Raw genomic sequence first — 72,089 nt, 5'->3', positions numbered from 1 at the left:
AGCTCTTAGCTATTTCCAATGGATGCAAAGCGAGGGCCTCTCTCCAGATGCTTCTATTCAGAACGGCTATAAATGATTATAGGATACGCACAATAGGAGCAGGGACAGAAAGCTCTAGGCTGTTTTTAGTGGATGCAAAGCGTTATCTGAGAGCAGGATATGCCCAGCATGGCAGTGACATGGAACATGTTGATTGCGGGATATGCCCAACATGGCAGTGGCATGGAAGTTGTGGGCTGCTTTCGGTCGATGCAAAGGGAAGATCTCTCTCCACATGCAATAGCCTACACTCGCACCTTCACATGACTGAGAGATTTCATGAGGATCTTGCAAGTCAGGGAATGTTGGAAAAATATGCTTACGCCAAGGAAAAGCCTCTTGCATCAGCAACAGTCAACGCTCTCACAGAGAGGTTAACATCTTAGGGTCGGGAATGTCATCACCTGGAATGTGTTGATTACAGGATATGCCCAACATGGTAGCGGCATTGAAATTGTGGGTTGTTTTCAGCTTCCTATCCGGAAGTTGTGACTCTTGGAATGCATTGGTTGCCGGATTTGTTCAATAGGAGAAAGCTCTAGCCTGTTTTTAGTGGATGCAATCACCTACGCATGTATCTTCTACTATTACAAACATTGATCTTGACAAAACTCTTAACCCTCCTTGTGGTTTTCTTCTAGGTACACCTCTGAAACACTACGATTGGTATACCAAACACGTTTTTGGGTAAAAAAACTAACACGCTTTGATGAAAATCTCTCTCTCTCTCTCTCTCTCTCTCTCTCTCTCTCTCTCTCTCTCTCTCTCTCTCTCTCTCTCTCTCTCTCTCTCTGTGTGTGTGTGTGTGTGTGTGTGTGTGTGTGTGTGTGTGTGTGTGTGTGTGCACGCGCGCACGTGCATGCGCGTGCTTCATTTTAATGTCTCACCTCTTTGTTAATAAATCTTAAGTCATAATTAATAGCATCAAATAATAAGACTGGACGATTTTTTTTCATTTGAGAAATGTTGGAATGGCATATATAGTTTTTCAATACTTTGCTGAATCTTTATTCAATGCGAACTCAGCTAACGAAGCACTCTAGTTATCAAATATATGAGCCACTTTTCTCTATAGACATTGTTATCAAATATATGAGCCATTTTTCACATGAATTTGCGTTGATCTCACTCATGCCATCTAACTCTAGACTATAATCAAGACCTATAGATAGATTTGCGCTATTATGGTTGTAGTTGTTTGAAGGCGATTGAGTATCTCCGCGAAATTTGGATAAATTTCAAAGTTTCTACATTAGACGTCTATACATTTTGTAGGTTTTCTCACCTTCATATTTAATGGATTTAGAGATAAAACTTAAAATTTGTAGGTGAAATTACACCAAACCTAGGCTTTATCCAAGAATTGGACCTCAATATCAAAGCTATCTTTGGGAAAAATAATCTTTAGAACCTTTTTCATTAGTTTTAAAAATGAAAAAATTAAAATTTTTGGTTATTTTTTTACATTTTTATACTATTTTCCTCAAAATCTAAGTAGGATTTTTTCTTTTCCTCTTAACTTCAACTAACTTTGAGTGTTTTAGCCTTTTAATTTTTTTGAAGCCATTAGGAATACCTTTTAAAATAATCTCTAGTTAAACTTAACTATGTCACACAATTTTTATTTTTCCTGACTAAATTCTAGCATCTGATGTATAAGAGTCCTCTACTATGGTCATAAAATCATGATTCGCGTGAAAATGTCTTCTAAGAAATGGTGAATTTGGTCACAATCTTGGTACCTTTTGAGGCAGTGTGCTTTGCAAGAAATAAGCCACGATACGGTTTGAATCTCCCAGCTCTGCTGATAGTGGATTTCTTGTTGTAACGAGCAAGACTAGCAGTTTCTTGGGCAAGCTTCTCAAAAAGGTCATTGATGAAGGAGTTCATAATTCCCATGGCCTTGGAGGAGATACATGTGTTAGGGTGTACCTACTTGAGCACTTTGAAGATGTAGATCTTGTAGGTCTCATTGCTCTTGGCCTTTTTTTTCTTCTTAATCTTGTCACCACCCTCCTTAGTAGCAGCGGACTTTTTCTCTGCGATAGGCTTCTTCCTAGCCTTCACGCTCTTTCGGGCCTTTTTCTCGGCCTCAACTACTACAGGGTGGCCGCTTCCTTTGACTTCAACACCATATTCATATCACAAAGCTGATAAACAAACACAAAAACTTCTCTCTCTCTCTCTCTCTCTCTCTCTCTCTCTCTCTCTCTCTCTCTCTCTCTCTCTCTCTCTCTCTCTCTCTCTCTCTCTCTCTCTCTCTCTCTCTCTCTCTCTCTGATAGATTGGAGAGTTGAGGATTCTCTTCGAGAGCACCAAGGAGAAATCAAAAAATTCCTCCAAAATATTCTCCAAGTCCTCCATGATGTTCTTATATGGATTGGCGTCGCAAGCTTTACTTACTCTAGACTCCATGTTACACAACAATGGAGCAATTATGGGAGAAGTGGTTCTAGCATTGCCTTTCGCTTGAGCAAAGGCGGCGGCCGTAATGAACTCAGGTAGAGGTGGGTTCGTTGTGGAGATAGAGGGGGTGTGATTGGGGTTGGATTGGGGAGATTTGGGATTATCAATCTATTAGCCGATTGAAAGGAATTGATGCTACCTTAGCATTGTTAAACCCACTTCACTACTCTTTGTTTACAATTAGCAATGTTCTAGACCACATGTGTATTTACTTGAGTACTTATTTTCAAGGAATAAGAGTAGTAGTAGCCAAAGTTTTGGAAGTGTCAAGGAAAGAGTTAGCATACACATTCAAGGGAATTCAACCATGGCACAACATAATCAAGAGAATGTAATTAGTATTGAAAACTTGGATTTAGCTCTTGGCGTAACATTTGATGATGGTCGTAGAGTTGTCAACTATCTTGTTGACAACCTAAAAGAAGCAATAGGAAATCCTATTTTGCAAGCGGAGGTTCAAAGCCAAATTCAGGCCCATCAAGTTCCCCCAAGTACCCCAAAAGAGAAAATTCTTGCAAGGCCTCCAAAAGGGAAATCTCTTTGGCTAACGCAGAGAAGATACCGAAAGGACCTCCAAAGGCAAACTACTTGAGAAGAAGAAGTGTGTCTTGAACTTTCAAGGGAGAGGTATGAAAGCGACACCCCTCCTACCTCTAAAGTGATGTTTTCCCAAGAATACTTTCAGCATGGCAGTCACCTAGTCCTCCCAAAAAGAAGAGAAAGTCGTCAAGTACTCTCTCCAATGTAAAGTTAAGAAGGGAGAAAGAAATCCAAGCAAGAGGAAGCGAAAAAAGTGTTGGAAATAGGGTTGTAGGGAAATGCAATCAGCTTGGAGAAGATGAAGGAAGCTCAAGCCACACAACAAAGAGTAGTATACTTTGTGTGCAACCCCTAGAGTGATGGGCGTGCATACAATGCACGGGGTGAAAAACCTCATAGTGAAGGAAAAAATGCCCCGATGGTCCTAAGTGTGTTCACACACATCACTACCACATGTCCACAAAGGGAAGCAAGCCCAAAGCTTTGCGGAAATCTTTGAACTTTTCACAAGACAATGCCTTTGTGAAAAGATCTGCAAGGTTGTCCTATTTAGCAAATAAGCCAAGATGAACTCTCCTACTAAAAGTCTCTCCTTGACATATTGATAATGCACCTCAATGTTGTTGGGTTTCAGGACCCGTGGTCGGGGTGCCTGCCCACTTATTCGACTATTTGTTCATAAAGAAAATAAGGAGGAGAGAGTCTACTACTCTCTCATACTCCACCAAACATGTGTCTATTGTCATCTTCCCCTTCCCCTTCTCTGCATCCCTTCTCTTGCATAGATCACCCTGATCCTTCAATTGGTATCAGAGCTCAGGGCACCCGACCCCGAGCCCCGGCTAACCGCGCATGCAGCAACCCCATGAGAGCTTTGAAGCTTTGAAGGTTTCTATAGGTAGAATCAGGCCTCATGGCAAGCAAGGAGCAATCGAGCAAACAAAAGGCTTGAAGCCAAGAATCAATTCAAGAGCATTGTGAGAGAGATCGAACAACAAGTGCAATAGAGCATGTGCTACACCTCCTTGGATGTAATCGGCCCAGAGCAGAACCAGGGGCAACCAAGAAGCTTGAAGAAAATTGAGTACACACACACACACACACACACACACACACACACAAACACGATACACACTATGCGTGTGTAGGGGCAACTAGGACCGTTAGAAGCAAAGGAAGAGAATCGAGGGCATTGGAGCAGGCCTGGTCTACAGCACCTTGGCAGCGAGTTTTGAGCTGGAAAGTTGGGGCAATTGAAGCTTTACAAGGTCGACAGCAAGGACAGCAAGGCAAATCAAGGGATGTAGTAGGAAATTCTGGGGCAGTGCTATTGTGAGCAGGGTTGAACACACCCACACACAGCTACACACACTCCCCTCGACGTCAGATCCTCGCAAACTTGGCAACTTTCGACAAAGGCAGCAATCAAATTTTTTAAAAAAATTTGAGCTCACACTTCCTTGTATGCAAGACATTGATCCCACGGTGCCCTGGATACACCCACCCCCTGCTCCTACTAGACCCTCAACAATCCAAGTTGTGAGAGATTGATATGGTGAGACAGCTGAGAAAGAGAGTGTGCTTGAGAGCTTGAGAGATAGTTAAGAGTGAGAGAGCGAGCAAGTGAGAGAGAGTGGGCAAGTAAGAGAGAGCGAGCGAGCGAGTGAGAGAGCGAACAAGTATTTGACCATCAACACCAGATGTCATAAAATCTAATATCTAGCTAACCCAAATGATTTTCTCATATTATACTGATCATTTAATGTGGGAGAATAAATGGGAACAAAAGTTAGAATAGAGACTTGTGCTTTTAGACCTATCTCAACAGGGGACCAAAAGGAGAGATGGTTGCATCTCAATATGGGTCCAAAAGGAGATGGTCTACCAAATAGCAATGTGTAATAAGTGCTTCTAGAACTATCTCAGAAGGGGACCAAAAGGAGAGATAATTGCATCTTAATAGGGGTCCAAAAGGAGATGGTCTTCCAAAGAGCAATGTGCAATAAGTGCTTCTAGACCTATCCTAACAGGGGACCATAATTAGGCTAGAGTAAATCTAGTTTAATCAATTTAAAAACACTTAATAAAAGAACCAATAAGAATTAAGCTCTCTAGAAGACTATTGGACAGTCTCCCAAGGGGTCCAATGAGAATTTAGCAACCCAATGGCTTGCCTGATTCCTATTGGCTAGGAGACAAAGGGGTCCAATGAGAGTTTAGTTTCATAAGTTGATTACCTAAAGCTCTCACAAAAGGGGAAAGGGAGACACATGTCTGAAGACTATCGCTTATGCTCTTGAAATTCCATTGGCTAGGCTTGGGGAGGTCCAATAGGGTTGCAACATGAGCAAATAGTAAGAGGGGTTGACCAAGAGAGAGAGGGGGCTGATTTTCTAAAGGCATTATTGTACACACATACATACACACACACACACACACAAATCTATGTGTGGAGTAAGAAGACTCTCTCTCTTCTTCTCAAGCTTTAATGGAAAGCTTATCACCTACTCTAAGCTTGTGAGAAGGGGGGCCTACACCAACAACTCTTGGCTTTGTGATGCAAATCCAACCAAGATCCAAGCTTCAATGCATGCTCATCTCCTCTACCATGCTAATTACTAAGCTAAGCTATGCTAATATGAGTGATTATGTGAGTAGATGTACATCTTTCTTGTAAGACTACTCCTTCTTCCTCTCAATCTACTCGCATACCACACTAGCTCTCACCATCTTCGAGCGTGTGTGAGGTCTTGGGTCTGAGACCATGAGGGCATTGATGCTATGTTTAATACGTGTTTTCCTTAGTGCTTGAAGTTTCCAGCTTCATTGCACTAGCTAGTATTGAAGGAACACAAAGAATTGTATTGTAAAATGTCTCTCTTGATGGGAGAAACCATAATACAAAGCCTTTTGAAGGGGCGACTGGCTCCATATAAATCCGGTCCTCAACTGTTTGTCAATAGCTTAATCTCTCTCTCTTTTGGAGTATAATTCATGCTACCTAACTAGGTGTTATACTTTTTGTTGCTCTCTCCACCCAAGCACTCTTGTTATTCTCATTAGGAATCTATTCTAATGAAATGCTCACTATGTTCATGCTATTTTCCGCTACACACAAGTTACTAGGCCGTTAAATGTTACATTGGTATCAGAGCAAAAGGTTTCTCTTTTCTTGCTCAAGAAGGGAGGTCCTCAAGCTAGCTATAAATGGTTGGTATTATTAATTGCATGTGAGTAAGTAGAATAGGGATTTTTCAGCCTTGCAGTGCGCCTACCTTCGTGCAAATAACGGGGCATCACCGTCGAGAGATATGGTCTTAATAGTGGAGTCCTATGGGGCTTACCTACGGCTTAACCACTATTGAGCTATTAGAAGCTTGATAGGAGTCGGGTTGCTGTTTTGGTGTTGAATGACCCTCTCTTCTATTCTTTGCAAGTAATGGTATTTGAGCCACGGGTACAGTAGCTTGAGTGCTTTTTCTAAAGGGGTAAAGAGGAGTAGCCAAAGTACACCTAAAAGTTGTTAGAATGGCTAACAATAGTAAAGAGAGTGAAATTAATGTTGATAACTTTGATTTTGCTAATGAGTAGGCTACTAATGATGCCCCTATGCTTGTTAACTACCTTGTTTCTAGGCTTCAACAAGCCATGGGCAATCCATCCCTCCAAAGTGAAGTGCAACGGTAGCTTTGTGCTCATGGGATTCTCCAAGCTCCCCACCATGACGAGAGAGCACCTAGGAAGCCTCCTTGTGAGACTTCCAAAAGAGGCCTCTCTCCGATTCGGGAAGAAGAAGAGGATCCATATGAAGGGCTCAAAAATTTTCTTCTTGATGATGCATCTCCTTCCCAAAGGAGAACTCAAGAGCCTCCACTGAAGGAATGAGAAAGAAGTGAGTCTCCTGCCACCTCAGTGGAGATGGCTTCACGAAGACGGCGGGCTAAACACTCTCCATCACCTCCTAAGCGCAGAAGGCCATCACATACTTCTCCATACCATAATTCAAAGAGGGATGATAAAAAGCAAGAGAAGAAAAAGGCAAGAAAGAGGACACCCTCTTCTCCATCTTCTTCATCCTCTTCCTCTTATGAAAGTGATGGTGCAGATAAAGAAGATCAAGGCAAGAAAAATGCGAGAAAGAGGTCACCCTCTGCTCCATCTTCCTTAAAATCTGCATCTTCTGAAGAAAGTAATGGTGCAACCTTTCCACCATCAAAAAGAAGAGGCCATAGGAAATCCTATGCCACGTGGAAGAGGTCATTCAAGCTCAAGAAGTTCAAAGAGAGAGGGAAGAGCATCTTTTTCCTTACCTACGATGGCACCTTTGGTGCTACGGACAAAGTCTTGGCCTTTATCCAACAATTTGATGCGGCGTTTGGAGATGAGGGCTTCACGGAGTCCTCTAAGCTACGCCATGTAGCTATGCACTTTCAAAAGTCCGCCAGGCAATGGTGGTCTAGCCTACGGGCCAACGGTGAAGCTCCACAAACATGGAAAGCTTTAAGAGCTTCCATTATGAAGCAGTTTTTGGCCACTGATGCCAAAGACAAAGTACTTACCGAATGGCGAAGCTTGAAGCTCTCTCCCTACAAATCCATTCACAAATATGTAGACAAGTTTTGGGACTTTACATCTCAAAGCCACTGTCTTCAAAAAGATGGATTTTGGAGAGCAAAAGCAACAATTTTTTGCGGGCTTAGCTGAAGAAATGGCGGAGTATGTCAACTCCCAAAGGCGACGCACCATATCGACGGTTATACACCATACTATGGTGGCTTCTTGAATCAATTTCCAAAAGGGGGCTATAAGAAATTCTAAGCCCACGGAGAACAAGGGTTCCAATGAGCCTAAGGGGAAGGACAATTTCCAAAAGTCTCCTAAGGGCAATTCCAACAAAGCTAAAGAGAAGGGAGTTTACAAAGGAAATAATAAACTCTCTCCTAAAGAGCTTGAGCGGTGAGCAAGGGCATACATACCGCACTTGTCCCCAAAAGAACACCCACCATGAACCTCCTAGAGCTACCTTGGTCGAAATCCAAGAGGAGGAAACTCATCACAAAGAATCTCCTCTATGCCATGCTTGGGGAAAGGTAAGTGAATATGATGCTTTTATTCTCTTTGACCTTGGTTCTACTCACAATTTCATATCCACAGAGTTCGCCACCAAGCTAGGCATACAAGCCTACGAGATGGGAGATGTCCTACCCGTGCAGACGGTGCTTTCAAGGGGTAAGAAGCTTCAGTCACTCCCTTAACACTAGGTTGGTAATGGGACACTTTTATGTCCTATTAAGTGACCATTTTGCTTGAATTATGTCAACAGTTTCAAAATGGATTTTGAGGTGCTATCTATCTAGAAAGTTGTCTCATGAGCTGAAAAAAACTCGACATTTTTTTGGAATATCAATTCTATCTTGAACCTTGTCCTTGCACAACATTTCACAAGCTAAACTGTGTGAAAAAACGGGTCCTGTTTTTGGCTTTTTTCAACTTTTTGCAACTATACCACTCTAGAATTCATGTTTGTGAGGTCTATAATGCTAGAGAACTATCTTTAGTAGTCCTCAACATGTCCTGATGCTTCTAGGGAGAAATAAATGTTAAAGTTGTAAGTTATGACCAAATTACAAAAATTGTCAAATCCTGTTTTTTAGCCAATTTTAGCTCTTCTATGATTTTTTTGGTGGCTTTCATGATATCCAAATGCAGTTTTGATTTTCTATGTTACATATTGTAACATAAAGCTAATATTCCTTGAGTTTTGGGGCACCTAATACCCTATTTTGCATAGTAGACAACAATGGTTGATTTTTTCAATTATGGAAGAAAACGAAACATTCTAGTATATCAAGTATAGCTTTTTCAATAGTGTTAGTTTCTTGTGACAACTACATGCATTTTGTAGGTAGTAACCATATCTAGTCATAAGGATCAAATTTGGCTAGATATTGAATAGTTTCTATGGGATTCTACAACTCATAAAGTTGAACCCAGTTTTTTCATGTTTGTTGTATTTAGCACTTCATCTTTGTCCCAAAGATTCCCCTTGGTAAGAGATGTATTATTCTTTTGACATGCTCCATGGCTCCTTATGAACCTAAAGGACAATAGGGAACTAAGAAAACATGCATGTATTATTTATATTGAGGGTGGCTATAGAAACTTTGATGATAGGTTTGTAGAATGGTAAAAATTCAACTTTTTTGTACCTATTTCTTTTGGCAAAACAAAAAATAGTGAGTGAGAAGCAATATTATGTTCTGATGACCAACCCATTGAAGTTAACTAGGGAATTTATCTCAAGTCTTACAAAAATCCCTAATCTTATTTTTATGAAACAAAACGTAAGAAATGACTGTTTTGATGAAAATGTACTGGTCCATTAGCTTTGGAGGCTTGGTGTGACCAAAAGATGAGAAATTTTACAAGTTTCTTATTTTTTCCATGTGTAGTAGGCCTTGAACTATAACTTCATGAAAGCATTTTACAAAATGAGTGGATCTACTATGGTTTTGGAGGTTTTTTTCAAAACCCTGAAAGGACACTTTTATGTCCTGTTAGGTTACCAACCTAGTGTTAATCGGGAAATTGAGGCTCCATGTCCAAAGCTATGTGGACAAAGAGGTCTTCTTTATCTCTCCTCTCAAGCATGAGGATGTAATCCTAGGGGCACCGTGGTTTGATCGCATGGCTGCCGATGTTAAATTCCCTGAAAGGAAAATCTACTTTAGGTTCAGGGAAAAGATATGTACATAGATGCTAAGGAATGGGTAACACCATACCCATCGTACATACGCAAGCTTTCAATAAGTCAATAAAGAGCTCTATTTTCGTGTACATGATTTTTGTTAAAGATTCTCAAAATGAACATAATGCTTTAGCAAAAGAAAATATACACAACAACAAGAAATTAGGGTTAACCAATTTTCTCAAGGGGTTTCAAGATGTCTTTATTGACGACATCCCTTGTGAACTACCTCCTAAACGAGGCAATGATGACCTTGCAATTGAACTTCTTCTAGGAAGTTCACTGCCTAATAAACCTCCTTATAGAGTTTCTCAAGCTCAACAAGAGGAGATTATGTGGCAAGTGCATGAGTTAGTTGAGAAGGCCATGGTTAGGCCTAGCTCATCTCCATTTTGCTCACTTGTGTTACTAGTGCAAAAGAAAGACGGCACATATCATATGTGTGTTGACTATAGAGCACTAAATAGGATCACTATCAAAAATAGGTTTCCCGTTCCACGGGTAGAAGACCTATCTGATAAGCTACAAGGATCGACCTACTTCAGTAGGATAAACCTAAAAAGTGGCTATCATCAAATAAGGATAGTTGATCAAGACATTGTAAAGACCACATTTTGCACTACGTTTGGTCTTTACGAACATACTGTCATGCCTTTTGGCTTGACCAATGCACTAGCCACATTCAACCGCTTGATGGAGAAGCTATTCGTGCCTCATCGAACCTTCACTGGAGTGTTCCTTGATGATATTATCATCTACTCTAATTTATTAGACGAACACAAGCAACACCTCCAGGTAATATTTCAAGTTCTAAGAGAGAATAGGCTTTATGTTAATCGAAAGAAAAGCAAATTTTTCTTGCAAGAGATTCAGTATTTAGGTCATATTATCTCTCAAGATGGCATCCAAATGGATCCATCAAAGTTAGAGGTAATAAAAGGATGGCTTAAACCAAGGAATCTACATGAACTAAGAAGCTTTATAGGTATGTGTGTATATTATAGACGCTTCATAGAAAAGTTCTCACAAATTGCAGGACCATTACATGACCTAACAAAGAAAAACGTTAGGTATACGTGGCCTGCCAAGGAGAAAAATGATTTCGAAAAGCTTATCTCTCAACCTGTGCTTACACTATCGGATCTCTCAAAGCCATTTGAGGTCCAATGTGACGCTTGTGGTGATTGCCTTGGAGCTGTTTTGCTCCAAGAAGAGCACGCCGTAGCCTATGAAAGGTGAAGGCTCGACTCTGTTGAGCAAGCTCTAGGAATATATGAAAAGGAACTACTCGCAGTTCTACATGCCTTAGACTCGTGGAAGCACTATTTATTCGGGACTCCTTTCATTCTGCGGACGGATCACCAAAGCCTTAAGTACTTCATGAAGCAGACCAAGCTCTCTGACAAACAAATAAGGTGGGAAAATTTCCTTTCACAATTTCATTTTCATATTGCTCACATTGCTAGCAAGCATAATCAAGTAGCCGATGCACTCTCAAGACGGCCGAGAGTGAATGCGGTTTCCATAGCAACTCACAATGATCTATCTTCTTTGATAGATGAGTATGCTATTGATCCCAATTTTAGAGATGTGATTTCAGCCCTTGCACTAGGGAAGAAAGAGGAACCATTTACTTTACAAGATGGTTATCTTCTCTATGGCAATAGACTATGCGTTACTAACTCACTACGTGAGAAAGTAATGTGTGAATCTCATGCTCCTCCTTATGCGAGGCATAGAGGGATTCAGTCTACCTTAAAAGGGATTGAAACATATTTCTATTGGCCTACCATGAAAGAAAACATACAAGAGTATGTTTCTAAATGTGTGGTATGCCAAAAGACGAAGTTTGATAGAGGGAAGCAACACGGATTGCTTCAACCTTTGCCAATCCCTAATTCACCATGGGAGAGCATATCCATGGATTTTATCTTTGGATTGCCTAAGTCTATCCATGGGAATACGGGAATATGGATGATAGTAGACAGGTCCAATAAACAAGCTCATTTTATACTTGTCAAAAAGACTATCAAAGCCCATCAAATGGCAACCCTCTTCATATCACAAATCTTTAAGTACCATGGCTTGCCAATGTCCATAGTATCGAATAGAGATCCTAGAATGACCAGTAATTTTTGGAAGGGTCTCTTTGAGAATTTAGGGACAAGGCTAAACTTCTCTTCGGCCTATCACCCGCAAACGGATGGCCAAAGTGAAATAGCTAACCTAACAATTCTTGATCTACTAAAAGCCTACGTAATGGAAGTAGATCAAAGGTCCCAATGGGAGAAGTAGATCAAAGGTCCCAATGGGAGAAGTACTAAAAGCCTACGTAATGGAAGTAGATCAAAGGTCCCAATGGGAGAAGTACTAAAAGCCTACGTAATGGAAGTAGATCAAAGGTCCCAATGGGAGAAGTACTTACTCTTAGTGGAGTATGCCTACAATAATACTGTACATACCTCCACGGGAAAAGCACCTTTCATGGTAATTGAGGGAAGATGCAAAAGTCCCCTGCTACTTAAAGTACACGGGAAGATCTTCGCTGCAGAAGATGAGTATAGCGAGACCTATAAGAATTTTTCCAAAAGATTAAGGATGCTATCTCTATCTCATATCAAAGGCAAAAGGTTGTTGCTGACAAGCACAGAAGAGCCCAAGCCTTTAAAGAAAATGATTGGGTCTTACTCAAATTTCCCAAGGCTCGATTAAGGCACACGACGGGCAAGAATCCTACAGGACACCAAAAGTACTATGCTAACTTAGCAAAAAGGTACTATGGTCCCTTCAAGATTCTTAGGCCAATCAACAAGATGGCCTATCAACTCAAGTGCCCAGCCATTGGCTCATACACAATGCTTTTCATGTGAGCCTACTAAAGCCTTACAAAGGAGAGCTACCTCAAGAACCAACTATTGAAGACCCATCCGAGATTGAGGACCAAGAAGAGGTGCTGCAGCCCGAGTCCATTCTCCGACATGAAGACAAGGTACTAAGAGGCGGTAAGACTATCCGACGATATCTTATTAAGTTTAAGAATTATCCTTTCGAAGATCCTAGATGGATGCAAGGCATACAACTAAAGGATAACCTAAACCTTGTCAATGCTTACAATGCTTCCCTAGAGTAAGCAAAGATACAAATGTTTAAAATGAACAAAGTTTTTGTCTTATAAGACTCTCTTTTTCTTTATTGTGCCCAAATGTGAAGTAGTATGCATGCTTAGATCAAGTTTGCGGAGACGATGTCTCCCAAACACCAAGTAGAGCTTGTCACTCTACTATGGAAATTTTCATAGGGCTAATGTGCAGACATGCTTGCGGTAGCTTAGGCTCTCAAGTGCCAAATGGACTAGTCATCCATTCTAGAACGATGTCGTAGGGTAACATAGGGATCCTCTACCCGCTAGAAAAAGGACTAATGAATATGTTTTATCTTCTCTACCCCATAATCAAGGACGACTATGATTTCAAGAGAGAGGTAATGTCATAATAACTAATATCTAATTCTCCTAAATGAGTTTCTCATGTTAAACTGATCATTTAATATGGGAAAGTGCCAGGGGAGAAAAAGCTAGAATATTGGTTAAACTGGCAGACCGGCCACATTAGGGATCCAAAAGAGGGAAAATAGGGATCCAAAGGGGGGGCCACCTGCAAAAGAGCAATGTGCAACAATGGGCTTAAAACACCCTAAGGTTCAGCCCATTAAGACTTCCAAAATGCTAAGGTTCCAAAATTCAAAGGTTGTGTCCAATGGTCAAAAGCTTAGGAAATTGGATGCTTTGTGTATGTCCCAAAAAGTCCTCACAACTCCTACATAGAAGGGGGCGAGCCCAAGAAGTAGGGGATGAGAGAGAAACACGCACACACACACACACACACACACTCACAAGCTTCCTTTGTACACAAGGGGAAAGAGGGACACATATCAGCTCCCTAGCCCGGATGCCCCCAAGGTGTACTCAAATCCTATTGGATGGCCTTGGAGGTGGACCAATGATAATTAGGCTAGAGTAAATCTAGTTCAATCAATTTAAAAACACTTAATAAAAGAACCAATAAGAATTAAGCTCCCTAGAAGACTATTGGATAGTCTCCCAAGGGGTCCAATGAGCATTTAGCATCCCATGGCTTGCCTGATTCCTATTGGCCAGGAGACAAAGGGGTCCAATGAGAGTTTAGTTTCATAAGTTGATTACCTAAAGCTCTCACAAAAGGGGAAAGGGAGACACATGTCCGAAGACTATCGCTTATGCTCTTGAAATTCCATTGGCTAGGCTTGGGGAGGTCTAATAGGGTTGCAACATGAGCAAATAGTAAGAGGGGTTGACCAAGAGAGAGAGGGGGCTGATTTTCTAAAGGCATTATTGTACACACATACATACACACTCACACACACACACAAATCTATGTGTGGAGTAAGAAGACTCTCTCTCTTCTTCTCGAGCTTTAATGGAAAGCTTATCACCTACTCTAAGCTTGTGAGAAGGGAGGCCTACACCAACAACTCTTGGCTTTGTGATGCAAATCCAACCAAGAGTCAAGCTTCAATGCATGCTCATCTCCTCTACCATGCTAGTTACTAAGCTAAGCTATGCTAATATGAGTGATTATGTGAGGAGATGTACATCTTTCTTGTAAGACTACTCCTTCTTCCTCTCAATCTACTCGTATACCACACTAGCTCTCACCATCTTCGAGCGTGTGTGAGGTCTTGGGTATGAGACCATGAGGGAATTGATGTTGTGTTTAATACGTGTTTTGCTTAGTGCTTGAAGTTTCCATCTTCATTGCACTAGCTAGTATTGAAGGAACACAAAGAATTGTATCGTAAAATGTCTCTCTTGATGGGAGAAACCATAATACAAAGCCTTTTGAAGGGGGGACCGGCTCCATGTAAATCCGGTCCTCAATTGTTGTCAATAGCTTAATTTCTCTCTCTTTTGGAGTATTGTTCATGCTATCTAACTAGGTGTTATACTTTTTGTTGCTCTCTCCACCCAAGCACTCTTGTTATTCTCATTAGGAATCTATTCTAATGAAATGCTCACTACGTTGATGCTATTTTCCACTACACACAAGTTACTAGGCCATTAAATGTTACATATTAAGTTAAAATTTAATATTTGAATTAAATTGCTTATATATATATTCACATATAGTGTAACTTTTTTATCATTTTATTTTTAATGAATACAATGTAGGAGGCAGCATAGGCTAGGGTGGGGAGCGACCACACATCCCACTTGGGTTGCATGGATAGACATGGTTTCATAACTATTTTTGTAAGTATATGTTTATAGTTTTTCATAGCATATGTTTTAGAATGTTGCAAATGAGAACAACGCTAAACTTTGGATTTGTTTTGTCCAGACCAGAGATTACGGTCAATCGAGCCTTGACTGCAATAAAGATCAAGATGGTGATGTACCAGGGATACAGAGCCATGCAAAGCACACTTCCACCTGAATGCCCTTTTGTGAGTATTATTTGTAGCTTTGAGGTATCTTTTCAATCTAAAATGATTTTCAAAATAGTTGTTCAATTATCAATCAATTTTAATGTAACTTCTATTAATGCAACAAGTTCACGATGAGAGAGATCTTGAGCTTGTCGCAAGAGAGGAGGAGCAGGGTAGGAGGATAGACGAGGAGCGGGCACACGTCGCATTGTCATAGCAGACACCTTTGCGTACTAAGAGATAGCAGGATGACAAGTCCAACATAGATATATAGCTAACGATAGTGGCATTTTGTTGTATTTTAGATAGATTGATTGTTGGAATTAGGGTTGCAGAGAAACACACACAGCTTGGAGAAGATGAAGGAAGCTCAAGGCACACAATAGAGAGTGTATTACTTAGTGTGCAATGGAAAGATGGATAGCCCTAGAGTGATGGGCGTATATACAATGCACGGGGGAAAAAATGCCCCGACGGTCCTAGTGTGTTCACACACATTACTACCACATGTATATGGTAACAAATCCCCCCTGGAGTGATGCGGTGAACGAGAGCTGGCACATGAGTAAAGGGAAGTGCCATGCCCTAAGGACATGATCAGTCCACAAAGGGGAGTAAGCCCAAAGCTTTGCGGAAAGCTTCAAGCTTCTCATGAGACAATGCCTTTGTGAAAAGATCTGCAAGGTTGTCCTGTGTTGGCACATAAGCCAAGCTGATCTCTCCTGCTGAGAGCCTCTCCCTGACATAGTGGTAATGCACCTCAATGTGCTTTGTGCGAGCATGAAAAACTGGGTTCCTCGCAACTGCCAATGCGCTCTGACTGTTAGTGTAGATAGTGTTGGCAGTGTCCTGTCCAACACCCAAATCAGCCATAAGGCGTCTGAGCCATACACACTCAACCGTAGCTGTGAAGACTGCCATGTACTTAGCCTCGCAACTCGAAGTGGCCACAGTAGGTTGCTTCTTGCTCAACCATGATATACATGAACTGCCAAGCATGAAACAAAAATCACTTGTGGACACTCTCGTGTCAAAACAACCAGCCCAATATGAGTCCGAAAAAGCATGTAAGTCTGGCGGCAATGATCCCCCCTTGGGATAAAACAAGCCAAGATGTAAAGTGCCACTAAGGTAGCGGAAAATCCTCTTGATAGCCTGCCAATGCTTAGACCCTGGGCTATGCATAAATCTGCTGACCTGTGAGACTGCAAACTGAATATCCGGCCTCGTGTTACATACATAAATGAGGCAGCCAACAGCAGTTTGGTAAAGAGTGACATCAGCAGGATCGCCAACATCATGTAGACTCAACTTCAAACCTGTTTCCATGGGAGTGGCAATAGGTTTGCAATTCTCAAGTCCAAACTTACATAGCAATGTCTCTATGTAACTTTTCTGACACAAGGCAATACCACCATCACATTGCTTAAACTGTATACCCAAGTAATGATGCAATAGCCCCAAATCTTTCATCTTGAAAGTAGCATTCAAATCAGCCTTAAATTCAGCAATATGTCTCTCATTTGGTCCAGAGATCAGCAAATATGTCTCTCATTTGGTCCAGAGATCAGCAAATATGTCTCTCATTTGGTCCAGTGATCAGCAAATCATCAACATAAAGAACCACAATGAGAAATACATCACCCTCACGCTTTACATACAATGTGCTTTTTGTTAGACTGTTATGAAAGCCTTGTTTGACCAAATGAGTGTCAGCTTTCTCATACCAAGCACGAGGAGATTGCTTCAACCCATACAAAGCCTTGTTACATTTGCACACTTTGTCCTCTTGTCCTTTTATGACAAAACCGCGAGGCTGTGTTACATAAAATTCCTCAAATATGTCACCATTCAAGAAAGCAGTAACAATGTCTGATTGATGTACATCCCAACCAAAATGAGCTGCCAATGCACATAGAAAACGCACAGTAATCATACGGCAAGTGGGAGCAAAAGTCTCTTCATAATCAATGCCTTTTTGCTGTGCACAACCCTTTGCAACAAGTCGAGCCTTATGGCGATCGATCTCACCATCCGGCTTGTGTTTCAACTTGTAAACCCACTTCGTACCAATGGCCTTTTTGCCGGGAGGCAAATCACATAAAGTCCATGTGTCATTTTCTATAAGTGCATCATATTTTGATTGCATGGCAGCCATCCAATTTTCTGAATTCTGTGCTTCATCAAAAGACAGAGGCTCCTCAACATCATGTAAGCTAGACACAGCCAAAGAATAACAATCTGATGCATAAGATGCATGGCGAGAGCCTGAATGAGTACTACTAGACAAAGGTGCATCCAATTTACTGTCATGCAAAGTGTGCACCAACCATTTTGGCATACCTCTAGCCTGCTCATTTTCAGCCCTTTCCTCGTCAAGTACATCATGTACATCTACACCAGTAATAGGCTGATCTAAAACATTTTCAGAAACCCCCATAGGCTGTACATTTGCCTCATTGGAACTTACATTCGTATTTCCACCACTGAAAAGAGGCAACAAAGTGTCATAAATGTCCTGTGAGCTTACATTACTGTCTCTAGTACATGACAGCAAGGGTTGAACAGAATCTTCCACAAACACTACATCCCGTGAAACCAGAATACGTTTTGTTTGCGGATGATACAACCTGTAACCTTTGCTTTCAGCACTATAACCAACAAAAATACATTTGACAGCTTTATCATCCAATTTTTTGCGCTGCACTTGTGGCACCAAAGCATATGCCAAACAGCCAAAAACACGCATGTGCTCAATAGAAGGCTTTCTATCATGCCATGCTTCATATGGAGTAATAGACTGCAAAGCTTTCGTAGGACACCTATTAAGTACATAAGTGGCACACATGATGGCCTCAAGCCAAAAAGAATGCGGCAAAGCTTGACTTTTGACCATACATCGTGCCATTTCCGTCAGTGACCTGTTCTTCCTCTCAGCAACACCATTTTGCTGAGGTGTATAAGGCACTGTACATTGGTGTTTTATCCCACGACTAGCCAAAAATGCATTAAATTCATGAGACATATACTCCCCCCCTCGATCGGAACAGAGGGTGCCCATAGTACATTTCGAGACATTTTCAGCCATAGCCACAAATTGTTTGAAGCACATAAAAACTTCGGACTTCACTTTAAGCGGAAATACCCATGCATGCCTGGAGTAATCATCAATGAAAGTCACGAAGTACAGGTAATTGCCCAAGGACGGAGTTTGCATGGGCCCACAAACATCACTATGCACAAGCTGCAACTTGCATGTGGCCCGAACTGAACCATCCTTTGGAAACTTAGAACGCTGCATCTTACCCAAAATACAGCCTTCACAAACATGTTTGACAGGTGCTTCAAGAGGCGGCAAAGAAGCAACCATATCAGATTTCTGCAAACGCAGTAAACTGGCAAAATTCAGATGACCAAAACGTCCATGCCAAAGTTTTGCATCTGAAATAGCCCTTGAGTCTGCAACAACATTTGCAAAATTTTGTCCGCACTTGTCATACAAAGTGAGCTTATAGAGCCCACGGCACAAAAGGCCAGATGCAACAATTTCATCACCAAAACTGAGATCATGAACTGTACATCTGTCATCCACAAATTTGACTACAAGTCCAAGTCTAGCAAGTGCGGATATAGACAAGAGATTCTTCTTGATCCCAGGTACATAAAGTGCATCAACAAGTGTGAAGGAGCTGCCATTAGCAGCAGTGAGCACAATCTTTCCAACTCCCTGAACTGGATAAGAGGCGTTGTTGACACAAGTGACTGAATTCCCATGAGGGATAGATTCGAGAGAGGTAAACAATTCACGATGTGAGGTAATGTGTTTTGTAGCACCACTATCGAAATACCACACATGTGAATCTGCAGCAAACTGACAAGCATGCATCATGGACAACAGGATTGTAAGTGCACTCTGCGCTAAAATCCCATTATGCATCAACATTAGCATTACAGTCTCCTTTCATAGAAGACTAAACAATGGCTGCATTTGTAGTGGAACCAGCATTTGCAATGGAACCACCCTCTTTCTTCTTAGCTTCTTTGGCCTTCAACTTAGGACACGACTTGATCAAGTGATCATTAGCCTTGCAATAATGGCAACGCATCTTCTTTTTTTCCTTATCACCAAAATTGCCAGACAAAGTGCTGCCAGCAGAAGCATTAGGAACATAAGTTTTGCCACTCACAACAGAACCATAAGAAGTGGCTGCATTGCTGTTACCACCCTTTCTTTGAGAAGCAATAAAAGCCTGTTCAACTGCACGCTGTCTAGTCCTGTTTTTTTTGGAAAGCGACTCTTGCAACAGCAATGTGCATAATGCATCAAACTTGACAACTTCTGGATTTCCTTGGGTCATAAGTCTCCAAGTACTAGCAAAAGTATGGTAAGAATCTGGTAAGGCATCAAGAACAGTCTGCACAAGGGAACTGTCTGAAATGACTTCACCTGCAGAAATAAGCTGCTCATTGATATCCTTGACACTAGCAAGGAAAGTGTCCATGTCATCTTCCTCATGCATAATCTTTGACTGCAGCTCTTTATGCAGCAAAGAAATTTTAGCCTCATTGCGACTTGCATAAAGACCAGCCAAAATATCCCAAGCCTGTTTTGCAGATTTTGCTGACGGATGTGAGGAACAATGGTGCGCTTCCAAGACAACGCAATTAATGCATGAGCCTGCGCATCCTTAACATCCCAACGAGCTTGTTCTGCCGTAGGCAAAACAACTCTAACAACTGCAATCCTTGCAGCAAGACCTGCAACATCCTCAACATCGCCTACATCCTCAGAACCAGGACGTACATCAATGCCTTGCACAATGTTCCAGACACCTTTTGACACAAGAAAATGTTGCATCATATAAGCCCACATAGGGTAGTTGTCCCCATCCAACCTGTCCTCAGCAGCAAACATCTTGAAGACATCTGTGTTGTTGTTGTCAGCCATGGTAAATTGTTGCACCTGATGTGAAAAACCTGTTCCAGTCACTTGGCAACCCACCAATGCGAAAATTGAGAGCAATCTCCTCTTGCCGTTGTCGCTCGTATAGCATGGACGCCACACAGACGTCAACCTTGTGGATGATGGCTTCTTGCACTTGATTTTTGACCACCTTTATAAGGGTGGTCTCCATTTCTTCCTTTGTTTTGTTGAATTTGGTTTGCATCTGTTCATCTCCTCCATCTGGTGGTTCTCCACTGCGCCTAGCCGGTTTTTGACGGCGATGAGCTTTTGTTTCAGCTCGTCATTCTCCTTGCGGAGTCTTTCAACTTCACCTTGAAGGCGGCTGATGCTGCCCGTTTTTGGGGGTGTTGCCACAACCCTGGCAAAGGTAAGCTTGTTTCGGGATGAAGCTCGTGTGGCCATGGTTTTACTCGAGGGGAGATTTTACTGTGGAAGATGGATTTACTTAGTAAGTCGGCCAAAGTGGGTTCGATAGAGGATGCAAAGTGGGTGGGTTTACTAAGTGAGATTCGATTGCAAAGTGGGGATTTGGGTTCAATAGAGGACGAGCTTTATCAGATGGGAAGTCGTCCAGAGCTTCGGGTTCGACTTCGACAACCTACTGAGATTCAATGGCGAGCTTTGTGGCACGCTGGCTGAAGGCTATCTGATGCGGTGTGCAGGGTTATGCAAGAGTTCGCAGGGGGGCAAGGCTGTCTGTTGCTTGGTGCCTCCTCACAGGGCAGCCCCTCGCCCAGGGGGAGGCCAAGGGGGGCAGAGGAGGGGGCGACTGTAGGACGACAGTTAGGGTACACACACACACACATAGAGAGAGAGAGAGAGAGAGAGAGAGAGAGAGAGAGAGAGACTCCCCAGCTTGCTTGTGTAGTTATATATCAAATGGTCGGGAGCTTCAAGCTCCCCACTCTCAATGGGAAAAAAAGAACGGTTTAGCATCGTTTAAACAATGCTTGTTAATCCTATGTCACTTAAGGGATACATGCAAACTATAAAATTGATTGTCGCTTATGTGATGACGGACGTCACTCAAGTGACGATTTTTGTGTCGCTAAGGATGTCATTCAAGCAATGTTCCTATAGCGACGTCTCTAGCGATGCTGTTTTTGTCGCTTAAGTGACGCAAAAAAGCATCCCTAGCAACAAAGAGGCCTAGTAGTGATTGATGAGTTTGAGCTTCTTAGGAATATTTACAACTCTATTACACACCAAGATGGTGTCTACAAATACAAAAACTTGATTTTGCAAAGGTGTTGCCTAGCAAGTGATTTGGTCAATATCGCACTTAAGACTAATGCCGTTGACCAACCATTTTTGTAGCAACAAAGAGGCCTAGTAGTGATTGATGAGTTTGAGCTTCTTAGGAATATTTACAACTCTACTACACACCAAGATGGTGTCTACAAATACAACAACTTGATTTTGCAAAGGTGTTGCCTAACAAGTGATTTGGTCAATATCGCACTTAAGACTAATGCCGTTGACCAACCATTGTTGTAGCATTCGCTAGAAGATAAAGCTTTCAATGAGCTAGACAAGATTGTGATAGGTGCTAAGAGTATGATTACAAAGAATATTAACTTAGGTATAGTTGCAACAACCTCCTCAACTTGCCAAATACTATTGCTGTCACGTGACAATAGTGTTCACATCACTGTAATAGAAGTGCAAATTCTTGCCAATGGCGCCACCTTGATCTTTCAAAGAACAAATCATGCCACTAGGGTAATCAACAACACATGGCATCATAAACATATATATTTCCTTTTGCACTAGCGTATCGAACAACTGGCCACAAATCATGAGGCCACAGTATCGAGAACATCTGTGCATATCATAAAACAAGCATTGGCACCAGGTCTGGCATACATCACATTTTCCCACATGACAAATATAGGATATCTTAGAATACTTCATATGCCAACCCTAATAATGTTTTGGGCTACTAAGAACATCTTCTGCCCATAGTACAAATTTTTTTGTGACTTTAAGCATCCTCATCAATTTGTACATGTATGCTTCATATCATCTATACACTAAGTACACAACTATCGAGCTGTCCTCATAACGTCGCCTTGTTTCACACAGATAACATCTTTAGTGACTAACTAACCTCAAAGAAGTTATGATGGACACAAACAAGGTAAATAGAATTTGGATGTTGTATATTCATTTCATCCCTTTCAATACATGACATTCCCACTCAAAATATATCTCCATCTTACAACTATTGGCATGTTTATAGAAAATGCTCGAGATCAAAAGAAACTACTTCAAGAGATGGACCCTGTGTGTATCTATCTTCAAATCAAATGAGACTAAGAAATATTGTTAATGAGCCCTCTAGTGTCTTCATCGAGGGATTTCACAACTTTTGCACTCACATATCAATAAATGTAGTGATAAAAACAAAGAACTCAGACACTAGGAAGATAGACATAATGGTCAATCTTCTGCAATCTTGTAGATCCACAGGACACCTGTTGCTGCTCGTATGCATAATGGCAAAACTCTGAAACGTCAAGCGAACCACCTTTCACTTCCTCAATGACATTTTCGCTATAACACAATTTATAAAAGTGCTCAAATCAACAACAACCATCAATTTTATTTACGTTTAATGAAGACTTTTAGGCTTTAACTCTTCTATCCACGTTAGCGAAGCACTCTCCATGACTACGCAATCAATTATCAAGGTCATTTTGGCCTTTAGCGTCCCCCCCCCACCCCCCCCCCCCCCCTTCTTTTCTCCTCTCTCTCTCTCTCTCTCTCTCTCTCGCGTTTCATCAGTACGAGGGAGGTTTAGCAGGGTTTCTACGAGAGAATGGCGCCCATCTCAGCGTTGGATATGCCCGACGTTCCCATGGGCCAACTTCCACCTCACCTGGAGCTTCAGAGAACGCGTGTTGTCTGCGCTGCGGATGCCCCCATCTATGTGCGTCTTGCTCCCCTGCATTTCTAACAGAAGCTCCTTGTTTGGTTCGATGGCTCTTAGTAAATAAATGCAAGCACACGGTTTCCTTATTGGTGCTATATGCAGGACTGCAGACAGAGTCCCTGCAGTATTCTGGCGCATATGCTTTGTCTGGGGTAGACAATAGCCTTTGCCTTAGAGAGTTCTGCAAGAACTTTAGAGTTGAAGTCATATCACAAGATGGTGACGACATCGAGTTTGACATGATTGGGATCGACGCTGCTATTGCAAATGCTTTCAGACGAATCCTGATTGCAGAAGTATGACTGATATAGTGTTTTGTTTTCCCTGGCACGAAGAATTTTTCTCACTGTCTCATTAAATCATGTTCTACTGAAAGGTACCCACTATGGCAATAGAGAAGGTATTTATCGCTAACAATACCTCAGTTATTCAAGATGAAGTTTTGGCCCATCGTTTGGGGCTTGTTCCATTAAAGGTCGATCCACGCTTGTTTGAATACAAATCAGGTATTTTTTCTGGTTTTGTTTCAGATGTTTTTTGAGTAAGAATGCATCAATTGAACTGGGCTTTGGCTTCTTCATTTGGATAGAGAACGATCTGGCCAACGAGAAGAACACAATTGTGATTAAGTTGGATGTTGTTTGCTCGAGAAAAGATGGTCGAGTGAAGAATGCAACAGGTAAGTGTAGGTCTTTGGTCTTGTGCTGAGTAGAAACACTGAACGCTGTTTCCTAAATGTTTCAATATGACTTGATTTTTACTCCTTGCGAAACAAAATCATTGCATTATTTTCTTGTGTCTTTGAGTTCAAAGGTGATTTAGCACAAAGGTAATTTTGAAATTTTTAATGGACTATGTGCAGCTTGAAATTGTTTGTATACTATACTTCATTAATTTATTCATGATGTCTTAATTACACAGCACCCTCCTTGTAGGAAGTCTGGTTTTCAAAGAAACTTTGTTTAGATTTTTGAGAGAGAAGCTTGGTGAGCTTTGTGTGTAGATATTTTGCAATTTAAGGATTTGAAGGGGAATGTTATCAATTCCTTACCGATGGTTAAAAGGGGAACTTCATAAGCTTAACCCCCCTTGGTGGCCATCCACAATCCCACGTCAAGAAGGATCCAAAGGTGCATTAAGTCAGCCCTGAAGGTGCTTCATCTTGAAGAGTTACTGAGGCGACATTCCCATTCGAGTCAGTAGAGTCTGCACTTGAGGTATTGCATGTGTGTACATTCCATTTACGCAATCAAGAGCAAATACCACATCGGCAACGGTGTGGGGGGCTATTGAGAGGGTTGGTTGGGACCCTATCGGGCGTCATTCTCCTCTTTTCTCTCTCTCTCTCTCTCTCTCTCTCTCTCCACATCTCTACCGCTCTCTCATTCCCTCTCTTCAGGGAAATAAAAAGAACCATCATTCATGGTAAGCACTCATTAACGCAAGGAAAGAAGTAAAGATTTGTGGAAGTGTAAAACCTAGGTATTCACCATTTCAATTCTGTTGCACTTGAAACCATGTAAGCGATTAGGAAGTTGCGTTGATATTAGTGTTCCCCTAGGATCCCATCCTGCACACATTCACCGAGCCAAACACTCAATAAAATACACAAGGGATTGTCTAAACACTCAATAAAATACATAAGGGATAGACAATCCGACTCTTCTCCTAGTTGTAGAGCGGAATTGGCTCACCCTGCAGCCCAAAAGCTTGCAGCTATTCCGGCCTAGTGCATCACCTCAAGGATTGTCGTTCTGTACCACGAACACACCCTAGCTTGGGTGTCCGACAAGCACTGCGAAGGGTCTATAGTCCGAACGTAGTGATCACTCAAGTAGTGGTGCGAGGTGGATTCAAAAATGTACATACGAAACGGGCCAGATGCATGCTACACAAGTAAGAACACAAAATTGAAGTAGAAGAAAAGAGGGTTGCTAATGTGTGTGTAGGTGGGCAGGCGTGAGAGAGTGCTAATTTTGAGAAAGAGAGTCAATTCTGCAATCAATCCACTCACATCTAGAAACAATCAACGTACATTGCACACTAAGAGAGAAGCATACTTGCATGTGGAGTTTAGAGTAATAGAATTGTGTGAAACCAATAGCGCATGACTTTCTGTGTTGATAAGGAACAATAATTTAGGTTAGGATGATAAGAAACAGGCTTTATATGTAAGAGACTTTTTGTAAGTCTTGAACAAGTATGAATTGCTTTTCGAAAAAACATTGGATCATAGTTGACAAATGAGCCAAGGGTCCCATTTATAGGTGTTGCTAAATTGGCTATCTTTGTACAGCTCTAGTTCAATAAATATGTCTATTTTGTCTCTAAATGTGTGCACCTTTGAAGTGTTAGTTAAGTAGTATATCCACAAGATAGGCATATTTTGGATGCGTCATTAGTGGAGTGACATAGAGGATCATAAATGGAATACCCCTTGAGCCACCTTAGAGCTGATATTCTTGTAAATGATGAGAGCATTGTGATAGGGAATATATGCTAGGCGGCTTGGAATGGATACTTTTTGAGTGTCACTTTATATGATCGACTTAACGACATCTAGAGAGAGTATCTAGTTGAGTTTTTCAAATGTATTGGTTACTGTTGACCTTTTTTTGTCTACTAGGGCGATGTAAAACGCCACCTGCACGTTCAATAAGTTATCATATATGTTCTCCTCAAATTTACATTGTTTAAGGCAAGCACAAGAATTAAGGCTAATGATGTAGTCTAAACCCAATGGATGAATTCAGGCGCTTCTTCTGAGGCCAAAGGTTGGACCTATGTGATTGCCATAATCTTTTCTATAGATATAGAGTGATAAGACCCATTTTTGCTTTGGATCTTTGATCTTGTTTGGTAAGTTACCTTCACGGTGGATCCTAGAGCATTTGAAGGCAGCTGCATGTCGCTTAGGTGTTAGTATTGCACTCTCTGAAACAGTGTTTGACAACTTTGCTTGCTCACAATCAGCTTGAAGATCTTGTCATTTATCAGTGTTCTCTGAATGTGTGGAGCTAAGAAGTATGGTTGACCTATTGTGGATAATAGTGGATTCATGAGGGCCTAAATATGACAATTACTCTCATTTATGACACATCATGTTGTTTCAGGATTGTCTGATTTTTCCAATGCTGCATTGCTATATCATATTTTTTTGGTGATTGGGAAGCTGCATTAATTGTAAAGCTAATAGTTTTTCAACATGGCAGTGAAGTCTGAGCAGTTGCAATGGCTGCCCAATGGAAGTGAATATCAAGTTCCCTCTCTAGAAAAGAGCTCAAAAACGTACACATCATTTTCATGCAGTCAAGAAACAATACCCGCACTCAAGAATGATCCCATTGTCTCACGATATCCAGACATAACTCTTGCAAAATTGCGGCCTGGGCAGGTGAAAATACATACTTTTGACAGGTTCATTGGTGTTTCCATATTATAGTTAATGTGACAAAGAATAATTATCTATTGATATGTTTTAAATAGTTTCCTTTCATTTCATAATTTTTTCTGCTGGTGGTTTAGGGCATACAAGACTCAAGTCTTAAATTCTGGAATCTAGATGCTTTGTAGCTGTCAGATGTCTCTTATGATTGGTTTTATTGTACGAACCATTTTTGCTTTTCCCTATATCTGACAAAAATAGTACATGTCGTTTCTCATCTTTTGAAAAGATAAATAGTGAGACACACAAATATGCAAAATGGATTGGCTTGTAGTGACGGTTTTTGTGAACTTTGAGAGAGAAAGAAAGACTAAACGTCCTTCTGAGGCTGAAGTCGGCCTATAGGACAAATCAAGTACATCAGATGTTACATTTATGTTGCCTGAAGGCATTTAAAAAAAAAAGTACAACTAGCTTCTGGGAACTCTTACATGAGAGGAGTGGTGACGTGGCAACCCCCAAGGGGGCGTATAACATTAAAGACCCAACTCTTGATAACCTGGCCGAATTGGTGCAAACCCTTGAGAGAGTGCCGACGCGGCAGATGTGGCTGTACGGATTTGCCAATGCTTTTTGCGGAAGTTCTTGATGACGTGGCACATTGTGCGGACAACCCGCGAATTGCGGAAGCAACCCTATGGGCGTTCGCTTTTAGGCCAAGGGCCTTTAAATACAAGCCTTGGGGCTCACTCTTGCATTCCAACATGTGCGGAAGCAGATATTGAGTCCCTTGGTAGTTGTACCTTTGTGAAGCAATATAAAAGAAATATTGAAAGGGTGCTAGGGTTTTGGGGCCGGTGCTCTGGGAGTGGAACCCCTGCACTATGTGTCTACCATGTGGATCCTCTCTCTCTCTCTCTCTCCCTCTCTCTCTCTCTTTGTGTGTAAAGTTGTTTTGATGTAACAAACTTGGACACCCCATGTCACAAACTGGTGACGTGGCCGCCCATTACACACACACACTCTGCCCTGTGGGAACCCTAAGTGTGCCCTCTTGTGCAAGCCCGGTGCACTAGATTCACCCATGCTGAAATCGGGGTTCTATCGGAGTAGACTATTGAATGCTTCAAGGTAAAGTTTCAAAATTTGAGGAGTATCTGCTAGGTCCTCCTCCTTTGTCACAAACTGTTGACGTGTCAAAGCCTTGAAGAAGGGAGTCAACTTGCAGATGTCAGTCGAGGGGCCTAAACTCTAAGAAGAACAAGTAACAGAAGAAGTCCTACCGATGGGGCCCCAAGTGACATAAAGGATTAAAATAAAGCAAGACTCTCTCACACACACAAAAAGAGACTTGCGGTAGATTTTCGAAAATTGCGCTGACATGATGACATGGCAAGCTATATGGATTTTCGTAAATTACGCTGGCAGCTTTTTGGCATTGCTTTTGGACCAGATGCTTTTGAGTTTGAAGGCTTTTCACTGTAAACTGCTTTTGGGGCCTAGGGCCTTTAAATATGAGGTTAGGGCTCATTCTCTAGCATGCTTTCTGGAGAAGGTGCAGAGTTTGGAGTACCGACTTGTACTGTGTTGATGCAATATAAAGAAATACCGAAAGGGGCGCCAAGGTTTGGGGCCAATACTCTCGGGGGTGAAATTCCGCCACTCCGTGTCGCGTGTCGTCTCTCTCTCTCTCTCTCTTAGTTCAATTGTTATTGAAGTGCTAAAAGTCTGTTTAATCTGCTCTTTTCTATTTGGCACGTGGAGCCCGTCTTATGACTGTGGTATCAAAGCATCAGGCGTGTGCCTTTGTGAAAGCATACCGGTCCCACAAAAGAGCAGACGGAGCAAACCAGAGACTTTTGGAATTTATCTTCGCCCTCCAACCCGAACTTATTAGCCACTCCCATCCTTACTTCATCGCGCATCGGGCACGCTCCCTTCTTCACCGCTCATGCCTTACAGGGCATAAGCCACTAAAGATCACTTGCAAGAGAAGGATCCGAGATTTGTTTCAAGTCACTGTTTTTCTTAAAAGCAGTGCCATGCAGATGATGTCTACAGCTACCAAGCAGCACACTCCAAGGACTTGGCAAGCTTTGAATAAAATTTTTGCCCGAAGTTATATGATTTCTGACATCTTGCTTCAGGGTGCAACTTTTGGCAGAGTGCCTAAAGTGCTTGCCATGGAAACCGTGGCAGATTATAACTTAAGTTTCTCGACATCTCCCAGTAGATGTCTCTTCACGAGCAGATGACCTTGGAGGTCCAGTGCAATTGCTATCTTGGGACTACCATGTCCGTCAAAGAAACATTGTTTGTTTAAGAGCTGATGGACCATGATGTGCTCGGCTACGACCTTATGGAATAAACCTAACTCTAATTTTTGGTGTAGGTTTCAGGAAGGAAAGTCAGCTGACTTTTCGAGCTCGATCGATGTTGAGATTGCTTTTTAAGTTTGAAATCTGTTTGAGAACTTGTTTGGTGATTCTGTTTGAAATTTGTTTGAAATGGATGGTATCTGTTTTGAACCCGTTTTAGTGCCGATTTGAAATGTTTGACTCTGGTTTTAATACTTGTTCATTGATTGGTTATTTTACTCTCGGGTCGAGAAGTGAGAAACACTGTTTTGGTATTGTTTGAACCTCGGAACGACGCAGGCCGATGCCTGGGAAGGGTTTCATTGTATGTTTGAAAACCTCGGAACGACGCAGATCGATGCTTGGGGAGCGTTCCATTGTATGCTAGAAAACCTCCGAACGACGCAGGCCGATGCTTGGGGAGCGTTTGGTTGTGTGCTTGAACCTCCAAGCGACGCAGACTGCGGTCTGGGGAGCGTTTGGTTGTATAGTCCTCTGAGCTTGGCCCGGACCTTTTTAGGTTATTTGTGGGGGGAGTGACGAGGTAGTCGTTGAGTAGCTTCATACCGTAGACCGTTGGTCTCGGGGGAGTGCTCAGCGGCGCTGTTTGTTGTGTCTTGTAACATGCATATGTAAGCATTTGTGTTGCATTGTGATGTGCCAACTACTGAATATTCCTAATTGGATTAGATTGCCTAGGTATGTAATTTTAGTGCATCAACACACTCGTGGAAGATCGGTACGGTTTGGGTGTGATGGCTAATTTTACTACGCCGGAATATGAAGAGTTCTGATCTGGATGAAAGGAGAAGCTAACTCCTTGATCAAAAGAGCCGAAAGGAGAAGCTAACTCCTTAACAAAAAGAGCAAATTGATTGTCCCACGGAAATTTTTGAGCTAACTTGAGTTGTTTTGCAGATATGTTGTAATCGCGGACGATTACTTTCTTTCAAGAAGGGGAGATGTCACAAATAGCTGACGTATCAAAGCCCGGAAGAAGGGAGTCAACTTGCAGATATCGGCCCAGGGGCCTAAACCCTAAGAAGAACAAGTAACAGAAGAAGAAGTCCTACCAACCTATGGGGACCCCGTTCGATGGGGCCTCCAAGTGACAAAGGATTAAAATAAAGCAAGACTTTCACACACACACACAGACGCAAAAAGAGATTTGCGGCAGATTTTCGAAGATTGTGATGGCATGATAACGTGGCAGGTTGTACGGATTTCCGCGTTTTGCGTTGGTTGATGATGTGGTAGGCTGTACGGATTTTCGTAAATTATGTTGGCAGCTTTTTGGCATTGCTTTTGGACTAGATGCTTTTGAGTTTGAAGGCTTTTCACTGTAAATTGCTTTTGGGGCCTAGAGCCTTTAAATATGAGGTTAGGGCTCATTCTTTGGCATGCTTTCTGGAGAAGGTGCAGAGTTTGGAGTACCGGCTTGTACTGTGTTGATGCAATTTAAAGAAATACCGAAAGGGACGCCAAGGTTTGGGGCCAATACTCTCGGGGTGGAATTCCGCCACTCCGTGTCGCGTGTCGTCTCTCTCTCTCTCTCTCTCTCTCTCAATTCAAATGTTACTGAAGTGCTAAAAGTCTGTTCAGTCTGTTCTTTTCTATTTGGCACGTGGAGCCCGTCTCGTGACATCCTCCATCCACTTTGCATCCAATGCAAGGTAGTATTTCTGGGGTTAGACACCTTTTTTCAAGGCTTGCAGACAGATCTAGTCTTCATGCTTACTTCTTAGACCGGGCACTCTATAGATGACCCAAGATGCATGTCACCAGTTGGACCTCTACCAGCGAGACACAGTTTTCACTCTACGATATGCAGCATCACTCTTTGGACCTGTGGAAGGCTAGATGTGGTCACAACCTTCCCCTATATCCACAATTTTGACAACCATTTGGACCGAGCTGCTGGGTAATCTTCGCAGTCAGTGGGATGGACAATGTCGTTTATTCTTTTCAGTCAAAACCATGTCCACATCACATGGCATTATGAACCTTCCTAGTGGTTCATTTCACACTCATCGTATAGGCCACCTTGACGTTTACATAGCCTTGGCCCTTCACATTGTTATTTGACTTTTATACTTCTTCTGGGTGATAGGCCATTGAGCATCTCCAGAGGTCTCTTTTGTACACAGAATACAGCTCCTCTCGCTCTCTCTCTCTCTCTCTCTCTCTCTCTAACTAGCAGGGACATGGATTCCATTGTTACTATATGCTGATGATATTGTGCTGATTTTTGACTCTCCAGAGGGGATACAACGTCATTTAGATGCTTTGCACACATTTGCTCGTGACAGTGGATCGTCTGTCAACCTTGGAAAAACCAAGGTTATGGTGTTCAACACCACCATCACAGTTGGTCAGGAGGTCAACACCCACATTTATGTATGGCCAGGAGACTGTGGAGTACACAGATGTATATACCTATCTTGGGGTAGTTTTCAGTGGACCGGTGTTTTCACTAAGGAGAGCATCAGAGATTAGATTGACGAGAGCCTATGCAGCCTTGGGAGGATTGGAGAGGATGTGTTCGCAGGTTCAGTTTTAGGAACTGTGAACAAAGCTCTGGCTTTTTGACACTCTAGTGACTTCAGCTATGTTCTACGGAGTTAAGGTATGGTGACCCTCAGTAGACCATCATGGGAGATCTGGCAGCACATTAAATGGACATATATGGAGAGGCCTTTGGTCTCTATGATCGCTCGGATGATTAGGGCTAAGGCCTCAGTGCCGCATGAGATTATCCGAGCCGAGCTACCCCCCCCCCCTTGGTGGTTGAGGCATTGACTAGATCAGTATCCTTTATACACAGTTTATGGGACCTCCCCAGAGACAGATATGCTTGGCTTGCCCTAGAGTCATCTCGACAACTAATGCTACAAGGCGATACAACATGTTGATATGGATAGATGATAGCATTGTTTCAGTCACATGGTTTCAGCTTGGATAGATTGCCTCCGTTTCAATACTCCCTGGATGCACCCTCCCTGTCTTTCACACGGACAGAGATCACCAGACTCATACACCAGGATCTGATTCAGCTAGATACCAGGGGCACATGGATACAACCGACACAGGAGTTGGGAATGAAGATGGCCTTCTACAGAGAGCATCTTCTCCAATTCACGGAGGACGATTTTGTGACTAGGCCTGCATACATGGATACACCCTTATCTCATGGGATACGATGCGCTATTGGGCAAATACGCACATCCTCACATCAGCTCCAGATCGAGACCGGCCGATTTCGAGGGGTACCAACAAGGGCCAGGATATGCCACCTATGTCGCTTAGAGCCAGAAACAGAGCTACACTACACATGCCATTACCCGATGTACTATGAGATACAAGGCCGCTTCCACTGTCTGTCTGGACCATTCTCTAGAGTCATGAGATACGAGGATCAGAGATGTCTCGGATTGTTCCTACTAGAGTTGCGCAGACTTAGGGAGAGCTTGTTGAGGAAATCAAGGGAGAGACAGTCTCAGAGACAGTCACAGATTTCTTTACACCAGCCAATGTCACAAAGTGATGACGTGGCTGTCCGATTGCTAGGGTTTGGATGACATGAATGCCTGTGCAGAAACCCTAAAATGCTGAAACCCTAATTTTGGAAGCCCTAACCCTAAAACCTGCAAACTCTAAATTTTATCAAAAACCCTAACTGTTGGAAACCCTAATTCCTTGGCGGCAGAAATGCCACGTAGCAGCAGTACGGACGCCCGGAAATGGCGACGGGTTTTGCGGCAGAATTGACAGCTTTTGGGTGACGTGATTTACGGCAGGCTGGTGCTTTTCTCTACACAATTGTGATGAGCGCGGAGTGGTGTGTGCAAGTGATAGAGTACGCGAGAATGTGCAGGGTGTGCACCTTGGAGAGGGGCAAGTGCAAGTAGAGCATATTGCGCTAGTAGAACGAAGAGGGAGAGAGAGGGCACGCTACTCAATGGCTGGGGAATAAGTGAGTGAGTTGTAAAATAACTCACATTCCCTTTATTAATATGTATAGGACCAATTTAAAGTTAGTGGCCAAGTTCAATGTGAACTTGGCCAAAGGTTAGGAACCTTTAAAATATACATTAAAGGGGGCCATTTGGGCCTTTAACCCAACAACCTCCCACTTAAAGGCATAAATGGCGCCTTTAAGCTACGTGACTCCCACCATCTCTATGCATAGATGATGATGTGCTTTGGGTAAGCACTTAGTGAGAGCATCTGCTGGATTTTGTGATGTATGGACCTAACCAATGTAATAAGGCCATCCTCAAGCACTTCTCGTATGAAGTGATACCGCACATCAATATGCTTTTTGCGTGCATGAAACATGGCATTCTTTGCCAGACATATGGCACTCTGCTATCACAACCAAGCATAGGTGCCTTGGCAGGCAAACCAAACTCACTGTATAGGCGTGCTAACCAAATAGCTTCTTTAGAAGCCTCAGTGGCTGAAATATATTCAGCCTCTGTCGTAGACAATGCAACAATCTTTTGCAATCTAGAACACCATGAAACAACACTTCCCGCAAGAGTAAACACATAGCCACTTGTGAATTTCCGTGTATCCACATCACCAGCCATGTCAGAGTCACAAAATCCCTTCAACTCCAATGGTCCTTTACCATAGCAGAGGCATTTGTTTTTAGTCCCTTTCAAGTACCTCATAATGGACTTCACTTCATCCCAATGCAACCTGCCTGGATTAACCATAAACCGGCTCACAACTCCCAGTGCATGGGCTATGTCAGGCCTAGTAGCAACCATAGCATACATAAGTGAACCACAAGCTGAAGCATAAGGCACACTTTGCATGTCATTGGCTTCTTCCTTTGACTTAGGACAATCATCCTTGGAGATTTTGACATATGGATGTAATGGCACACCAAGAGGCTTTGCTTCAGCCTTGTTAAATTTGTCTAGCACCTTTTCAATGTACTTTTCTTGCGACAAATACAATAGGCGCTTGTCTCTTTGCCTTGTAACACACACTCCAAGTATATGTTCAGCTGTCCCAAGGTCTTTCATTGAAAATGCAGATTTCAGCTGTCCTTTAAGAGCATCAACAATGCTTCTTTTCTTTGCAGCTATCAACATATCATCAACATAGAGCACAAGAATGATAGGGCTGCCATCCTCATCACGTTTGGTATACAAGCAATGGTCTGCATGGCTTCTTTTGTAACCATGTTTAAGCATGAAGCGATCAAACTTCTTGTACCACTGTCTACATGATTGTTTCAGCCCATACAAGCTTCTATTGAGCATACATACCATATGTTCCTTGCCAAGAATAACAAAACCCTCGGGTTGCTTCATGTAAAGCTCTTCTTCCACATCACCATGCAAGAAAGCGGTATGTACATCCATTTGGTCCATTTCCAAATCAAGAGTAGCCACTATGGCAAACAATACACGCAAAGTGGTCATCTTCACAACAGGAGAGAACACTTCTTGAAATTCTATGCCCTTGGTTTGAACATATCCCTTTGCAACTAGCCTTGCCTTATACTTGGGTTTTGCATCAATTGTCTTGATTTTATACACCCATTTGTTAGGAATAGCCTTCTTTCCTTTGGGCAATTCCACCAAATCCCAAGTATGATTAGCATGCAAAGCTTTAATCTCTTCTTGCATAGCAAGCTCCCACTTGTCGCTGTGCTCACGTCTTTGCCTCTTTATACGTAAGAGGCTTTCCCTCATCTTTCAACATAATGTAATGCAAAGAGGGATCATATCTGCTCACAGGTCGTCTTTGACGAGTAGACCGCCTCACCCAATGATCCACATTATCCGGCAATGGGTTTACATCAGGTGGCATGATAAAATCATCAACAATGGGCTGTTGTACTGCTGTACATCATTTTCAGCACCATTTTCAACATTGTTTTGTGGCTGCAAATGCCCTTCAAGAGCCTCAATTTGCTGTCCAACATCATCTGGCTCAAACACCACTGGATCATCTACATTTTCAGCCATATGTGGTGCATCCTGAGGGTCAAAAATAGGCCTAACAGGTGGCTGGTCATGTTGAAATTTCACCCTTTTATGGTATTGCTTTGAGGCACAATTGTTTTGTGCATCATTAAAAACAACATCCCGGCTGCGTACAACCCTTTTGAGCTGAGGTAACCAAATCCTGTAACCCATTTCGCCTTCTTCACCATATCCCATGAAAAGGCCTTTGATGGACTTGGCATCTAGTTTACTCCTCAACTCAGGTCTAACACGCACAGAAGCCTCGCAACCAAAAATACGTAAGTGATCATATGAAGCAGGCTTGCCAGACCAAACCTCTTCAGGGATGTCACCTTTCAAAGACATGTGAGGGGATCGATTGCATATATGCACTGCAGTTTTCAAAGCTTCTCCCCAAAATCGATGAGAGAGATTAGCTGTGGACAGCATGCATCTCACCCTCTCAACAAAGTGTCCTAGTGAATCTTTCAGCCACACCATTAGAAGAGGGGCTGTATGGCACAATAAGCTCCCTCTTAATGTCCAAATTTTCACAAAATTTGTTAAATTCAGCACTTGTGAACTCCCCCCCATTGTTTGTACGCAAGCATTTTAGCTTTCTACCTGTTTGGGTGGTCACAAATGCATGAAATTTCTTAAACGCAGCAAAGGCTTCATCCTTAGTTTTAAGCAAATAAACCCAAATTTTCCTAGAATGATCATCAACAAAGGAGACAAAATAGCATGCACCTCCCATAGACTTAGTAGGCATGCTACATACATCATAATGTACAAGATCAAGCACACAAGATTTACGAGAGACACCGGAGTAATAAGAACTCTTTACTTGCTTGCCATATTGACATTCATTACAAAAGTCAAGCTTTGTGCCTTTAGCATCAAGCTTGTTCAAAGTACAAAGTTTAGAAAGGCCCTTTTGGCTCATATGGCCAAGCCTCTTGTGCCACAACTCCATGTGAGAGTTAATTTTAGCCAATGCAATAAATTTGCCCAACACGGCCTTTCCATGCATGCAGTAAAGAGTCCCTTTCTTTGTGCCCTTTACAATCAGCCTTGAGCCTTTAGTCATTTGCCATGATCCTCTCTCAAACAAGATGCTGTAACCATGCATATCCATCTGACTAACAGAAAGCAGACTCTTCTTGATTCCCGGCACATATCTAACATCATGCAAGACAAGCTCATTTGTGCCATCTATGGAGAGATGCACAATGCCAATACCCTCAATGGAACATGCATGATTGTTTCCAAGGTATACATGGCCACGCTTGCCTATATCAAAAGTAGAGAAACACTCGTTGATAGGAGTCACATGAAATGAAGCACCGGAATCAACAATCCAAGTCTGGGATAATTGACAGTCAACAAAGCATCAATAACATCACTCTTGGTGATCTGCATGTCGTGTGAATGAACATTAAGAGAGGTATCAAAGTCATAAGTGTCACAAAGTGATGACATGGCCACGGACAACAGAAACCCTAATTGCATGTCGTGTGAATGAACATTAAGAGAGGAATCAAAGTCATAAGTGTCACAAAGTGATGACGTGGCCACGGACAGCAGAAACCCTAATTTTTGCCAGAAACCCTAAAATTCTTGCAAACCCTTTTCTTTTTGTGGAAATTTTGAGCGATGCAAATCTCTGCTTTTTCCTATGATTTGGGAGAAAGAGAGAGAAAAAGAGAACTTGCTTTTTTATTGGCTCTCATTGAGAGAGAGAGAATCTGCTTTTGCTTTCAAGCTTTTGGGGCTCTGCTTTTGGGCATCCCTTGTAATCTTTAAATTGGTGGTGAGGGCCTCACTTCTCAGAGCATCTGGACGCAGAGTCTGAGAGTGAATCCCGATTCACTCTCTTGTACTTTGAACTGATTAATATAAAAAGAAATACCGAAAGGGGCGCCAGTCTTTGGGGCCAATATCTCTAGGCACGGAACTCCGCCGGGCCAGTGCAAATCTATTGTGATCTGTGAATTGTTTTGAAGTGGTTATTTGGTGCTGTCGCGGTTGATTCTTGACTTGGAGTGTCCAAGTCTGTTACAGTGGTATCAGAGAACGGCCGATTTCTCTTCTACGGGAAATCCGATCCCCGAATTTTTTTTTTCCGCGGCACCTATGGCTTCAGGCAATGATCAATCGACTCCCTCTGCATCTGGAGATGCGGGCAGGGATCACAACGAAGATTCCGGCAGAGAGTATTGCCCGCCTTGGCCTACTCAGGCGGAGCGGCGAGAGATGGAGCGTCGCCAGTTGATCTGCGATGCAACAAAGATGATGCTCAATTTTGCCAAGGACCCGAAGATGGCAAAATATATGAACCATACCTCTTTGGAAGAGGTACAGACGGAGTGCCAGAGAACCACAACACCACTCCCGAAACCGGCTCTCAAGAAACCTTTTGCCTCCAAGAAAATATACGGAGAAGGAACTGGAGAACGTGGTTGATGCACGGATTGCTCAGCTTTTTGACGCGCAAAAGAAAGCCAAAAAGCACGGCAAAAAGCAGAAGAAAAACACTTACTTTCCAGGTTATTTGGGTCGTAACTCAACTTTTGACAAGGCAAAGAAACAGAAGAAGCGTGTTCGATTTGAAGGAGTACCCAGTTCTTCTTCTTTTTCTTCTTCTGATAGTTCTTCTAGCTCCTCGGATTCGAGCGAAGAAGACAGAAAAGGTAAAAAGCGAAGCAAGAAACAACGCTTCGGAAAGGGCAAGAAAAAGGCAAGGAAGTCTAAGTCTCGCCTAGTGAGTGACACTTCTACAGAGGACTCGTCTACGGACAGTTCAGACTCTGACAACGGAAACTTTTATGCGAACAAGAAGAATTTTTACAAAGCTAACCAGTATGACTTTCTCGAAGATAAAAGCAAGAAAGTCCGAGAGTTTAAGGAAGGTGGCCACTCAATCAAGTTTGATACTTTTTCAGGATACTCAGATGCTTCGAAGGCTTTTTCTTTTATACAACAGTTTGACATCGCTTTCGCGGGAGGACGCTATTCAGAGCACTCCAAGATTCGGAGAGCTGCCTCTTACTTTAAGAGGAATGCTCGTACTTGGTGATCCACGCTTCTTTTAAACAAGACTGCGCGAGTTAAATGGCTGAAATTTGAGAAGGTTTTATTTCTTCTTGGTTGACGCAAGAATATGAACGAGATGTACGAGCTGCTTGGAACCATCTTCGGATGACCAAGAAAGATACAATCAATGCTTATTGTGAAAGATTCTGGAGCTCTTTTCTACCCGCCTCTTCATTCAAGAAGATCTCGTTCAGAGAACAGATTGAGCGGTTTACCTTGAGTCTACCTACAGAGATCCGAGATCGCTGCTTGGAACAGAAGTCAGCTTCTGTTCAGGAGTTGATGAGTCATGCGAAGCCGGGCTTTGCCATTCACTCTGGCAGTCTGACCTACCCCACAGATGAGGCCATGACACAACGAGCCGAACAGACTTCTGGGAATGAAAGTAGAAAGAAAAAGAGCAACCCAGAGAAAAAGGATGCATGACCCAAGCTTACTCCTGAGGAGAGAGCTCGCTTCATCAGAGAGGGGAAGTGCTTTGGATGCGGGGAACATGGACATATCTCCGCGAAGTGCCCTAAAAAGGCACAGAAAGAACAAAATGATAAAGACGACGACAGGCCTGAGAGTTCGAGAGCAGCTGAGGAATGTGGTAGAAAAGACAGATAGAAAAGCAGAATTGGTACCACATGGAGTTGGACCTGCACCGAATATAATGAATGAAAGTACAAACTTTGCCGCTTTTGGGGCAAAGTGAAGCTCTTTTGAAGGAGCCAAGGCCAACTTCTTTTCACTTGGAATTGGCGGCTCGATTTGGAATTACGTCCGACAGACTGACGCCACAGGCGGAGGTAGTTCGACTGGCACCCGGATGGGATGTTGCCATTACACCGAGCATTGACAAACTTCGTTTGCAATGACAGGGGTGTTCAGGGCACGCGAGTGACGTTCTACTCAGGATCCCTTGGTACCACAAGAACTACGCCGTGGTTGACTACCGGGTTGAGAAAGCGACTTTGATAAATGAAGGGCTTAGAGATTGTACTTGATGAACTTCAGTTTCTTACTCATTCTTTTGGGAGAGAACTGAATGTTGGATAAAGGTTGAAGATGTTTTGACCTGATCAAAAGAACGCCAAGATTTTTGTCCACACTCATGCCGATTGCTTTTCAGAGGGCCTGAAGATCAAACCATTGATTTGATACCTGGAAGCACGCCACCGAATCGGCCACCTTACCGTGTGAGCCGAGTACAGAATGAAAAGATTATGAACCAGTGAAAGACCTCTTGGAAAAGGGTCTTGTCCAGCCTAGTACTTCACCGTATTGCTCTCCAGTGTTGTGGGTTTTGAAGAAAGACGGATCGTGGAGAATGTGGATCGATTATAGCGCTCTTAACAAAATCACCATCAAGAACAGATTTCCGATTCCTAGGATCGATGATATACTTGACAGGTTACAGGGATCCTCGTGCTTTAGCAGGATTGACTTGAAGAGTGGATATCATCAGATCAGGATAGCGCCAGGAGATGTCTACAAGACAGCTTTTCAGACGACTTTTGGGTTATTTGAGCTTTTGGTGATGCCTTTTGGCTTAACCAATGCTCCTACGACATTTAACCGGATGATGGACAGGATTTTTCGAGAGTACAAGCTATTTGTTGGCACTTTCTTTGACGACATCATTGTTTTCTCCAAGAATGAGGCAGAACACAGAGATCATCTGCTTCAAGTCTTTCAGGCATTACGAGATCACACGTTAGTGATTAATGCAAAGAAAAGTGAATTTTTCCTACCAGAGATATACTTTTTGGGACACATTGTGTCAGCTGCAGGAGTGCAAATGGACCCGGCCAAGATAGAGACTATCCGTGATTGGCCCGATTTGAGGAATGTCCATGAAGCTAGAAGCTTCTTGGGACTGTGTTCGTACTACAGGCGGTTCATACGAAAGTTTGCAGAGGTTGCTTCCCCTTTGCATACCTTGACACAGAAAGGAGTACCTTTTACGTGGGGACCCACAGAGGTGACTGCCTTTCGGACATTGAAAGAGAAATTGACTACGGGACCTATTTTGACTTTGCCGGACTTGCAGAAGTCATTTGAAGTATATTGTGATGCTTGTGGTTGTAGTCTGGGTGCGGTCTTGATGCAAGAAGGCCATGCCATAGCTTACGAGAGCCGTTTGTTCTCTAGGTCGGAGATGACAGCACAGATCTATGAGAAAGAGCTTTTGGTGGTTATCCATGCTCTTACTCAGTGGCGGCATTACCTACTCGGAGCGGATTTTACTGTCCTTACAGACCATCAGAGTTTGTGCTACGTCTCGTCACAGAAGTAGCTTTCGGAAAAGCAGATGCGGTGGGCGAACATCTTGTCACAGTTCCACTTCTAGATTGTCCATGTGCAGGGACAGAAGAATGTGGTGGCAGATGCTTTGTCTTGGAAACCGTTGGTCCTGGCTGTTTCCGCGATACATCATAGGAGCTTCGAGGATATGGTTGATCAATATGCCACTGATACAGATTTTGCAGATATTTTCACACGGATACGGGATGGGGAGACAGTAGCTGGATACTCCCTTCAGGAAGGCTACTTGATGAAAAAGACTATGTTGGGCGTTAGACAGCCGTCGAGGGAAAAGGTTATGGCTGAATGCCACTGTCCACCTTTTACGGGTCACCGCGGCATTGCTACCACCATGAAATGGGTAGAGAGATATTTCTTTTGGCCGAGACTCAAGAAAGATGTGGAAGAGTTTGTGCGCAGTTACTTGGTATGCCAAAAGGTCAAGTTTGACATGCATAAGGCACAGGGATTGTTAAAGCCTTTACCCATACCCACCCGCCCCTGGAAAAGTATTGAAATGGATTTCATTTTTGATCTCCCGAGAACACAGAATGATCACGATGATTTTCCGATTACATGGCATGTCTGAGACGATTGTCTCCGACAGAGACCCCAGATTTATGAGTTTGTTTTGGAAGGCAATATGGGAGAACATTGGCACGCAGTTGCAGTTCTCATCATCGTTCCACTTGCAGATTGACGGACAATTTGAGATTGCCAATTCAGTGGTTTTAGATTTATTGAAGTCTTGTATCTTGGATCAGAAGACTCAATGGGAAAAGAACTTACCTTTGGTGGAATTTGACTACAATAACACGATACACTCTTCGACCAGGAAGACGCCATGTGAGATTGTTGAAAGTGTTGCGAAGGTTCCACTTTCCTGAGCACGAAAGATTAGATATTGGAAGCGGATGAATATTCGCGAGATTTGGATACGGCTATTGCCAAGGTTCGCGAGACTTTGCAGGAGTCTCAAGAACGACAGGAAAAGGCAGCGGATCGCCATCGTCACGATTTGAAATCGAAGGAGGATGATTGGGTGCTCTTACGTTTTGAGAAGGCACGCTTACAAAAGAAAAAGAGAAAGGAGAGGCTTTTTCCAAAGCTTAGTATGCGATACTACGGACCTTTCCAGATTACTGAAAAGATAAATGATGTCTCCTTCCGATTGAAATTGCCAGATACTTGGAGGATTCACAATGCATTGCATGAGAGTCTCTTGAAACCTGTTAAGGGTGATGTGCCTGATGATGTGGAGCCTGATGAGCAACCCGAAGTGGAAGAAAAGGAGGAGATCCTTGTTCCTGAACAGATTTTGGCACATAACGATACGAAGCGAGGTAAAGTCCGAAGGCGGTTCTTGGTTAAGTTCAAGAACTTTCCTGCATTTGATGCGAAGTGGATGGAGGAGGAGGACCTAGCTGATACTCCTCTGGTTGTGAAACTTTACCTCGATGTTTTGGTTTAGCATAGTCTACTCCAAACGGAACCCAGAATTCAGCTTGGCTGGAGATCTGGTGCAGTGGGATGCACAAGAGGGGAGTCACTCTGTCACCAGCCAGTGGCAATTCCATTTTTGTTTATTTTCTCTTTCTTTGGGGAATTTCGTTTGTTTTACCTTTTGGAAACACCTCTCTGGAAATCTAAGTGCCCTGCATTGCATAGCCAGTGTGGAACTGCTTACCCTCTACGTACAGTGAGGTGCAGGATGTCATGACCTGCACACCTCTCATTGCTCTCTCTCTCCCCTATTCTTTATGGTTATGCCCCTTTAGTGGGCTCATCAGATTGACCAATGTACAGTTGTGTGGGTTCATGCGCGATTGTCGAGGCAAGAGCCTCTTGCACAGGTACTGGATTAGCTAGCGGCTAATCCCCCGTAGGTACAAGTGAATTCGGAGAGGTTTCACGCCCGAAATCTTGTCCGATTCAAAGGGCAAGTAGCCCTACAGGTGCGGGAGCTCGAGGTCTTGCTACAGATGCGACCGGCACGCGAAACGGAGCCCAAAACAGGGAATTACAGCCTGCTGTGTATTTTTGCAGGTTTAGGGTTTTGGCCCTAAACGGACCCTAATACCCCCAGGAGGTTCGGGGACGCAAGGGGACCGCTGTACAGGTGATCTGGCGCATTTTCAGGGCAGAAAACAGAGAATTCAGCGTGCTGCAGATTCTCGCCAGGTTTTGCAAAGTGTCCGTATGCGTCGGGAAAGTCATCTAATGCGTGGGGATACTGCGGTCCTGGTACAGTTATGCTGTCGAAATCGGGCCAGAACAGAAGAAATTCAGCCGAGATTGTGCGGGGCAGCTTGTAGGGAACTACAACTTTTATTCCCTCTTTTAAAGAATAAAGAAATACCGAAAGGGGCGCCTATTTAGGGGCCAATCTGGTGTCTGACTCGCATACAGATGCATTCTAGCATTTGTATCCCATTCCCCTCTCTTGTGTCATTATGGCACAGGTAGAATAGACGACTAATAAAGGGTGAAAGCTAAATCAAGGTTTGAAGTAAAGTCTACCGCCCTTTTTGAAGTTAACAGGCCGGTTACATGGTTCCATCGACGGGATTAAATCACTTTTTCCTCAAAAAGTTAGCCTTGGTCAGTTTGGGTTAAAGACACAGAGAGAGTTTGGGATGACCTTGAAGACATAGAGAGTTTGAAAGTGGATGGAGTGGATTTACAGGTGAGAAAGGCTACGAGAGTCTTTCTTTGGATACAGGTGAGAAAGGCTACGAGTCTTTCTTTGGATTTACAGGTGAGAAAGGCTACGAGAGTCTTTCTTTGGATACAGGTGAGAAAGGCTACGAGTCTTTCTTTGGATACAGGATGGATGGCAACAAGGAAGAGGGTTCCTCTTCAGAGGATAGACAGCCTATTCCAACTGCACATGAAATTGGCGAGAGTTCAGGCCAAGCAGAGAAAGATTTGCAGGTTGTTACTGCTGTGACCATGTTTAAGCAATTGATGGAGAATCCAAAATTTATGGAGTTCATACAATCTTCATCAATAGCACATAAAGTTCAAGGCAGTTTTGGCATGCCAGGAACAGTGTTTAGGGGTATGCAAGGCATGGTGCCCAACCCCATGTATGCAAACCATGGTTTGCACCCAGGATTTCAGGGCACACAAGGTCAGTTTGGGGTGTCACAAGGCAACTTGGGTATGGCTGGTTTTTCAATCCTATCAATGAATATGACACCTGGACATCAACATGTTATTGGCCAGGGAGTACAGATGGCTCCCATAGGTGTACCCATTATGCAAACTGTCTCTTTTGACAATTTGGAGTCAATGGATAAGCTAAAGCCATACAAAGAAGAGTCCATTGACACATTCAATGGCTTTGATGAGAGGACAAAGATTTTCTCTTTCCTCGAACAGTTTGACAAAGCATTTGTTGGAAGGAGCATTTAAAGTCAGGAAAGTTGTCACTTTTCTGGAAAAAAATGCAAGTCAGTGGTGGAATACACTGTTGTTACAAGGACAGACTCCTTCCACTTGGAATGATTTCATACAGGTACCGAATTAGCTAAAGGCTAATTCAAAACAGGTACAGGATGATTTAACAAGATTTCTTGCGGGAAATCTCGTGTAAATCAAAGGGCAAGTAGTCTACTGATGTAGAAGATCAAAGGCTACGAATTGGTGCGATTGGCACACAAAACAGAGCCCGAAAGAAGAAAATACAGCTTGTTGTATTTTTCTGTAGATTTAGGGTTTTGACCCTATTTGATGCCTTTTTGTCCCAAGAGCTTCGGGGAAGCTAGAGGACAGTAATACAAGTGATCTGGAGCATTTTAGGAGCTAAAAACAGAGAATTCAGTGTGCTGAATTTCCAGGACTGGTTTGCAAAAGTGCTCTATTATGTGTGGATAATCACTTGGATATGTGGATTTTTGGTTGTGAAGGTTTCTACTACAGTTATGTTGCCAAAATTGGGTCAAAAAGAGAATTCTCAGCCCAATAAAAGTGACAGCATAAGGGTAGATCACAGGTTAATCTCCAAAGATCAAGATGAAGAGGAGAGAAAGATTGTTTTCGATGCTCAGTATGCAAATCGGTGATATTGCATAAAGGCTGAAATTGCCTGAGAGTTGGAAGATTCACAATGCGTTTCACGTGAGTCTTCTCAGACCCTATGTGGGTGATGTGCCAGAAGATATGCCTGCTAGAGATCAGCTGGAAGTCGAGGAACTTGACGAGATCTTGGTCCCGGAACAGATTTTGGCACATAAAGAAAGAAAAGAAAAGGCAAGGTTGCAAGGTGCTGTTTGGTAAAGTTCAAAAGCTATTCACCTCTGTATGTCAAGTGGATGGAAAAAAGTGAACTTGCAGAGTCACTAAAAGTATGGGAACTTAAAACCTTGGTTTGCAACCTACCTTGACCCCTTGAGATTCAGAGCTACATGGATTGTCAGTGTGACAATGGCTTCTGAAAGAAATGATGTACATGTTACTTACAATGAGCTCAAATGAAGTGCATGTTACATGAATGTTAGAGTTGTACAGATTGTCAGTTTGACAATTGCTCTTATGAAATGTCCAAAAGTTTGTTTAGTGCTATAGAAGTGAATATTTCTTGTCAGTTTGTCAAGGGTACAACAATTATTTCTATTGAAGAGTACATGTGTAACTGCATTCTTAAACTGTCGGTTTGGGTATGCTCGAAAGTGTTACTGGATCCAACGTGTACTAAAAGACAGTGGCAAAATGCGTCGCTACCATTTTGTCATTGGAAAGTTAATGACTCAAAGCAATGGCAGAGTGCGAAGCTACCACTATGTCATTGGGATAGGGTTCACACGCAGGCAATACATGTGTCGACGAGGTGTTGAATACACCAGGGTTGACCGTGAGCATGTTTGTGTCGTACATGTGTCGAAACGGTGTCCGGACACCCGAGTGCTGATTGTAAGCATGTACGACATAGGTGCAAACGAGGACGTTTGAGATTTCAAGAGGGGGGTATGTCACCAGCCAGTGGCAATTCCATTTTTGTTTATTTTCTCTTTCTTTGGGGAATTTCGTTTGTTTTACCTTTTGGAAACACCCCTCTCGAAATCTAAGTGCCTTGCATTGCATCGCCAGTGTGGAACTGTTTAGAGAGAGTCAAGGCCTGAGGGCTAAAGAGCACTAAGGTTGGACAAGGACTATGGTTAGCCAAAGTGGGGTCATTGGCCAGCCAAAGCGGAATCCTTTGCTACATAGGCTACATTTCAGTTCTGGGTGTGGCTGCAGTGTACAAAGAGGGTCAGATGACCTAGAAGAATGTAATGGGAGAAACTCCTAAATTTTAGGGACTGCTATTTTTGGACGGCAAAATGTCTTCGCGTCATTACGTGCAGTTTGACATGGGGATCATTTTGTTACTCTGTGGCCAAGTCAACAGAGGCTGCAGGTGAGATATTTTTAGACCCGAGGGTCTAAAGCGGAAAAATGCACAAATGAGTGACACTTGGCACTCTGAGGCCAGTTTACTACTTAAAGAGAAGGCAAAAACGTGATTTTCAGCTATGAGCTCTTTTTTGAGTGCTGTCACAGATGGGAGAGCTTCAATGGAGTGCTGGCTTACCCTTTACGTACAGTGAGGTGCAGGATGTCATGACCTGCACACCTCTCACTGCTCTCTCTCTCTCCCCTATTCTTTATGGTTATGCCCCTTTAGTGGGCTCATCAGATTGACCAATGTACAGTTGTGTGGGTTCATGCGCGATTGCCGAGGCAAGAGCCTCTTGCACAGGTACTGGATTAGCTAGCGGCTAATCCCCTGCAGGTACAGGTGAATTCGGAGAGGTTTCACGTCCGAAATCTTGTCCGATTCAAAGGGCAAGTAGCCCTACAAGTGCGGGAGCTCGAGGTCTTGCTATAGATGCGACGGGCACGCGAAACGGAGCCCAAAACAGGGAATTACAGCCTGCTGTGTATTTTTGCAGGTTTAGGGTTTTGGCCCTAAACGGACCCTAATACCCCCAGGAGGTTTGGGGACACAAGGGGACCGTTGTACAGGTGATCTGGCGCATTTTCAGGGCAGAAAACAGAGAATTCAGCGTGCTGCAGATTCTCGCCAGGTTTTGCAAAGTGTCCGTATGCGTCGGGAAAGTCATCTAATGCGTGGGGATATTGCGGTCCTGGTACAGTTATGCTGTCGAAATCGGGCCAGAACAGAAGAAATTCAGCCCAGATTGTGCGGGGTAGCTTGTAGGGAACCACAACTTTTATTCCCTCTTTTAAAGAATAAAGAAATACCGAAAGGGGCGCTTATTTAGGGGCCAATCTGGTGTCTGACTCGCATACAGATGCATTCTAGCATCTGTATCCCATTCTAGAATCTGTATCCCATTCCCCTCTCTTGTGTCATTATAGCACAGGTAGAATAGACGACTAATAATGGGTGAAAGCTAAATCAAGGTTTGAAGTAAAGTCTACCGCCCTTTTTGAAGTTAACAGGCCGGTTACACACTCCGCTCCCTTGTCAACAGATGCCTCGATTTTGATACTAAAGTCACTGATGTCTCTTTGAGCTTCAGGGATACTGAGAGCTGACGGTATTCTGCTGAATGACTTTATGAAATGGATTTCTTGATGATGATACTGATTCGTTCTTGACTTCTTGTGAGTGCAGGAACTGATAGCCGAAATGACTGCAGCATTTTGGTATGATTGAACTCGAATAGACATGGTTGCAATAGGGGTTAGTCAATCGGACATCAATGAGGTCCCGATTGGACCTAGATGTGATTGCTAGCTACATTGTCGATAAATCAGGGTCTAAGATCCGAATGAATGTTGAATGTCATGTGATGTCCTGTGATGTTGTGTGATGTGACTGTCGATTTTGTACATGTGCTAGATGTGTGTTCCTAGTACGTAGGTACTAACAGTCAGTGTCTGCTAAGACGGTTTATGGCTTTTGTCGGTTTTGCAGGTGTAATCGCGGTCGATTACAATGCTTTCAAGAGGGGGGTATGTCACAAAGTGATGACCTGGCCACGGACAGCAGAAACCCTAATTTCTGCCAGAAATCCTAAAATTCTTGCAAACCCTAATTTTTGCCAAAAACCCTAATTTCCGAAAATCGCGGAGGTTTTTTTTTTTGGGGGGAAATTTTGAGCGACGCAAATCTCTGCTTTTTCCTATGATTTGGGAGAAAGAGAGAGAAAAAGAGAACTTGCTTTTTTATTGGCTCTCATTGAGAGAGAGAGAATCTGCTTTTGCTTTCAAGCTTTTGGGGCTCTGCTTTTGGGCATCCCTTGTAATCTTTAAATTGGTGGTGAGGGCCTCACTTCTCAGAGCATCTGGACGCAGAGTCTGAGAGTGAATCCCGATCCACTCTCTTGTACTTTGAACTGATTAATATAAAAAGAAATACCGAAAGGGGCGCCAGTCTTTGGGGCCAATATCTCTAGGCACGGAACTCCGCCGGGCCAGTGCAAACCTATTGTGATCTGTGAATTGTTTTGAAGTGGTTATTTGGTGCTATCGCGGTTGATTCTTGACTTGGAGTGTCCAAGTCTGTTACAATAAGCGTCATCATCTGACAAAGTGGCACACAAGATGTCCTCTACATCTGACAACTCCTCAATCACAACACTAGAAGCCACATTGGCCTTCTCTTTGTCCTTTGAGCTATCCTGTGCATCTGTCTTGACTTCCTTCTTCTCTTTCTTTTTGTCTCCGCCATTCTTTTTCCGTTCTAACTCGGCTTTATAGTACCTGCAATCGGGTTTCTTGTGACCTTTCCTGCCACACTGATAGCAAGTCACATCACCCTTGCCTTTGCTGGCATTTCCCCTTTCCTTACTCTTACTCTTACTCCTTTGCTGGCATTTCCCCTTTCCTTACTCTTACTCTTACTCCTTTGTGCATAAGCATTCTTCTTTTCTGTCCTGTCTCTAACCATGTTGGCAGAGCTGCCTTCCTCTCCACTTGCTTTCCTCCCGATTTCCTCATTCACGATAGAACCCCTAACACCATCAAAGGTCAAATTGGGGTTATTGGACAATGAAACCACCATGGTTTCCCATGACTTAGGTAAGGTCATAAGCAAGAAGATAGCTTTCAGCTTATCATAAAAAGGAGGCAAGCCTGAATCCTGTAACTGCGACAAAGTACCTGCGAACAACGACAAGTGCTCTGCAGCGCTCTTGGACTCATCTAGTTGCATGCCAACAAGTTTTCGCATCAAATGCACTTGGTTGACATGCGTTGTATTCTCATACATTGCCTTTAACTTCTCCCACTTATCAAAAGCACTTGTGAGACCTTTCACATCAATGACTGTCTCATCGGTCATGGTCATTTTATGTATGTAACAGCCTTCCTGTTCAAGCTAACCCATGCTTCATCCGTCATATTTTGTGGCTGTACGTGTTCAAGTGCCCCTTCACAATCCTTAAGAAATAGGATTCCCTTAATCCTGTCTTTCCAAAGGTCGAAGCGTGTTTCATCGAACCTCCTAATCTTGAAGAGATTCTTCACATCCGAAGAAGATGAGGCCATAGTTGCATGAATAAGAGGGCTAATACGCTGAATTTTTGGGCAAAATGCACAAAAACGAGAGTATAGCCTCACAGAGGTGTCCACTACAGCTCCAAATGGTCACAGGAGCAATTTGGTGCAAAATAGGCACAAAAACAATTTCTGAAATTTATGCGCAGGAAATTTCAGCGAGCGAATTTGTGCTCAAAAACAACAAATTTATTTGTTTTTAGCCTCACAAAACATACATAAGGCTAATGCACAGCCTTTAGAAGCATGTAAGAGCAAAAGCCCCAATTTGTAGCATCAAATTGCACGAAATTGAGCCACAAATGGTCATACATAGCCAAAATTTGTCAAACGTGCATAGATTGTGTCAATTTGCACTTTCCCCAATGTAGTCGCATCATAAAAACACTTGCAAAAACCTGCGTAAATCTGAAATTTGCTGGAAACACCTATTTTAGGACCTGTTTTTCGGCAATTTCAATGTTTTTGGGTAGCGAGGACTTAGCAAAAGTGTTCCCACATCTTAATACATCATTTGCAAAACCTGTATTTTGCTGTCATAACCTGTAATTTGCTGATTTTGACCTAATTTCAGCCTGTTTTAGGTCAATTTGACTTGCCGGGAGCTCTCTAGTGTTCGGGGACGAGTCCTTTGGCGATGAAATTGCAAAATCTCGCGTGAAAGTTGACCATCTTGGCTGAAAATCAGTGTTTGCAGGTTTGGGAGCAAACCCTAATTTGGCTCTAATACCAGTTGATGAGCGCGGAGCGGTGTGTGCAAGTGGTAGAGCACGCGAGAATGTGTAGGGTGTGCACCTTGGAGAGGGGCAAGTGCAAGCAGAGCAGATGGCGCTAGCAGAACGAAGAGGGAGAGAGAGGGCACGCTACTCGATGGCTGGGGAATAAGTGAGTGAGTTGTAAAATAACTCACATTCCTTTTATTAATATGTATAGGACCAATTTAAAGTTAGTGGCATGTTCAATGTGAACTTTGCCAAAGGTTAGTAACCTTTAAAATATACATTAAAGGGGGCCATTTGGGCCTCTAACCCAACAAATTGGAGATATATTTTTGCGTTATTTACAAAAGCTGATTTGAAGAGTGGATATCATCATATCAGAATCGCGTCGGGAGAGGTCTACAGATGCCTTTTGACTTAACCAATGCTCTTGCGACATTTAACCGGATGATGGACATGATTTTCGAGAGTACAGGCTATTTGTTGGCACTTTCTTTGACGATATCATTGTTTTCTCCAAGAATGAGACAGAACATAGAGATCATCTGCTTTAAGTCTTTCAGGCATTACGAGATCACAAGTTAGTGATAAATGCAAAGAAAAGCGAATTTTTCCTACCAGAGATACACTTTTTGGGACACATTGTCTCAGCAACGGGAGTGCAAATGGATCTGGCCAAGATAGAGACTATACGTGATTGGCCCGATTTGAAGAATGTCCATGAAGTTAGAAGCTTCTTGGGACTGTGTTCGTACTACAGGCGGTTCATTCGAAAGTTTGCAGAGGTTGCTTCCCCTTTGCATATCTTGAAACAGAAAGGAGTCCCTTTCTCGTGGGGACCCATAGAGGTGACTGCCTTTCAGACATTGAAAGAGAAATTGACTACGTGATCAGTTTTGACTTTGCCGGACTTGCAGAAGTCATTTGAAGTATATTGTGATGCTTGTGGTCGTAGTCTGGGTGCGGTCTTAATTTAAGAAGGCCATGTCTTTGCTTACGAGAGCCGATTGTTCTCAAGGCCAGAAATGACAACACAGATTTATGAGAAAGAGCTTTTGGCGGTTATCCATGCTCTTACTCAGTGGCGGCATTACCTACTCGGAGCGGATTTTACTGTCTTTATAGACCATCAGAGTTTGTGCTACTTCCACAGAAGCAGCTTTCGAAAAAGCAGATGTGGTGGGCGAACATCTTGTCACAGTTTCACTTCGAGATTGCCCATGTTCAGGGACAGAAGAATGTGGTGGCAGATGCTTTCTCTCGGAAGCCGTTGGTTCTGGCTATTTCCGTGATACATCATAGGAGCTTCGAGGATATGGTCGACCATTATGCCACAGATACAGATTTTGCAGACGTTTTCACACGGATACGGGATGGGGAGACAATAGCGGGATATTCCATTCGGGATGGCTACTTGATGAGAAAAACCATGTTGTGCGTTACACAGCCGTTGAGGGAAAAGGTTATGACTGAATGCCACCCGTCCACCTTTTACGGGTTAGCGCTGCATTGCTACCACCATGAAAGGGGTAGAGAGATACTTCTTTTGGCCGAGACTCAAAAAGGATGTTGAAGAGTTTGTGCGCAGTTGCTTAGTATGCTAGAAGGTCAAGTTTAACAGGCATAAAGCACAGGGATTGTTACAGCCTTTACCCATACCCACCCGACCCTGGGAAAGTATTGCAATGGATTTCATTTTTTGATTTCCCGAGAACACAGAGTGGTCATGATGGTATCTGGACTGTTATTGACAATTTAGCAAGCAGGCTCATTTCATTCCAGTGAAGAAGACAGTCAAGCCGGATCACTTAGCGAGATTGTTGTGGCGAAAATTCTGATTACATGGCATGCTTGAGACGATTGTCTTTGACAGGGACCCCAAATTTATGAGTTTGTTTTGGAAGGCAATTTGGGAGAACATTGGCACGCGGTTGCAGTTCTCGTCATGGTTCCACCCGCAGACTGACGAGCAATCAAGAGATTGCCAATTCAGTGGTTTTAGATTTATTGAAGTCTTATATCTCGGATTAGAAGACTCAATGGGAAAAGTACCTACCTTTGGTGGAATTTGCCTACAATAACACGATACACTCTTCGACGGGGAAGGCGCCCTTTGAGATTGTTGAAGGTGTTGCGAAGGTTCCACCCTTCCTTAGCACAAAAGATAAGATTTTGAAAGCGGATGAATATACGCGAAACTTAGATACGGCTTTTGCCAAGGTTCGCGAGACTTTGCAGAAACCTCAAGAACGACAGAAAAAGGCAGCGGATCGCCATCGTTGCGACTTGAAATTGAAGGAGGATGATTGGGTGCTCTTACGTTTTGAGAAGGCACGCCTGAGAAAGAAAAAGGGAAAGGAGAGCCTTTTTCCAAAGCTTAGTATACGATGCTACGGACCTTTTCAGATCTCTGAAAAGATAAATGATGTCTCCTTCCGACCGAAACTACCTGATACTTGGAGGATTCATAATGCATTTCATGTGAGTCTCTTGAAACCTTTTAAAGGTGATGTGCATGATGATGGGGAGCTTGATGAGCAACCTGAAGTTGAAGAAAACGAGGAAATCCTTGTTCCTGAACAGATTTTGGCACATAAGGATACGAAGAATAAAGGTAAAGTCCGAAGGCGGTTCTTGGTTAAGTTCAAGAACTAACTTGCATTGGATGCGAAGTGGATGGAGGAGGAGGACCTGGCAGATACTCCTCATATTTTTTTTTTCCCCAAGAAAAAGATCCTTCTATTAGTTAATGAAAACTGCCCATAGGGCTACATCCACCTTTGCTAGAGAGGGCTACAACAAGCATGATGGGGAGACTCTCCCAATGAAAAAACAACATATATACAATGGGGCTAAATCAAGAGATGGGAGGAGGGAAGAGCCACACAGGTGGACAGTAGTGCCATCTGAGCACCCCTTGGACCATGGTGTAGAAAGGCCCAGGGCGCCAGAGTCGAAGGAAAGCCTCGCGGCGCTCCCGCATGCGGTCGAAGCTGCCCTGTAGTCCCTCAAGCTGTCCTCTGAGAGTATGGATCAGCTCTAGCCAAAAGTCACGAACAGTCTCTGCTGGTGGCACAGGGCGAGCCTCAAAGATGCGGAAACAACGGGCCCGCCAGATGAACCAGAGAGCTAGGCCGCTGATGAGCTCCCAGCACTCCTCTCTCTCACTGCACCACTCCTGTGGAGTAAGGTCTGTAGCAGGCTGGAGTGTAGGTCGCCCCCCCTATATCACTATCATCCTGCTGGTGGAAGATAGCTCAAACTGTAGTGCCGGGCCCGTGAGGGTGGACCAAGCCGCTGCCCCCCAAGTGTACTGTCGAGCCGTGGAGAGGGCAGGCATTAGCCGAAGAACTCGTAGCCACACCTGCTGGGCCGAGGGACAGTCCTAAAGACAGTGTCACTGACTCTCCACCAACTGGTCACAGGCTGTACATGCGGCCGAGAGACCACTATGCACAAGCCAGCTCCCTAGTGGTGTGGCTCTGTGTGCAACCAACCACTGGAACAAAGTGACGCGCCTCGGCTGTCTGGAATCCCACAGCCTCTGCCAAAAAGCTGCCAAGAACTCAACTGTGAGACCCTCCTCCTGCCAATGCCGTGTTGCAGCGGGGCGGGCCTCTCTCTGCGTTGCAAGTATATGACGTCCAAGCCGAACAGTGTACTGAAAGAAAGGGACTCCTGGGCGGTCTGCAGAAGAGAAGGGGTCCCTCCAAAGCCACTCACTAGGATCCCACTGTACTCGTGTCAGTGGACAACACTCCCAAGCCCATAGCCTCCAGTGTCCTGTCTCGAGAGCTGCTGGGTCAGGGTCTATGACGCAAGTCCTCCCACAGATGCCCACAACTCGGATCCTGTGGAAACAGCACTCTGCTACCTGCGGGGCCTCTACTGTAACTCGCTGTAATCGTCCCCCACCCTGAAGCTCGAAGAACAGGGCTGGGACAGTCTTTGAACAAGCCCTGACTGAGATGAGAACCTCCAGTCGTGTGAAGGCTTCCATCCATCGGGGTGCTACTGGCTCGAGAGGTGTGAGCCACTTAGCTGGAACTGACTCTGAGCTGTCCTGACACATGTTCTGAACCCCTCTCATGCCCTGTAGCTGGACACCCTGCACCTCCTCTGACAAACCTGTGAACTCTAGCCAGTCACCTAGAGAGCGCGCTGGACCTGCTGCCATGGGACCCCAAGAAACATGAGGCCTACTCCCAACCAAGTGGCCTCTCTGAGTGCTAACCATGGGGTTCCAGACGAGGGGCTGTCGTAGGCGCTCTTCCGTGCATGTCGGCTGTCTCTGCTCGAGGCCACGCCGTAAGAGCTCCCAAGAGCGAAGCAAACTCACAGCGAATCGGTCCTCCAGTCTCCTGCTCAAACCAACTCGGCGCAACTCTGTAAAGATCCATCTGGTCGAAGGTTGCCAAGGGCCTCCTGACTGAGGCACCCTGGCACGAAGCCTCTGCAGCAAGAACTCTTTCCAGGGGTCCTCGCCTGGAAGAAGTCCTCTGACGACGAACTTCCCAAGAAGGGCTCTGCTCTGCTGTGTTGGATCAATGATCCCAAGCCCTCCCTGAGAACAAGGGAGTGTGATGATCGACCAAGCCACCTTGGCTCGGGCAACCTGAGTGTCGCGACCTGACCAAAGGAAGTTCCTGATCAGCCTCTCTACCTGGTTGATACAAGAACTCGAGAAGATCCAGCAAGAAGTGATGTACCACATAGTTGCCAACAACATCTGGTTGGCAACTACTACTCTACCAGCCAGCGAAAGTTGTGCTGAGCTCCAGTGTAACAGCTTTCTTCTGATGGATAGGAGAAGAGGAGCAATCTGTTGCTCGGGGGACAAATCCAAACCAACCTGACAACCCAAGTATCGAACTGCAGTCCCTGGAGGAATCCACCTGAAACCCTCTCCTGGCATCCACTCTGGCACAGGAGCACTGCCAACCGAGAAAGCCACTGTCTTTCTCCAGTTGATCAGTGCGCCTGATGCACAGCAGAAGGTCTCTAGAGCCTGCCCACACCTGTGTAAATTGGCCTCCTGGACCTCTAAGTACAAGGCCGAGTCGTCGACAAACTCAGCGTCCAGAAGCTCATCTCCCCGTATAGGGAGTGCTAAGCCCCTCAAACCAACCTGCTGTGACACCAAAAATTTGCTCATCGCCTCCGCATAGAACAGAAAGAGAGGGGACAAGAGGACAACCCTGTCTGACCGATCGTGTGAGCATGAAGCGCTCACCTCTACCTCCTGCCAAAAGCACCTGACTGTGAGCCTGTCTGTACAAAGCTGACACCCCTCTGATCCAAGCATCTGAAAAGCCCATCCTGCGAAGCGTGCCCTCTAGAAAGTCCTAGTCAACTCTGTCGTATGCCTTCTCAAAATCGAGAAGAAGAATCACAAGGTCCTCCCCACGGAGACGTGCCAGGGCAGAAGCCTCCCAGAAAGTGAAGATGTTGTCAAGGATACTGCGCTCCTTGACAAAACCTGTCTGAGTCCCATGTATAAGGCTCTCCAAAAGTGGCTGAATCCTCAAACTCAGAGCCTTGGCAAGAATTTTGTAGGCTGAGTTGAGGATGGTGATGGGGCGCCACTGTCGAATCTCATCCAAGGAGCCACCCTCCTTTGGAATGAGGTAAATCAGGCCCTCACTCATGCTATCCGGCATCACTCCTGTGTGCAGAATGTACTGAAAGGCACTACAAAGATCTGGGCCAAGCAAGTCTCAGTACTCCAAGAAGAAGCTGGGAGTCAGTCCATCCTCACCTGGACAGCTACCACGAGGAAGGGCCCTAAGAGCCGTGTGCAGCTCCTCAAGCTGAAGAGGTATCTCCAGCCTCTGGCGCATCTCCTCAGTCACAAGACAAGGCATCTGCGCCCAAACTTGCTCCCTGCATGCATCCTGTCTCTCTGACTGGGGCTCAGCCGACAGTAGCTCACGGTAAAAGTCAGTAGCAACTGCACGCATATCCTCAGGCTCACAAGCAACTGACCCATCGGGTCTCCTCAGCTGATTGACCTTGGCATGCGAGTGTCGAGGTCCTACCGTCTCAAAAAAAGCACCTGTCACTCTGTCACCTACCTGAGTCCACTGAGATGCCTGTCGGTGAAAGGCAAACTCATGGCGCCTCTCCTCTGTGCAAGCAAGCTCCTGTCGAGCCTGCTGTAACTGCTCCTCCAACCATGGACTGTCTGGATGCTGCTCCTGCATCCTCTGTAGTGAAGCAATGCCTCGTCTGAGACGCTGCTCCACCTCTCTCGCTGCAGCCCGTCGAGCCAAAGACTCCTGGAGAAAAAAGTGGCTAAGCTGAGCTAGGCCTAAGGCCACTCTGTTTGCTGGTAGAGCCTGGCTGTCCATGCCCTCTGTCCAAAGAGCCTCTACCCTCTCTCTGAGTGCTGTGTCCAACAAGACCCGCTCTGGGATGCGAAGCATCGTGCTCCCACTCCTCTGCCTGTCTGCCACTGTGAGGATCACTGGTGCATGGTCCGAGAAGGATGTCCCTGCCAGGATGCCCATTGATCCCCCCAAGTCACTGAAGTGGTCACTAGTGTAGAAGCGATCTATCCGCGATAGATTCACTCCTCCCACTCTGCGGTCTGATCTAGAGAAGGCAAGACTCTCTGGAGGCCTCACAAAGCCAGAATGCTGCCATGTATCCGAGACCCTCAAAGTCATACACAACCTCTCCCAAGCTGCTAACTCGACTCCATGCACAGTAGCATGGCTGCCTCCGATCCTGTCAGAGGGGTCCTCCAACATGTTGAAGTCCCCTCCTACACACCAATGGTCAACCTGTGGCAAAGACTCAACAATCTGTGACCAAAACTTTGCACGAGCACTCGCCACATTGGGCGCATAGATGTTCAGGAAGCCCACAAGGCCACCCTGAACCTGCACAGTAATCCATTCAGCCCTGCCTGGCACAATAATCCCTCTGCCCACAATGGCCTGCTGCAATGAGTCCGCAATAGTCATGCATACCTCACCCTGGATGCCTCCAGGTCCAAAAGCAGCTGACCAAAAGGTATCATAACGTCTACGCAAAATCTGACCACATCGCCGAATGCGGCTCTCAGACAAATGGTGCTCCTGAAGCATAAGGAGATCAATCTCTCCTCCCACAAGGCAACGCTGAAGCTCCTGACGCAATCGGCCCCGCTGTCGCTGAAACTGGGGCCCACCTAATCCCTGCACGTTCCACGAGACGATCCTCATGGTGAGCGAGAGAGAACAGATGGTGCCGCAGCAGCAAGACGGGCTATCTTCGAGGCAGGCTTGGATGGGGAGTAATCCGCATCCGAGCGTCCTCTAGATAGGCGAGCCTGTAGTGAGTGCCTGGCCCAAGCCCAAGCAGAGCGAGCCGTGCGTAAAGCAACCTCCTCTGTCCAGGAGTCCTCATGTATGTATACATAGCAAGGCAAACACTGTGTATCAGCAAAAAAGTACACCACAATGTGCCTACATCCTGCTGAGTCTGGGGGTGTCACCGCAAACTTGGCCAGTGGCCACAAAGTCTGCAGCAAATCTGTAACTCCAAGTTCTCCCATGTGGTGAGAGAACTCGAGAACCTGTGTATGCAACCATCCCACCACTGAGTCGAGGGACCACTCTGTCTCGGTCCTACCACAGAGGGAAAAGGAGAAACCAACTGCTGAGTCCAAGGCCTCTGTCCCCCTAGCGGCGAGGAACAGAGCGTGGACCCTGAAGCAGGCTGCCTCGTGGTCTACTGCGGAATCGCCGAGAAAGTGAGTGAATCCGTAATCGAAGAAGTCCCAGCGGCGTCGGAGGTCAATGCTCGTCAGACCACGAGGGATAGCTGCAAGGGAAGATGTCTGAATCTGCAAAGGGGGCCGCAAGAAGGGCTGGCCCTCTCTCGCTAGGCGACTCGTGGCAAAAGCGCTGCCAAGAGATCTCCTAGCCGCCGGCGAGGGACGAGTCTCCTGAGTCGATTGTGGTACTGAAGCAGGAGGAGGGGGAGAAGGAGCTAGGGGGGGGGGGGGCGGAAGAGAAGAGAAGCGGGGCGGGGCGACAGAGACAGGGGGGCGAGGTGAGGAGTGGGCGGGAGCAAAGGGCGGGGGAGGGGATGAGGAGGAAGAGGGGAAATCTGAAGGTGGGGGGGGCTGGTGAGGGTGAAGCGGAAGAGGAGGCTGACGTAGGGGGCTCCTCCTACTCAAGAGGACCAAAGCAGTTCCCCGTGGGAACCCACTGCTGCTGAGTAGGCACCTGAGGGCCACTCTGAGTGCCAGGCTGTTGCTGTGGCCCCTGGCGTCGACGACCACGGGCCTGCTGCCACCCCTCCTTCGCTGGAGCCCCAGGCTCGGAGGGTGGCTCAGAATCTGTGCGCTGTGTCGCTGGCTGAGGCTGCGGCCCAGCCTTGGCAGGTTGGGGCTGAGGCTGAGGTGCAGGTCGAGGCCTCCTCCGTGGACAGGCCTTCGCTAGGTGGCCCATCTGTCTGCAAATGAAGCACTGGTTCGGGATACCCGAGTACTCAACACTCTGCCTAAACCAACCCCCACTCACCCGAGACAGAAGGATGACCTTCGGGAGCGTGTGGGTATCTTTGACCAAAACTCGAACTGAAGGGATGCCGGCCGCCTTGGCAGCTACTGATGCTGCCGTACGAGGTGTCTCCAGAACAGTCCCGATGGCGGAGCCAATCCTGGAGAGCAGTGGAAGGTACTCCCTCCGTAAACCCGGAAAGCAGACTGAGATGGGGATGTCTGCCTCCTCTACTAGCACATCCGAGTCGGGTCAAAACCGTGTCGCCACTGTCGAAAGTGGGCGCGTGATGCTCGGATAGCCAGTGGACTCATAGCTATGACCTTGGAGGCCATCTCGGAAGTCTCGAACTCGATCTGGTAGTACCCCTGTCCGAGGATCTGGACATCCAAAATCTTGCCCACCTCTGCGAGAAGGCGGGCTTGGAGAAGGTCTCGCAGCTCTCCTCTGCTAGGACGGGTGCCGAGAACCTTGCAGATGACAGAAGTCGCCTGCAAGCGCTCTACCTCTGCGGCAAGGCTCGCTTGCTCTGTCGGCGAAAGAGCAAGTCGAATGGTGGGCTCAACGGGGTCGGGCGAGGGGGCTTCAGGCGAGTCCCTCTGTGGCGGAGCTGGGGCCTCCATCTGTGTCTACTGCTGAGTCGAAGAAGCGGACGGAGAAGAACAATCTGCAGTCGAGAACGCTGAACACTTGTCCGAAGAAAAGGTGTTGCAGAGCCAGGCGCAGAAAACCCTTCGGAGATAATGCGGACAAAAAAAAAGGGGGGGGGGATGGAGGGAAGGAAAAGGAGGTGAGCACGGGTACAGAAGGCTGCGCGGGGGGGGGGGGGGGGGGACAGCCAAGGAGTGGGGGGGGCAGCAGGAGGGCTAGGGGGGGAGGGGGCAGGAGGAGGCGGGCTGGGCAGGGTGGGGGAAACAACGCGAAGGCGGGAGGAGAGAGGGGGTGCAGTGCGAGGGCGAGGGGGGGGGGGGGCAGCGTGGGGGTGGCTGAGGGCAACGCGAGGGTTAGTAGGAGAAGGGGGGTGAGGGGGAGCGATGCCGCAAGGGGGCTGGGGGGGGGGGGGGGGGAGCGTGCAGCAGCAGCGAGCTCTCTAGACAATCCACATGCCTCGACAGCTTTTTTGAGATACTCCTCAGATTGTGAAACTTTACCTCGAGGCTTTTGGTTTAGCATAGTTTACTCCAAATGGAACCCAAAATTCAGCTTGGCCGGAGATTTGGTGCAGTGGGATGCACAAGAGGGGAGTTACTCCGCTCCTTTGTCAAGAGATGCCTTGATTTTGATACTAGAGTCACTGATGTCTCTTTGAGCTTCAGGGATACTAAAAGCTGACAATATTCTGCTATATGACTTTATGAAATGGAATTCTTGATTATGATAGTGATTTGTTCTTGATTTTTTAAGTGCAGGAACTGATAGACGAAATGACTGCAGCATTTTGGTTTGATTGATCTCGAATAGACATGGTTGCAATAGGGGTTAGTCAATCAGACATCGATGAGGTCCCGATTGGATCTAGATGCGATTGCTAGCTACATTGCCGATAAATCATGGTCTAAGATCCGAATGAATATTGAATGTCATGTGATGTCTAGTGATGTCTTGTGGTGTCGTGTGATGTGACTGTCGATTGGTATATGTGCTAGATGTGTGTTACTAGTACGTAGGTACTAACATTCAGTGTCTGCTAAGACGGTTTATGGCCTCTATCTGTTTTGCAAGCGTAATTGAGGGTGAGTACAATGCTTTCAAGAGGGGGGTATGTCACAAAGTGATGATGTGGCTGTCCGATTGCTAGGGTTTGGATGACATGAAAGCCAGTGCAGAAACCCTAAATTGCTGAAACCCTAATTTTAGAAACCCTAACCCTAAAACCTGCAAACCCTAAATTCTGCCAAAAACCCTAACTGTTGGAAACCCTAATTCCCTAGCAGCAGAAATGCCACGTGGTAGCAGTACGAATGCCCGGATTTGGCGGCGGGTTTTGCAGCAGAATTGGCAGCTTTTGGGCGACGTGATTTACGACAGGCTGGTGTTTTTCTCTACGCAATTGGAGAGAGAGAGAGAGAGAGAGAGAGAGAGAGAGAGAGAGAGAATATTTTTGCTTTATTTACAAAAGCTCAAGGGAGCTTGTGAGAGAGAGAAACTTTGCTTTTGATTTGAAGCTTTTGGGGCTCTGCTTTCGGCATCCCTTGTAAACATTTAATATGTGGAATGGGCTCCCACTTTGCAGAGCATCTGGACGCAAAGTCTGAGAGTGAGACTCGATCCACTCATGTACTTCGAACATTGATTAATACAAAAAGAAATACCGAAAGGGGCGCCAGTCTTTGGGGCCAATATCTCTAGGCACGGAACTCCGTCGGGCCAGTGCAAATCTATTGTGAACTGTGAAGTGTTTTGAAGTGGTTATTTGGTGTTGTCGTGATTGATTCTTGACTTGGAGTGTCCAAGTCTGTTACAACCAAGGGAGAGCCAGAGGAGTAGTTATCACAGCAGATCTCAGAGTCCACCCACACTAGAGAGAGCCCACCCACACTAGAGGTACGTTGATTGATCGAGCCATTGATCTAGGCAGATCCAAACGCCCATGACCTCGAGGGGTCTCCCACCATCGACGAAGGCTGCAGCAGAAGATCGAGATCACTCTAGCTCTACACACAAAACGCCCAAACAGTATTGGCCATGGAGGATGTTGATGAGATTCGACAGCGACCGATGAGAGATTTCATTTGAACCCCCCCCCCCCCCCCAAAAAAAAAAAAAAAAAAAAACTCGTTTCAGCTCCGGATCAGCTTCATATTCATTTCCTTAGTGTTTTAGTGTTTTTAGTCTTAGTTCTTTGTACTTTCCGTACGCAGACATGGTATCAGATTCTCCAATTGTAACTTTCTGGTCTCATAGGTCATTTTGGCCTTTCGAAGACGTTAATATAACATTTCATTTCATTTCTCTCTCTCTCTCTCTCTCTCTCTCTCTCTCTCTCTCTCTCTCTCAAGAGGGGTGTGCGTGTGGGGCGTGCATGCGCTTGCTTGCATCTGAGTGTGTCTATTTGGTGGCTATGGTTATCCTTGTACCTGGGATGCACTGGCTGCTGCATGAAAGTGTGGCATGCTTCCACGTACTGCTTTCTTTGGTATACTGCTTGAAGTTCCCTCTTTGAGCCGTTTTTTCGATGTTAGAGTGCATTGTTTTGCAGGTTTTTAATGTCTTTAGACTTGCTTCTCAATGTGCATTTTCATGATCTCTTCTGAATGATTATTTGGCAGTGTATTGAGTTGGAAGCTCATGCAGTTAAAGGAATGGGAAAAACCCATGCAAAATGGTCTCCCGTAGCTACGGCCAGATATCGAATGCTTCCAGAGGTAATTTAGTTTTGGGATTAAGATTTTAAGTTCATGTACATTATGGCAGACTGTGTATATGCTCCTCTCTGTCTTTTGTCAGGTTGCACTTTTGGAGGATGTGCGGGATACACTTGCAGAGGAGCTAGTTGAGAAATGCCCAGTAAATGTGTTTGATATCGAGGATGTATCTAAAGGTCAGCACCTGTCAGAGTTTTGAATGCTATGCTTGCATACTTCATTCTTTGTTGCTTATTATATGGCATGCTGCAGGGAGGAAGAAGGCAATAGTAGCACGCCCTCGTGATTGTACTCTATGCAGAGAGTGTGTAATGGGAGAGGGTTGGGACAAACGTGTGCAGTTACGACGAGTAAAAGAGCATTTCATATGTAAGGCTTTTAATTTTCATGACGGAGCTGATGGTTGTTTTGTCTTGTGGGTGATCTATACCTTGCACTTTCCATTAAGGGTGAATCTGGGCTTATCCTGGATTCATCTAGGTATATTTAATTTTTACTTTAAGCATTCCCGGGACAAGTATGCAGCATTTATCAGTGGCCTTTGGGGTATTTTTTGGCAGTTTCTGTGGAGTCCACAGGTGCATTACCACCTGAAGTTCTGTTTGTAGAAGCAGTGAAAGTCTTAGAGGACAAGTGCCAAAGAATTCTGACTGAGCTATCTTGACAGTTGGATTATCGATGTTTACGAGTGCAGTTTGCTTGAGGCTTGCCGCTGCATTGACCCAAGATGTCCACATTGGTATCAACGAAGAGGAGCCGCTCTAGCGGGTTAGTGAAAGGCCGATGATACGAGTACTTGTCAACACACAACAGAGGAGATAAGCTTGCGCAGGACGGAGAACGAGAAGGTTGCAAAGAACATACTTAGGATTAGGTGATAAGGTGTAGGCCAGAGGACTTCTCTTGGAGTTATTCATCATTCCAAGCTCCAATCCTGTACTCCAAGCTTCAGTTTTGGCTTCTTTTCTCCAACTATGACAACTCTGGCTATGTTGAGTTTTGTTAGTTGTTATGAACCTGAGCAGCCTAATTGTATAGTATGAAGGGTGAAAGCTTTCCAGAGCTTTTAATGAAATGCTGACTTTCTCTTCTGTCATGTTCAAGCTGTGTTTGCAGCTGGATTTTGAATCAGCCTTTCTCACAAAGAGTTGCTTGGACTCGTGAGACTGTTCTTCGTCTACTGCTTGGCTCTTTGAAGTCTTGCTGTGAGTAAACAGTAGGAAACGTTGCCAAACAAGATCAACTGTGTTCTCTAGAAGCATTTTCGAATTTCGATATCAAGGAATAACACGGAGCTTGGAGTATTACAATGTCCTTTTTCGGAGGAAAGATTGGATCCAAGATTGACTTCAACAACATGGTAGGGCTGCGCACATGGCCTAGCGTAGGCCCGAGTTCATGGTCCATGCACAAGTACCCTCTCTTTGAGCAGGTCATAATGGTAGAGTAGTATATTGATGTAAATTGTTGATGATTGCTGCCACATCCAAATCTTGTGAATTGCGGTACCGGATCAAACATAAGGTGTCTTGTAGTTTTTACTATCTGCCTGCTTCATAAAAGTTTTTGTAGGGTATATGAATGCCCATGTCTGAAAAATACGGTGTACTCTACGACCGTATTGTATGACCATACAATACGGGACACAGCAAGATATCAAATGGCTTTTAAAAGAGATTTTTAAAATACTCTACAACCAGATTGTATCACCACGGTACGAGACACCACATGATATTAATTGGCTTTTAAGAGTTTAGTTTAAAAGTACCGTTCAAATCTAAACTGTATGTACCAATTGTGCTGTGCTTCATAGTATGATTGATAACCTGGTGTGCAGTGAAGTGTGGTAGTGGGGGCTGGTTTGCCACTCTGGGTGGGTTAGGTACATCATGAAATCTTATCTGTCGATTATTAGCTTATTTTATATCTATTAACATATGGAATATTTTATACCTTTAGGATCCCCCGATATCATAATTTGTACAACTTTTGCATCATTTTTATTCCTATGGCAGATAGATTTCTAGAGCAATGAAGATATTGTACTTGTATTCTCGAGTCATGTTCCAATCTACAAACATGGCATGCCACAATCACTCCATGAAAAATATAAGTCGCTTTTGATGTTCAACATAGCAGTACTTTTGTGTCTTAAGTTTGTCTAGGAGACATCCAATTATGTGTGCTAAGTGAGTGAATCTTTTGTTTCCTCCCAAGCATGCGTAGTTTAAGTGAACAAGTTGGTAATAAGGTCAATAAAATTAGGTTGGGTGCTTTTTAGGTCTCTTAAATTAGCAAGATGGTAGCTTGATACTTAATCTGTAGATAATTTTTGACACAAGGCAGGCTGATCACTCCCATAGAGAGTCTCCATGACCCAATGATAATGCACCTCAATGATTCATGATCAAGGTTATGAACTTTTTGATACATTCTCAAACTAAGGTGCACAATGTCTTCTATATCAATTTACTTGACTGAAAGTATCCGTCACAACCAATGCATGTATTGGATGTTGCAAACCATAGTGACTAAAGTGGAATATAGTTTTTGATCTTCAACCCAAGTTGATTTTGAAGATCCATGTTAAAGAAATCATTCACTGAATGATAATGAATTGAACACACTTATATTTATTGTGTAGAAATGAGGATAAGTTGAAAATACTTCGTTCTTTGTGTAGAAGTACATCGAATTTCATATGAAGGTGGGGATATCTTCAACTCTCTAGCTTTTAATTGAGAAAAGCTGCTTTTTGTGAGCACTAAATTCAAGATATTTTGACATTTATTTTTCTTGTTCGCCTGTAAATTTGTGAAGGATTTTGAAGAGCAAGGTATCATTAGAATATCTTAAGAGAACACATTTAGTAAGATACTTTGCACTTGATAAATATTGCTAGTGTGAGGCCATTTGTTGATACATGACTGAACTTTTACCAACAATAAACATCTAGTGAAATTAAATCAAACGTGATTACTTTAGAAGCTCGCTGATTTGTTCAGATATCAAAATTAAAGGCAATCTACACGGAGAAATGAGTGTGTATTCTTGCAACAACGTTTGATTCAAATACTATGTATGTTGAATCTTCCACAAATGTCTCAGATGTTTTGAGCTTATATGCCACAATTGTATCACCTAAACTAAGATCATAAATATACATCTATCATCCAAGAGTTTAACAACAAGATCAAGTCTTGCAAGGACAAAGATAGAAAAGATTCCGTTCGATCCTAGGTATATAGTCTTGCAAGGGTAGAGATAGAAAAGATTCCTTTCGATCCTAGGTATACAGTCTATCTGTTAAATGATGCCACATTCTTGCATAATACCACATGCCTTCAAGATGCAAGCATATGGGATTGCATTTTGAGAGTGGCCCACACTTTGCATCCAATGTAAAGAGTCTATAGCTTCCTTGCCATGGCCATGTTAGTAGACACACTTGGAAATAAGTGCAACCCAAGATATGATGCCCATGTTGGACATACCTTGTATAGTAAGCACAATCCAAGAAAGGACACCTCCGACTAGAAGCATCAACAACTTGGCTTTTTTACCATGTCCATGATGACATTTTGCAATAATTGTAGTCCAAAATAAACATCTTGGACCATAAGATTTTGATAGACGTGCTCTAGAAAGATGGATGTATATTGGGTCAAATGTCAAATGCTATGAAAATGAGAGATCAAATGGACTTCAGCAATCGCACAATGTTTTTTTTATTTAAAAAAGGGACCTTGTGTTAATGATGCATTCTTCCTCAAAATTATTTGAAATATCTATGGAGAGATATATTTCTCAATATTATTGGTAGATCTATGTAGAGAGATGAAGAGCTATTATAGAGAAGAATGCAATCGTATAGATAGAGGTTGAGAAATGTGGTATGTGTGTGGGCAAGATGCAATTTGCAATTAGCCCTTATAAAACAATCCTTAGTAAACTTAGAATGCTAAATTTAGCCCAAAATTCATCCTTCACATGTTTCAATGGTGCCTCAAGAAAGGCAATGAAGAAAGTGAATTAGATTTTTACAACTATATCAAGCTGGGAAAATTCACATGTGCAGAACAAGCATGCCAAAGTTTTGCATTTGAAATATCCTTACAATAAAAGCTACCCTTCCACACATTTCTTGTAGGCATCGAGCTTATATATCCCCTTAACAAAATGCCAAATGACCCAATAATATCATCAAAATTGAGATTATGCACAATACATCTATCTTCCACAAATTTCACGAGTGTAAATGTAGAGAAATGATCCTTCTTGACCCCTTGTACATATAAAGCATCAGCAAATGTAAAAGAATCCCCACTTACAACAATAACCATGAACTTCGCAATCCCCTTAACTCGATAAGAAGCATTGTTGGCACATGTGATAGCATTCTCATTAGGAACAATCTCAAGATAGATGAATAAAACCTTATAGACATTATGTGCTTAGTTGCACTACTCACAGAGTACCAGACATGATCTATGGACTTGCAATACATGCATCATGAATAGATGGATCATATTGACACATCATCCACATTAAATACATGCAACATGGACAAATGGGTCACATTGACAATGTGCACTAAAAGAAAATTCTATATCTTGCACACAACATTTGTTGAATTTGAATTCAAAGAAGCGTCTACAATGGTTGCACAAGCCTCTTTAGCCCCATAAGCTTAGGGCATTTCTTGATGAGGTGATAATTTTCCTTACAATAATTTCATTTAAGATTTTCTTACCTTTATCACCAGACTTCTCAGACTTACAAACATTTGAGGATGAAATAGCTACTGAAGAGTGCGTGGTGCGTGCGGAGTGCAAGGGAGAAGAAGAGCAGACACGAGCACAATGTGGGTGGAGCTCTCCAGTAAGGATTCGAATTGCCTCACTACTCCTTATTGCTCTATATGATCAAAAGAATAGATAAGTCTTAGTACGGCAAGTGTGATGTGTGTTCGGCCAATTAGCCTGGACCCTAACAATCTCCCACTTGAAGGCCAACGAGGCCCAAGTGGCCTATGTATGTACATTTGTACAACCATGAAGCATCCAAGCGGCTTCACCCTACACCCATCATCTCCATGCAATGTGCAAACCTCTCAGAGGGCGGCCCTTTGTGAGAGCATGTGCATGTTTGTCATCCATATGAACCTTGACTAGCTTAAAGCACTTGCTAGCCAATATGTCACGTATCACATGAGAGTGAGCTATTTGTGTAACCAGACTTGAGGCTACGTCCTCAAATCTCACGTTGGGATACTCAATCTCTTTCATAGGCTGTCTATACATCCTTGACTCATTAAAGATCACTTGTGAACTACAAATAACTGTTTGCAATTGTGGGTGCCAGAGACAATAACCCATCTCTCCATTTGCACCATAGCCAACAAAGATGCATTTGTGTGACTTGGGTCCAACTTCTTTCTAAGCTCTTTAGGAATATGTGAGAATGTCTCACATCCAAACACACCTAATCTATCATAATTGGGCTTCTTGCCTATCCACATCTCTTGTGGAATCTTGTAGTTTAACGGTGTTCTAGGCGGCCTATTCATTATATGCACCGTTGTCATAACAACCTCTGCCCAAAACACTTGAGATAAATTTGCCTTAGATAGCATGGAATTGACTCTCTCTCTTGAAATAGTTCTATTCATGTGCTCAACAACTCCATTTTGAGTCGGTGTGTACGGTGTAGTAAACTGTCTTTTAATGCCTCATTTACTAAAAAAGTCCTTAAACTCAGTGGAGACGCACTCTCCCCCATTGTTAGTATGCAAAGACTTCATTTTCTTGCTTGGCTGGTGCTCAACCATAGCTTTAAACTTTTGGAAGACACTAAAGAGTTCGTCTTTCCTCTTCAAGAGGTAGACCTACACCTTTCGAGTAGAGTCATCTACAAAAGTCAGGAAATACAATGCCCCCACATAGAGACATACGCGACATAGGTCCACATAGATCACTATGAACCAAATCTAGAGGATTCCCTAACTTTTAATCTAATAGCAAAGGGGTAAGTGTAGTCTATTTCCCGTATATACAATGCTCACATAAACTAAAATCAAAATAGTTTATCACAGGGATATTGCCCAAACGCTATAAGTGCTTCATTCCTTTCTAACTCATATGACCAAACAGGCTATGCCTCAACTTAGAAGAAGGCAGCTCGACTACATAGATAGAATTTACTTTCACACAAGAGACATAAAAGGAATATAATGAGACAAACTTTTGGCCTTTGAGCATGACCAAGTTACCGTTTTTGATAATCCAGGAACCATCACCAAACATTGTAGTGTATCCAAGATCATCAAGCTGCCTTGCTGAAACCAAGCTCTTAGTTAGCTTTGGCACATGTCTAACACCTTGAAGCAATGAACTAAGTACCATTAGGCATACACAACTTCACATCTCCAATGGCACATATCTCAAGCTGATGAGAATCACCCAGCTGAACTGAACCATGTGTAGAAGCATAACTCAAGAACCACTCCTTGTGAGGAGTAACATGAATCAATGATCCAATTCTCCACATAACATTTGTCAAGAGCTAATAACACCCCTAGACTCAAATGAGAAGTGAAGACTAGTACATCTAATGACTGTGGCACGTCAGGGAAAACATCAACATGTGGAGAATCAATGAAATTGAGCTTCTCTATCTTCACATTGCTCTTAGGAGGTGCAAGACTAATGACAATGAATTTACTCTTTTCTTTTTGTAACATATGGTAATCCTTTTTCATGTGTCCTTTCTTGTGACAATGGTAGCATCCAATGCTCCTTGTGTCATGTCCATGACTCTTGCTATGCGCATTCTTGTTGAGAACTATTGTGACTGCGACTATGACCTCTTTGCCATTGATGGTTTTTATGACTACTTTCACTAGCCATATATGCATAACCATGTCCACTAGTGTCAAGAGATTGATGCCGAATCTCTTCCGTGAGCAAAGCACCAGTAACATCACTGAAAACAAGCTCGCTTTTAGGGGCATACCTACTAATGGCAATACTAAATGTATCCCAAGATGCAAGAAAAGAGCATAGCAAGAAAATGGCTTTCATTTCATCCTTGTAATTCATTCCTTTAGAAGTCAGTTGTGTGAAAACACTATTGAACATGTTCAAATGTGAAACGACACTACTGTCCTCTTTCATGCTAAGACACATAAGAATTTTCGTCAAAATTACTTTGTTTGATGCACTCTTACCATCCCAAACTGAGCATAATGACTCCCATAATTCCTTTCCAGTAGTTTTGTCCATAATCGTAAAGAAAATGAACTCACCAAGGTGTAGGCAAATGGTCACCATAGCACGAGCATCAAGCTTCTCCCACTCATTGTCAATGCAAACACCCTCTTTATACTCTTTCAATGGCGTTGTAAGGCCCTTATTTGACCAAGACATCAAGCATACACTGCTTCCATATCGTGAAGTTTGTGCCATCAAAACAACTCTAGTAATAGAACTGCTAGAATCTGCACCAATTATCTATTGACCCTATGTCCATAGAAGCTAGTTTTACATCCTAACCTTGCACAATGTTACAAATATCCTATACAACAAGGACAAGTTGCACCATGTCTCACAACATGTATGCCCAAAGTGGTTACAAGTCTCCATTAAGTTTGTCCTCGAGAGACAACATGCAACAACATCGTTGTTAACCATAGTCGGTGACTAGGCCCGATGTAGAAGTTGTACGTGAAGAGGAAAAAATGTACGAAACCAACTATGCTATATAGCACGACTGCATGTTTTGAAAAAAAAATTCACCTTAAAACAACTTGCACAAGAGGAAGAAATTGTGTGCACATTATTGCAAGTGGTGGAAACGGAGTTCAAAATGAGCTTGAATGAAAATTCGAATGATACCTAGCTTTACTAGCTTATCCGAAATATATGCTGCCTTGAAAATTCTCACCAAATATCACCTCAATCTAAGAAAGTGATCCAAGAGGGTGTTGATGATGCTGCTCAAGATGCAAATGCCTTATTTGATAACAATTGTTTGAGATCTTTCTCTTGCAATTTCATGTTAAGGACCGTCGGCTGTAGTAGACTTGTGAATACATGTACTCTTTGGTTGTTTGTAAAACCGAATGAAATTCCTCTTTAGACATGGCTTACACATGCAACACGACATCTTTCCAAAATCTCGAAGCATCATCAAATCTTGACCAAAATTCTACAACAGACTCGTGCTCTTGCATAAACAAACTAGTGACATGTTTCCATGCATCTTTGTGAGAAATCACCTTTTTGAACTGCTTCAAAAAGCATCTCTTACGCTTGTCCCAATTCACTTTGTCAACCTTTGACAAGCCCTCATACCAATCTCTTGCATCACCTCTGTTGATCACCAAATTGATACTTGCAAGCTTTAGCACCTCACTTGGAACTGCACGGCATAAACATGTCAAATCAAACTCATAGGAGACAAGCCAATTGTATACATCCTTGCAACCTGTGAAATTTGATGGTTTGGAATGAAATCACCATCATGAAACTCCCTTCAACATCCAAAATGTGGATATATCAATGCTCAAAATCCAAAATTTGGGTGCACAACCGGAAATTTTCGCTCCCAAGCAGGATCGCCAAAGAATGATAAAGCAAAAGACATTGTGCGCACACTCACACACCCTGGAACCTTAACACAACACAAGGAATTTACTTTAATTCCTCACCGCACACACTACCACTCAAGAGCTCAATGAAAATCTTCCCCACAATCCCTATTCAAACTCCAAACACCTCGACTTTCAAGACCTTGCCGGCCCACATACGCTACAAGGTGAATCGAGTTGATCAGCGCTTGAAATCACACTTGATGGCGATCAAAATATGCACAACAACCCACCAAAAGCTCAAAAACTCCAGCCAAAAAATGCCCCTCTCAAACCATTGCAAAAGATTCACTAGACTCCACTCTGTTGGACTCTTTGGAGTAGCCCCAACCCTAATGGCTCTAATACAGGGTCACATAGTCTTGCAGAAATCCGCAGATTGTTCCCTCAATTCCTTGCACACACACATCCATGGAAATCTCATAACTTCCATAGACTCTCCCAAATGCAATATTGAAGTGAAGAAACTCTCATTCACTCCTCCACACACTCGAAAACAGGACGCGAACAAGACGGGACTGCATAGGACCACCTGTTAAACCTTGCTTCCTCCCCCACACAGAGATGTTTAAGTGTTGATATTGCACTTAAAAACTTCTTCCCTCAGTCCAAACACTCATGGAACCATGAGTGATGTGGCAACTTTAAACCTTCTCACACCATTTTTGACCATTTTTTGACCTTTTTTCGATGCAGTTTTGGCCAGTTTTGACCCCTGACGGGCATTTTTCATCGAAAAACACCAAACAGACTCCAAAATCCACCAAAATTTGTAGTCTTGGTTTTTGATACCGAAATATCATTTCCACATGCCTACAATCCACTTTTGACCACTTCTAGGGCGGTTTGCGCATCGCTACCTACCAGGCGTTGCAAATACACAATTATCGCATGTGTCAAACTTCCTGGGCGAGATGAGAGTGCCCACACTTTTTGCTTGCAATTTTTACATTCTAAAAATCTCAAAAACCACTCGGGACCACATCCAAGGCTTTTCTACCCTATCCAGGCATGTACGTTGCCCGACTGTTGGCATGCAAGCATGACTAGTTACAACTTGTACACACCGCATCATTTTTGAAACTTGAAACCACTTTGAAAAGCTCCCAAATTCATGTATTTACACCTTTTTGTATATATTACCATGCATATACATACTACTTTGTACACGCCAAAAGCTGTTTATCATCATTGCCCAACCCCTAGTTGAGCATTTCTGCTCAGCACTCGCATCAAATAGTGACGTAATACCTTAAAAGTGGCCGAAAACTTCCTCTTGGATCATACGGAAACTCATCAAGTTTCATAGCACCACCTATGTGCCCAAGCATGTCACTCATACCAAAGAGGAAAGCGTCGATCTTCTTGCCAAAAGGTCACCCACCTAGATCCCAAGCACGCTAAGTATCTTCTACATTGTTGGCACCTACAGTCTCATACCATACTTTGTTCCAACCAGCCAATCCCACAAATACCTTAAAATGCATCTCATACCTATAGCTCATTCAATTGAAAACCATAAATCTCACATCATCTTTTTGATGCATTAATTGCTCTTCATTCCCCATGGCCAAGAGATCATCACTCCAAACACTAACAGGCCCCTTCCAAAATTGAAAAATCACCTCAGTAACAATATCACTAGCATCTTATTCTTTCACATAAGGTGTCTGCCACTTGAAAATCTGGTAACATGCATACAAAGCCACAGAAATCATTGTAACCAAGTACTCATCATGCCAACCTGTCCTCAGACTTACCAAGGGCCAATCGGGATCTTTGCAGATAAAAGGGTATGGTTCAACCATACGATGAAGCATGTGAATTGCATCCATGAAATCATTGTGCAAGAAAAATATCACTCTAACTTCCTTGTCTACTGCATTGTCAAGATGTTTATACTGAGCAACCACATGGCATGTGTCACCGTCAACATCCCTTGGAGATGGCACTAGCATCAAATCCTTGCATACATAGGCCTCATTCCCATCACCTTCACAACCCAATACCTTTGCATCACAATCACTAGATGGTTTCCCAAACCCTAGCTCTGGTAAAGCACATGGACTCAAGGTCACATTAACCATCATAGCATCATCCTC

The 72,089-nt window shown here is 43.8% G+C and overlaps 1 protein-coding gene across 2 annotated transcripts; it reads left to right on the top strand.

The window, feature by feature from the left end:
• The first annotated feature begins 22,969 nt into the window (after positions 1-22,969).
• On the top strand, positions 22,970-62,428 carry RPAC43 (RNA polymerase I subunit 43). 2 transcript variants are annotated; one of them, XM_086504048.1, is made up of 9 exons: positions 22,970-23,154; positions 23,268-23,453; positions 23,534-23,663; positions 23,747-23,836; positions 26,370-26,551; positions 61,242-61,337; positions 61,420-61,513; positions 61,590-61,706; positions 61,898-62,428. In XM_086504048.1, the coding sequence occupies exons 1-9, from the start codon at positions 23,044-23,046 to the stop codon at positions 61,999-62,001; spliced, it is 1,110 nt and encodes a 369-aa protein (XP_086360174.1). In that variant the 5' UTR covers positions 22,970-23,043; the 3' UTR covers positions 62,002-62,428. The 2 variants fall into 2 exon arrangements, with proteins under 2 accessions (XP_086360174.1, XP_086360175.1); XM_086504049.1 differs by having other exon boundaries at positions 23,016-23,154; positions 23,260-23,453.
• Positions 62,429-72,089: the final 9,661 nt, after the last annotated feature.

The sequence above is a fragment of the Adiantum capillus-veneris genome, chromosome 28 (assembly GCF_014529385.1).
Source record: "Adiantum capillus-veneris isolate H3 chromosome 28, ASM1452938v2, whole genome shotgun sequence".
Classification (NCBI taxonomy): domain Eukaryota; kingdom Viridiplantae; phylum Streptophyta; class Polypodiopsida; order Polypodiales; family Pteridaceae; genus Adiantum; species Adiantum capillus-veneris.
Note: the sequence above shows the minus strand (reverse complement) of the source record. Positions and strands in the feature narration are given on the sequence as shown.

Excerpts from the sequence above, each read along its gene's own strand:
- RPAC43 (XM_086504048.1), top strand. The coding sequence starts at position 23,044 with ATGGCGCCCATCTCAGCGTTGGATATGCCCGACGTTCCCATGGGCCAA. Across the intron at positions 23,664-23,746 it reads CTTGTTTGAATACAAATCAG|AGAACGATCTGGCCAACGAG; the intron begins GTATTTTTTCTG and ends TCATTTGGATAG. Across the intron at positions 61,707-61,897 it reads AGTAAAAGAGCATTTCATAT|TTTCTGTGGAGTCCACAGGT; the intron begins GTAAGGCTTTTA and ends ATTTTTTGGCAG.